We start from the raw sequence: 72,089 nt of genomic DNA on the forward strand, positions 1-72,089 counted from the left end.
CAAAATGTCATCAAAGAAAACATGTCTTTCTTCCTCAACAGAAGGAGCCGGACAATTTTCAGAGTCGCCTACATGAAAGCTGTCGTAAACGAACAGGGCCCAAACCTCAGAGAACTTTTCAGGCCTGCTCAGGTGACCACGGTATACCGGCTTGTCGCAAATTTAGAGGCACACGCCGCAGAAATGTGCCTGTCAATTGAAGCAATCTACTGCCACAGATATTAAAAGTGAAAGGGACGGAGGAAAATAGCAAATTGTGTGGTTACATTTAAAGTGGCTAAATCAAATTCGGAAGATCACAACTTGAGAGATAGAACCCAGTTTATTTCTCCTTCCTTTCACGGGCTTATGTGCTCTGTCAGATGAAAGCGGAGGAGAGAGTGGTGCTGATGGAGAATGGAGGGAGGCTTTGAGCTGGAAGAGGAGGAGGCAACGCTGCCTCTTGAAGAAGGGGGCCGAGGTGGTGATAACCGAGGAGGCCGCGGGAGCCCCTCTCCGCTAACTGAGGAAGGTGCTCCAACTTATCGGAGTCCACATGCGGGGAATGATTAGCCTCCTCTGGGCCGATTACTGCCAGCTCGTCGGGTCAAAAGCAGGCCAGGATGAAAGGGGGAGAGATGAAGCCTCCTATCCTGCCTCCAATCATCCATTACCAGTCAGACAGAGGGGCTTGTCCCCCCCCCCCCCCCACCTCCCCTCCCATCTCTCTACATGGCATGTCAGTCTGGTACATATGAAAAGCAGAACCATAATCAGAGGCAGCACTCTCTCTCAGACTGATGCCAGGACAGGGACTGACCGCAGGTAATTTATGGATCTGACTCTCCCAACTCCTTGATATGTTATTTATTAATTTTAGCTTGTTTAGGAACTATCCTCATCTAGCTGCAGGATGACGCAAAGTGTTCCGTTTGTTAACACTATTGATGTAAGGATGCCAATCTTCAGTCGCATTAATAAAAATGTGAAGCAGCCCTCCAGATAGCCCAGTGACAGACACCAACAAAAACGCAATCGGCACAGATTGATCAAAAGCACAAAGGTGTTCGCTGCTAATCAAATCATGTATTTCCTAGACTCCCTTAACAGAGACGAACCGGTCAATTAATCTGACCCATCGAAAACCATGGCAGAATTTAATAAAACACAACTAGTTCTAACAGCTACCACTCTACATACAGTATTGTACATGTGCCCACACTACATCTGCATCATTCTCAATGAAATGTCAACATTTTGAGGAAAATTTAAGATCAACGGTCGAAATCCAAGGCTGAAACTGTGGAACCGTTCTCCTCGTTCCCAAGTGGGTGGCTCCAGTCCAAGTATCCAGGGGCGCAAATTTGGTTTTAGAAGTGGGGGGGGGGGGGGCATAATATTATTATATACATGTATATATTTTTATCCAGTTGGATAAACACTCCAAACAGCCTACTCGACTGCTCTGAGGCGTTCGCATGGTCCTAAAGCACACCGTTGCCTCATTTTGTATCACATTCCAATGATAAAACTGCAATTTCAGAATGTGTGGGTGACATGTCCCCCCCCGTCCCCGGTCACAGTTGCGCCCCTGCAAGTATCTCTACCTACTGTTACACTCTGTATGCATTCCCAAGACACATTGGTATTATTAGTTCATCATGGGCCAGTGTAGTGCAGCTGACCAGACCCACCCCTAGCCTATGTTACCACAACCCTCAAGATTAAGGTCAGCGCTCTGGCCAACTACTTCTCAGTCTGCTCTCGTTAATACAGGATATAGGGAACAGCAAGGCAATTGTTTGGGGCTGGATCTCTGATGAATGGAGTGTAAAAATTCTCTCCCTATGCTTCCATGCACAGGTCAGTCCAGAGGTCTATACAATACAACAGAATAATTCCTTGTTCAAGAACTTCAATTGTGCCATTCCAGTGACCAATCTATTTGGCCATATGGAGAGCTTAGTCTCCTGGGAGGGGACCGGGGCGTCTCTGGGTGGATTTAGGGCAGATCAGTGAAGGGAGGCTTCACTCTGTCTCTCAGGACCTGCCTGGTTGCGGGTCAGCCTGCGGGTCAGCCTGGAAGCACTAGTGGGCACTGCTTATACAGGCTTGAGTCAGGCACTGACATGACCAAAAACACCACATAGAACTGATTATATTCATTGATACAATGTGGTTGATATGCCTTGATCATCTCACAATGCATCCACACTAGTCCACAGAAGGGAAAAAATAAAGAAAACTACATTGGAATGATCACACTGACATGCTTGCTATTCATTTTTTTGTGAGGATATGAAACCTGATGAAATGCAGCAAAAGCCTCTGGTAGCTACAAAGACATTTTCCAGATGAGATGAATTGCCGAACAGGAGCGTATAAGGCTGATTTAAAACAGATCAGGTAAAGCATGAAACACACCGAGAGTCTCACTGACGATAGACTGCCGAAAGGTACTTATCACAGTGGGAGGCCATTCCTTCTCTTGCTAGAACAAAAGCGGTCCCTGTTGTGTGCCGACCCAGTAGCGACGAACCTGCCGTTTCTGCTTTTAGAACCGCAATGCTCGTCAGTGGCCAACAACTTGACTTTGAGCCAATCAGAGAGCACAAACCCACACATCGGGGAGCCAACAGGAGTGACAACAAAAAGGAAAAAAGTTGCATTTTCTCCGTACATACACGGTTAAATGTCATGAGCCAGTCACACTTCATATACAATGTAGGCTTTGGGATAAATACTTCTTCCAAGCTAGCTAACCCCTGTAGCTAGTATTGACATTATAATTAAATCACAATGGATTAGTTTAAATGAAACAGCTGCCTGTGTTACCTACCGAGTTAGTGCAGCGTCTTTAGCTAGATGGCTAGCTATGTTGTGCTAGCTTGCGAATATGCTAACATTAGCAAGCTAGCTAAACATTTGGCTATGGGCACATGGGATTAGGGAGAGTGAATTACATCGTTTTTTCGTCGTCTTGTTAGGTAGTTATCTAGCTGGGCCATCTGGATAGTATCAACAAGGGCTTTCTACAAAATAGCAACATTAGTTCTATATAGACCATAAACTAAGCAACACACGGACATGCATTGCCAAACAACACTACTGCCACCTTCTGGTTTGGAGTATTTTAACCTGACTGATGACTTCAAGGTCTTTGCTATTTGAACACAAAAGAGATTGACTGCCGACACTGTTCAGAGGTGCTAAGTATTGTCGGCAGGCAAATACATGTTTGACAATCCTACCAGTGTGAGCTATAAGGCCGGTTTAAAACAGAGCCTGTGTGGCTGGTTTAAAACAGGAGCATCTAAGGTTGATTTAAAACAGAAGGCCTGTTTTAACATGGAGGGAGATCTCAATTCATTGAGAGATGTTATTTGCAATGATCCAAAGCATCTTGTCTTGTCCTTTTCACACGCTTTCAATGAATTATGTATCCCTCTTGATTTATGGTGGTCCATGTTCAACTCTTCTCCTCTTCATCCGGGTGGAATCCTTCATAGATTTTCCACCAGGAGCCAAGTGGGAATACCAAAATTGCTCAATTTAAGGAAGTAATTAAAACCGTCCCCAATCAATATTTATTTTCAGAAGGCCCCGGAGGGGGTTTAGGGCCTTCTTATCCCCATGTCTGGCCCTCTGTCTGGCCCTCTGTCCATACACTATCCTGTCAGACAGCTGTCTGGGTCGGGAACCTCTACTACTGCTGTGGCTAAACACTGGGCCAAGCTGTGCACACTGAAGTACTGGAATGACAGAATTCCAAGATGATAGTCATCAAACAGTTTAATTTGAACAAATGATGTAGTATTCAACTGTAGTGTAACATGAGGATCATTTGCTCTTCTGTCACTGATCTTCTGTTTGTGAGTCTATTTGAGAAAGGATCATTTTTGTCCTTTTACAATTTACAATTCACAAGAATGTCAGATCTGTTCTTGTGAATCTATCCCTTTTCACATGAATCTGTTCGTTTAGATAAAACGGCTGTAATTTCTTAATTAAAATGTAAGCTTTTGAACATGTTCCTACTTTGACATGGTACTCTGCTGTAATTAGTTTGACATTATAGACGTTTCACCTGTGTAGAATTGGCAGGTTCACCACACTGCAAAACAGGGTGTCTGTCATTGAGTAAATGTTATAATTGTGTAATTTAGCAAGAGTAAATGTAATAAGTCTTACATAGGTTAGTATCTTGCGAAGCAGTTTTCGAGTTCATGTCGTAAGTACGTTTTGATGCTAATGATTCAAACAAGAGAGTTATTTAGGTTCTAGTATCCAAGTAAACACTTTCCCCTTGTGAGCTGAAATAGTAGATGACATTTATTACCACTAGGCTAACATGAAAACTGAATACTGAAATGGAAATGTTTAGCCTGTTTAGCCTGTTTAGCCTGTTTAGCCTGACCAAGATGGTGGGTTACAAGAAGACAAGTTCAATTAACAGACTACTATCTTTGGGTCTGAAGCAATCGTGTTTTAATTTCATCTACGGTAGTGTCTTTACTTGCAATCTTTTCTTTAAGGTGAAAGGATCATGTAAAACATAACTGTGGTGACATGACAGTTTGCTTAGATTTTCTTTGGAGACTTATTGCTGCGGGCAGAAATCATGTCTGTGTCATTCTATATCATCAATTTTAATTATCCTCAGAAGTGCTCATTAAGCTTGGGGCACTGAAAGGACAGCAGTATCTGGGAAAAATTCCTCTAATCTATTTGGGACCTTAAGTGTGAGCTACCCTGTCCCTTGTCTGTCACAACAATAGCCCCCCCCCCCCCCCCCCTCCCTCTCTCACACACACACACACACATTCGCGCACACACACACACACACTCAAGCACGCTTGCATGCACACATACACGCACACTACACACTTAGACACACACACACGTGCACATGTGTGCACCCCCCAACAACACATACACCCACTCACACACTCACACACCCACTCACACACACACACACACACACACACACACACACACACACACATTTCACAGGTACAATGTTGAAGAAGTTGTCTTTCGTGCTCACGAACACAAATAATATGTGTGATGCCTAAGCCACTCTGGTATTGACATGACTGTGAACCCAGCAACCCCTTGCATGAGTGCACATTTGGATGTATGCCTGCTTATTTAAAAAAAAGACTCTCTTGCTCCATATAAGTGAAATGGCTCAGATTTGGACTATTCTCTCTTGTATTTGTCCAGAGTACCATCATTCGGATAAAAAAAATACAATTGCGCCACTTTTAAACCTCATGTTCATTATCTACAGCGTCATCTCACAGTGTTTGAGCATCACTGTTTTTAAAATGCTTAAACATTTGATGATATCATTGGGTAGAACTTTTTAACTCTATATATTTTTCAACATAGAAATGCACAGCTTTACTTATGTAGACACTGGTATTGTGCTGGAGATATTGAAAATCAGGATGAAAAGCGGTGGAATTGCCCTTTATAAGATTTCTAAATTTGTCTGCAATGAAAGAAAAGAATACACCCGTATTCTACTTTTTCCTTCTTCCTGATTTCTATGTCCACTGTTGTTATTGCACTCCACTAGGAGTTCGAGCCTGAAGGTCAATATAGCAAAAGTCAGGAGTCACCTTGCCAATCTCCTGCTGTAAATGACCACCACAGACATTTAGTGATCATTATGACACTCCTGTCCCTCCTCTCCTCCGTGACATGGCAGGGGTCCCCCTGTTCTCCTCCTCTCTCACTGAGACCGTCCTTTAAGTGACAGACCACACAGAGCCCTGCCATTTTCTATGGGAGCTCATAATTGGCCATCTCCATTGGTGCCAGTTGGATTCATTGGACGATGGGATTGTGGGCTGTCTTGTCACGGACTGGCTGACAGAACGGAGGAATAGATGGATGGATGAGGGGATGAGGGCCATTGACGTGGTTCAGAGTTCAGATCACTGGCGATTACCCTGCTGCCAGAAGGTGCCACACCTCAACTGCCATTCACTGACCTCCCATCTGAACTGTGGTCCCTTCGTGACATGGGAACTACAAATCGCTGTTTTCCCATTACCAACAGTTCCCATTACTTGTGTACAAACAGGAGATGATATAACATACATCTGGTTGGTAATTGACTAGAATGGATAGAATCAGCAATTTGCTGTAATTGCAGTGTGGTAGTTTTAATTATGTGTCCTGATTTCTTAGAAGGGTTGAAGTTTGTTTAGATGAGTTGAAAATCACACCCTCTCAAATTTTACATTTGTACATTTGAGTCATTTAGCAGATGCTCTTATCCAGAGCGACTTACAGGAGCAACTAGGGTCAAGTGCCTTAGCTCAAGGACACATCGACATCATTTGAATCTCTGGGCTCTGGGATTCGAACCAAAGACCTTTCGGTTACTGGCCCAATGCTATCCCCCCCCCCACATACACACACAGCTGCCCACACACACACACACACACGATCGTGTGGAGGAGAGACGGACCAAGGCGCAGCGTGTGCAAAATACATCTTCTTTTATTAGAAGAAAGGAAAAACACGAAAACGAACACTATACACAAAACAAACCAAAACAACCGTGAAGCTAAATGACGTAAGTGCATGGACAAGCAACAAACGTTCAACATAGACAATTACCCACAAATACATGATGCCTATGGCCACCTTAAATATGGCTCCCAATCAGAGACAAATGAAAAACATCTGTCTCTGATTGAGAACCACTCAGGCAACCATAGACATAACTAGACACATTCACTCAACCATAGACTTCCCTAGAAACATTCACTCAACACAAACCCATACACTAACAAATCCCCCTAGACACTACAACCACCCAAGACAAGACAAAAACACAAACATACCCCATGTCACACCCTGACCTAACTAAAATAATAAAGAAAACAAAGAATACTAAGGCCAGGGCGTGACAGTACCCCCCCCAAAAGGTGCGGACTCCGGCCGCAAAACCTGACACATAAAGGGAGGGTCCGGGGTGGGCCTTAATATGGCGGCAGCTTGGGTGCGGGACGTGGCCCCCACTCCAGCATTGTCAATATCCGCTTCGGTGTCTCTGGTAGATCCTGGCTGGCGGGCGACTCTGGCTGCTCATGGCTGGCGGGCGACTCTGGCTGCTCATGGCTGGCGGGCGACTCTGGCTGCTCATGGCTGGCGGGCGACTCTGGCTGCTCATGGCTGGCGGGCGACTCTGGCTGCTCATGGCTGGCGGGCGACTCTGGCTGCTCATGGCTGGCGGGCGACTCTGGCTGCTCATGGCTGGCGGGCGACTCTGGCTGCTCATGGCTGGCGGGCGACTCTGGCTGCTCATGGCTGGCGGGCGACTCTGGCTGCTCATGGCTGGCGGGCGACTCTGGCAGATCCTGGCTGGTTGGCGGCTCTGGCAGATCCTGGCTGGTTGGCGGCTCTGGCAGATCCTGTCTGACGAACGGCTCTGGCAGATCCTGACTGACGAACGGCTCTAGCGGCTCCTGACTGACGAACGGCTCTGACGGCTCGGGACAGACGGGCGGCTCTGACGGCTCGGGACATACGGATGGCTCAGATGGCGCTGGGTAGACGGATGGCTCAGATGGCGCTGGGTAGACGGATGGCTCAGATGGCGCTGGGTAGACGGATGGCTCAGATGGCGCTGGGTAGACGGATGGCTCAGATGGCGCTTGGCAGACGGGCAGCTCTGGCCGGCTGAGGCGCACTGTAGGCCTGGTGCGTGTTGCCGGAACAGGTGGTACCGGGCTGGGGACACGCATCTCAGGGCTAGTGCGGGAAGAAGGAACAGGGCATACTGGACCCTGGAGACGCACATTAGGCCTGGTGCGTGGTGCCGGAACTGGTGGTACCGGGCTGGAGACACGCATCTCAGGGCTAGTGCGGGGAGCAGCAACAGGACGCACAGGACTCTGGAAACGCACAGGAGGCTTGGTGCGTGGTGTAGGCACTTGTGGTAATGGGCTGGAGACACGCACCACAGCGCTAGTGCGTGGAGGAGGAACTGGGCTCTGGAGACGCACTGGAAGCCTGGTGCGTGGTGTAGGCACTGGTGGTACTGGGCTGGAGCGGGGAGGTGGCGCCGGAAATACCGGACCGTGCAGGCGTACTGGCTCCCTTGAGCACTGAGCCTGCCCAACCTTACCTGGTTGTATGCTCCCTGTCGCCCGACCAGTGCGGGTAGGTGGAATAACCCGCACCGGCCTATGTAGGCGAACCGGGGACACCATACGTAAGGCTGGTGCCATGTAAGCCGGCCCGAGGAGACGCACTGGTGGCCAGATGCGTTGGGCCGGCTTCATGACATCCGGCTCAACGCTCAATCTAGCCCGGCCGATACGTGGAGCTGGAATGTACCGAACCGGGCTATGCACGCGTACAGGAGACACCATGCGCTCTACTGCGTAACACGGTGTCTGCCCGTACTCTCGCTCTCCACGGTAAGTACAGGGAGTATGCGCAGGTCTCCTACCTGACTTCGCCACACTCCCTTTAAGCCCCCCCCCCCAAGAAATTTTTGGGTTGTACTCACGGGCTTCCAGCCTTGCCTCCGTGCTGCCTCCTCATATCGCCGCCTCTCTGCTTTCGCTGCCTCCAGCTCAGCTTTGGGGCGGCGATATTCTCCAGGTTGAGCCCAAGGTCCCTTACCATCCAATATCTCCTCCCATGTCCATGAATCCTGTGTAGGTGGGTCCTGTTGCTGTTTCACACGCTGCTTGGTCCTTTGGTGGGTAATTCTGTCACGATCGTGTGGAGGAGAGACGGACCAAGGCGCAGCGTGTGCAAAATACATCTTCTTTTATTAGAAGAAAGGAAAAACACGAAAACGAACACTATACACAAAACAAACCAAAACAACCGTGAAGCTAAATGACGTAAGTGCATGGACAAGCAACAAACGTTCAACATAGACAATTACCCACAAATACATGATGCCTATGGCCACCTTAAATATGGCTCCCAATCAGAGACAAATGAAAAACATCTGTCTCTGATTGAGAACCACTCAGGCAACCATAGACATAACTAGACACATTCACTCAACCATAGACTTCCCTAGAAACATTCACTCAACACAAACCCATACACTAACAAATCCCCCTAGACACTACAACCACCCAAGACAAGACAAAAACACAAACATACCCCATGTCACACCCTAACCTAACTAAAATAATAAAGAAAACAAAGAATACTAAGGCCAGGGCGTGACACACACACACACACACACACACACCTAAGAAAGACCATGTTCCTGTGTTGCTTCTTCTCTGTAGACATATTATATCCGAGGCTGACAAGGACATCCACAACTGGCATTACATGCAGTTCCTAAAAAAACATGAAGGACACAGGGGTTCACGCGTTGTGGACAGAGCAGATAATGTATGAGTTTATATCCAAGTACCTCAAAACAGTCAAGATTCATGACATATACAATTAAAATCTTTTCAGTTGCTGTGTAGATAGATTGATCTCAAAAACGTGCATTTGGACCCATTCCATTGACCCAGATTAGGCGTACTGCTGGATTTAAATTGCCGTTTTAACCAAGATTGATGATAATCTGGTTTCATTGACATGAATTAAAGTATTCCTTGACCATGGCTTTTTTTCATTTAAGAAGTTTAAGTTACTGTGATGTGGGCCTGGTTTGGTGACACCTAATATTTGTAATGACTCAGGTTAAACTGAAAGAAAAGAACAAACAAACAGTATGTTTGGTTCCCTTTGTTGCTGCTGAATAATGGTGATGCGTTTATTAAAAAAAACTATAGTTCAACATTTGTCCCTGTGTCTTTCTGTGATTGGAAATCACTAGCTAATGCATGCCATATGGTTGAATTAAATTGAGGTAAATTGCTTGTATTATTCTGTGATCATTAAGTTATTACCAACACTAGAGGGGACAGAAAAACATTTGAAAAGATTTCCGCGCTAATTGCAATCAGGCTTCCGGAGGCTTATAGGTCTTGACTAAGGATTTCATGGATCTTCCTCTATGTTCTCATCTTACGGTAACCACAGCTAGCTACAGCTACAACGTTGCCAACCTGACACATAACATAACAAACAAAACGTCTTTCTAATGTTTAGATGTGACCTGTGATGTCTTACCATCAGCGTAGGTGCTCCGTGAAGGCGCTATTTGGTTTTACTTTTGCATACAGGTCACCTTTGCATACCTATAAAGTGTTGGCAAACATGACCCATCACGAGATACGATGAACATAATCATTTGTGATTGGCAACCTGTCAGAAATTAAGCATACAGAAATGTGTAAGGCCACGATGAGGTCTTGCCTCTATGAAAAATACCTATTGCCCTGGGGTGAGAAAGAAAACCACTTCCTCAATAAAAAAGAAAGGATAAAAGAAAGAAGTTTGAGGAAATCACTGCACAGCTTTTATGTTTCACTCAGTCAGCTGAGTGTCAGGGATTTGCAGTCGTAAAGATAGTGAAAGCTCAAGAGCTGCTGCTCACTGGAATTAATCAGTTTAGGTTTCGGACCTGAACTGGAAATGTCAGACATTGCCTCCCAATTCTTATAGGTGATTTCTTAAAGCAAAACAACACGCTAATCCTACTCTCACATATATAGAAGGTCAAAGTTGGTCAGTGAGCCAAGAAATACCATATCAGAGCTTCCTTCCTTTTCAATCGCTGGAAGTATAAATTGTGGAATTAGTGTATTGATTGCACACTATGGCTTCAAACAATCACTTTTACAGCCTTGACAAGATTATTGTATCCACTTTTCCTGCATTATTATGTGTTGTGTTTGAGTTATTCTTCCAGCTTCGGAAGTGACAGCTTGAATTTATTCAATAAAGCAGGGCAGTTAGGGAAGCCAGTCAGGCAAAAAGGAGAAGGCACCGCGTGAGGGTGAGAGACAGCTTTAGTTCCTGCTAGCCTGCTAGCATGCCTGCCACCCCAAATAGAGAGGGATCTCTGCCCAAATATTGCACTGATCAATACCTTCATACAAACACAAGCCCATCATTTGTTATGCCTTGGGCAAATGGTACTAGTGAAAAACACAATGAAGAGAACTAATGACATTTATGTCAATTTGCAGTTCCTCAGTGGAACATGTCCTCTAGTGTTAATTTGTATATTGAACTGATTCTCACAACTAAGCCATGATACAAGAAACTAAGACAGCCCCCCCCCCCCTCACCACTCGTTATAAGGAGCGCTCATGTTGCTATCTGTGCAGAAAAGCTTCAGAACCGGGAAAAATCTACAAAGGGATGACCCTGATAAAGCTCCTTCATATTCCTCCCTGTCAGTCAGGTGTGGAATTAACACAGTAACAAAGCAACACTAAATCCATACTTTGATCACAATTCAGACAGCATGCAAACATCATCTACATTTCAAATTTCAAAACAGTCCGTGTGTACAACTGTGTAGTTTATGTACAGTGAAGTTCTTGCAGCAACCAATTAGTGCAATACCTTTTCCACAGATTTCACAAAACCAGGCACAATACATGCCATCTGTCTCCTCCTGCTTAGGGAATGCCCAGCTCCTCTGCTCCAGATGTTTAGCTACAGGCTAGTGTTATTGCAATGATCCATACAGCTGGTTTAGAGACACTGAGCCCACTATGCAAATGGATGTCATTTACAGATGGTGAATTTATTTCAAAGAGTCTGAATACAGCTAATCACCTATAAATATTGATGTGTAATGCTGATTCAGGCTACTCCATCACTGCTTGTTTTGCTGTGTAACAACCGTGCAAGGATTTCAAGGATGTTTCAAAGGTGTTTGATACTGTAATATTTGCATGAACAATTTTAGAGGGACTATGTTTGAAAATGGTGTTTGATTATTTGGACAAACAGGGAAGGGAAGGTAAACATGGACAAACACACAAACGCACACATGCACACACGCACACGCACACATACACACACACACACACACACACACACACACACACACGCACGCACGCACGCACGCACGCACGCACGCACGCACGCACGCACGCACGCACGCACGCACGCACACGCACACATACACACGCACACGCACACATACACACGCACACACACAAACACACACAGCTATTTATCTTTGGATGTTGAGAAGATGCGTTTTTTGTGTATGGATAGAAATACCAACATTGATAGAGGTAGAGATACATATTCCTCTGTACAGCAGAGGTTGGTCGAGAGGGAAAACAATATGACAAGCTGTGATTGATGCAGTTTCCCATTTAAATCTCATTTGTAACGGCTTTCCCATCTTCTGCTGTATATCTAACAGTTTCCTCCCTCTCTATTTCATTATGCTAGATTTATACCCTCAAGTAAATCCCTGAACAGGAAAGGCTTAGGTAATTTTCCCCCCAAAATGGTATTTACTGTTATATTCATCAAGATAGAGTTGCAATGTACAGAGACCACATTTTCAGAAAATGATATTTTTCCCACTGCTGCATATAGACTGTAATACAAAATATGAATCAGTGTGTCAATGTTATGGATGACAGTGAAATATTAGTACGGAGTGTATCAAGGGAACCGCAAAGTTCAGAAGGCAAAATGGACAGTGTGAAATGAGTGGGAGAAAATAGACATACATCGTCTCTGTAGTTTTGCATTGAAGCCTGAACCAAAGTAATCTGACACATCGTGATCACAGCACAGTTCTGATCCTTCTGTCACACCAGGGATTAAATGAAAAACAAAACAAGGGTACCAAGGGTCAGATATGACATTTCAGGGAAGTGACACATGACAGGACAAACAATAAGTGTCACTGTGCTGACTTTGGGGCAACATTTTTACACCAATTTTTTTTGTCACCGTGCCTCTCTTGGTTCGCCTGTTCCTGTTCATCCCCCATTGGCCTAGTGTTGTTCATTGTTTGGCCATTATGATTAAAAGATGTACAACACTATGGAGATAGGAGAACTCATCATTTGTCTTTGTCTGTCCTGGCTTCAACACTATTCAGTGCGAGTCACAGATTCTCCACCTCACCCTAGTTTTTTTTATCGCGGAGCGTGCAGACACACACACGCACACGCGCACACACACACACACACACACACACACACACACACACACACACACACACACACACACACACACACACACACACACACACACACACACACACACACACACACACACACACACACACACACACACACACACACACACACACACACACACACACACACACACACACACACACACACACACACAAGCACACACACACGAGCATACACACAGGAGCGTACACACACACACACACACACACACACACACACACACACACACACACACACACACACACACACACATGCAGACAGACACATCTGTCATTTCACGTTTGCATGCAAAGAAGAGCTCAGGACAGGAGGAGAGCAGAGGAAAAACAGAATTGAAGATGCTTCTCTCCGTCACCCTTATCGGATAAGGTGCCACTGTGCTGGCCATCCAATAATACAGAAGCAAATCCAACTTTTTAGCATTTTGCTATTTGAATGACCTACACAGTGGAATTACAACAGAAAACGAATCCTTTAGGAGAGAGGCCTCTATCAATCTTAGGAATGTTCTAATGTGGAAGCTACGCAATTGCATCTGAGAAATCAGCAAGGTAATTACTCATGCAGACAGCACAAAATGAAAGAAAATAAACCCGCGTTCTACTGAGTTACCCGTTTAAGAACAAGCAACAGAGCAAGCAACGGTGGTGCTATAATTAGCCACATTCTGCTAATCTTTCAGGTGGTGCTAAACTTGCTAAACAGATGAAGCAACATGGTATAAAAAGTATGAAAGTTAGCAATATGGTGGGAAACTTGATTCAAAAATACTCTGTCATGCACCAACTGTAATATATCACATAACTCTCTGAGGATAACAAATAGGGTTACGTAAGACCAACTGAAGAAGACAGTGTTACACTGAAATTATAATGCGAGACAAGTAAAACTAGCAGCATCAATGAGTTTGAGCAACTTTCCGCAACACAACCTACAAAAGGAACACATGCAAATAGACAGGTAAAAAAAAAATCGCAATTTAACCCTTTGAGGTTCTTGCATCGTATGTCATCTGTGGAAGTTTGTTAAAACGTTGTACTTGAAAGTTTTGCAACAGACATATTAACAATGGGGAAATGATTCTGTAATGTCATTGGGAGAAATAATTGTTATGGTTTTAATATAAACCCTGTACTACAGTACCCATAATGCTCTGTAACCACATCCGGTTTTATTAATACAAAAACCTTTGTTGGGACAACAGTGATCATTGTAATTGGACCCAAAAAAGAAATATAAACATGTTATGTGGAGAACATAAAACCAGAACATTTTATGAAAGGTTTTGGCATGCCTCTTGTTAGAGTAATTGGAAAAAGTCAAGTAGGTTTAGTGAACTCAAAATAATATTCCTTGTTTAGAATATCCCGAATGAGCAATCGATTTCTTTAATGGATGATAGACTAAACTCCAACGGGTATAAAGCTCATGGATTTCATTGAATAATTGACCCATATTGATCACATTGTAAGTTGGGAACATACATTGACAATGATGAGAGACTGTCTCCCTGCAGTCTATTGCTTGATAACATTAAGCAGAGCAGGTCTACAGTATAAGTAAGGTATTGTGATGGGTATTTATCACCGTACAACATTAGTCTACATTGTTAAACCGTTGTGTTATCTAAAGAACACAATGTTTGTTCATATTACTTTATAGTAGTGACTGTCATTGATCAACAGGTGGAAGTGATTGTATGAAATCAAATAAATACACAACAGTATATTTTTCATTAAACTCTTATTTTTAGCACTTTCTTTCCACACGGAGTTTGCCTAGGACTCATTTGGTTCATGGTAATATTAGTACCGACTAGAACAAAAAGAGTGGCGTGCTTATGTAATTAGTCATTAATTTATGAATGTGTTTTTAATCATGGGCAGTATGGTCTCATTTTTCTGTGACAGCTGGCGACGCTTTCTTGTGATTCATGATAATCCACTTTTTATTATGAAGAAAATACTGGTATTTCTCGACGCAGCCGAGAATGAATACATAATATAAACTGGGTGGTTCGAGCCCTGAAAGCTGATTGGCTGACAGCCGTGGTATATCAGATGGGTATACTACTGGTATGACTAAACATGTATTTTTACTGCTCTAATTACGTTGGTAACAAGTTTATAATAGCAATATGGCTTTGTGGTATATGGCCAACATACCACGGCTAAGGGCTGTATCCAACCACTCCGTGTTGTGTCACGCTAAGAACTGCCCTTATTCATGGTATATTGGCCATATACCACACCCCCTCCGGCTTTATTGCTTAAATATACATGGAGGGGACATTTGGGTGTCAGTTGTAGTGGTCTAAACCCCAAAAAATTCTCCCCCCAAAAAACTTTTAAAAAATATATAAATTAAGATCACATTTAGATTTATACCTCTGAAAATTGTTTACAACTAATATAAAGGCTAACTAGGTTGCGTAGTAGTCTATATCTCAGGATATAGGCTAACCCATAAAACTATGGCAGTAGAGAAGGATTTTATAAAAGGCTTTTAAACAGGCAATGGAGACATGCAACCGTACAGTACAGTGAATGACACAGAACCCCAGAAAGATACACAAATCCACATTCAATGTAATGAGGGTAATAAACACATGATGAAGTGTTGTCTTTTAGTTTTCTTGCTTTTATAACCCGTACTATTATGTAAATGTTCTTGACCCAAATGTGCTCAATATAAATGAATGTATTTTATCTTTAAGATAAGACACCGTGTTTTCTCAGAGCCTCTTGTGTAATGTGCTAACGGGGTGGTGTAGTCCAGATTCAGTGACTAAGGAGACATTAATCTATTACATTAAGATGAAGCTGCAGAGCAATTTGGGTGTTAAATGATTTTCACTAATAACGTTCATACTGTTACGTCAGTAGTGGTGGGTTCCATGTGATACAACTCCTGGACCATTATTCATCCTTACTACTACAGTAGCATTACATAGTAAGACTTATTATTATTACTATATCATTGCAATCACAGTGTAATTATCACAATATATCACTTGCATGTGAGGTGTGGGCACATTTGCGAAAACAACCATCTAACAGAAACAAATATGAATCAATCTTAAATTTGCTTAAATGAATAATAAACTCAAAAACTGTCTTTTGTGTTTTTATTTTTATTAGTCCAATGTTGATACAGTCCCAAAATGTTTTGCATGTCAGCAATCACGTTGTCAAGATATAGGACTTTCAAAGTTCAAATTGTAACTTGATGATGTGTCAAGTTACAATTTACTTTTTTAAAAGTTCTATATCTTGAAACTTGATTGCTGACATGCAAAACATTTTGAGACTGTATAATCAGTGGACTAATGAAAAGTTACCAGAACATCGTTTAAGTGGATAATTACTTTAAGTCATTTTAAGCAAAGTGGGTACAATCATTAGGCTATTATACTTCATTTCTGGACAGAATCCTTGTCTCTCATCTCTAAGAAAACAAAGATGTTTAGCTAGAGATGGTAGAGATGTACTATATTGTAGTTGTTTGTTTTCTATGAGGTTAAAACCATCATGTTTGTTTAGGTCCAAAAGCCCCCATGCAGCATTAGGAGTGGTCACAGCAAGAGCTAGGATCACTGGGCTTGGTATTTTAGAGCAGTATATATGTGTACTTTATATTGCAGAATTTGCGGGCCACTCTCAAACTTCCCAACATTACAGTGGAAACAGTGACACATACTGAGAAACATACTGTATGCCAGGGACCACAAAGATACAAAGAAAACCAAGTCTGGTGAATTAAAAGTGGTAAACAAATGAACATCCAAAAATGAGACAAAGAGCGTGAGTGGGGTTAAGACCGTTACAATATGAACCAGAGAGATTCACTGGTTCGAGTTGGGGGCTGGAGGCACCTTCTTTAAACTACTTCTACTGCAAACAGCATTATCTTGATTAAAGTTTAATTAAGGATCACATTTGGCAGTGCCTTTCACAGAGATCTACATGAGCAGATTTCCTAGGGCTTAACTCCATCGCTGGGAAAATCCTCCTTTATTACTTTCAACCTGTTGTAAAAGCTGTTGGCACGGAGGGACGGCTGCCTCATTCACTGGCCTTGTTTGCTGCTGGAAAAATCCCAAGTCTCTGGAGATCCCCCCACAGCGGTTCAATTTAATATCTGCCCTATCAGTACAAGGCCTGAGCTCATTATTAATGATACTATTCATTAATTTCTTGTTGGGCTGATGTTATTTATTAAAATATTTAAGAAAGCTCCAGAGACAGTCACATAATGAGGGATGTGTCCTCCTTCCTCCACCGTGCCCCCACCCCCCACCCCCAGCCCTCCACCCCTCTCTCTTTCCTCTCTCTGTCTGGATGGATAGTGTGGAATTACCCCACTCGGACGCTGTTCGCCTGCGCTCCCTCATTAGTCGTTCTCCAGGGCTGAGTGACACCATAAATCCATTCTACACGCCGACCAATGCCAGCCATATACAAACGTACGCAGCTCGCCTCTGTCCGTTAATGAGCCATTCCTATGCAGAGGGAATTGACTACTGTCCATGTACAATAAACCGACGGTATTTTTGTGTGGGTGGGTGGGGGGGGGGGGGCTAAATACAGAGGGGTGTAGATTTAGGACATCAGATGACAGTTAAATGTCTCATTAAAGAACTATCACTATAAAAACCTGAAACAGAAGTATATTCTGAAACTATTCATTTCTAGTCTACTAGTTGAGAATGTGTCTTGGGTGCCTGAAGGGTGCCAGAAGGAGAATGATACTATACCTCTGGTGCCTGGACATAGCAGAAGTTGGAGTTTATTTGGCAAAATATCTATTCCCAGTGACCATGTACAGTATAATGTCATTACACATGGCCCCACTGATCAAATGTTGCATGATCAATTTGTTCAGTATATTCAGTATGCCCAGTATGTTCAGTATATCTTTCGTACATGGTCAGTATTCTTCAATTTTCTGTATATGCCCAGTATGTTCAGTATATAATCTTTCCATGACATAGACTGACCAGGTCAATCCAGGTGAAAGCTATGATCCCTTATTGATTACACTTGTTAAATCCCCTTCAATCAGTGTAGATGAAGGGGAAGAGACAGGTTAAAGAAGGATTTTTTTAACCTTGGCACAACTGAGACATATATTGTGTATGTGTGCCATTCAGCGGGTGAATGGGCAAGACAAAATATTTAAGTGCCTTTGAACGGGGTATGGTAGTAGGTGCCAGGCGCACCAGTTTGTGTCAAGAACTGCAACGCTGCTGGGTTTTTCATGCTCAACAGTTTCCCATGTATCAAGAATGATCCACCACCCAAAGGACATCCAGCCAACTTGACACAACTGTGAGAATCACTGGAGTCAACATGGGCCATCATCCCTGAGGAGTGCATTCGTTCCTCAGGGATGCCCCGACGAATTGAGGCTGTTCTGGGGAAGGTGTTTGTAATGTTTTGTACCCTCAGTGTATGGTCTGTATGTTCAGTGTGTTCAGTATATTTTCAGTATGCTCAGTACATGGTCAGTATATTCAGTACATGGTCAATATGTTCAGTATTTGTTCATTGTGTTTGTTCAGTACATGGTCAGTATTTTAAGTATATGGTCAGTATGTTCAGTATATGTTCAGTGTTTTCAGTATTTTCAGTATGTTCAGTACATTGTCAACATGTTAAGTATATGTTCAGCATGTTCAGTACATTTTCAATATGTTAAGTATATGTTCAGTATGATCAGTACATGGTCAGTATGTTCAGTATGCAGTATATTCATCATATACAGTAAGACTGATCCAGAGGCCTGCTGCTGATCAAGCTTCATATGAATTAGCTCACGAGGCATCTTGATGTAAATATCATGTCTGTATGGCCCTGCAGGGCCTACAACTCAATTCCCATAGTAAAGCTGTTACAGTGAGCGGTTAAAGAGCCTTCCGACATTCTATGCTCAAGTAACGTCACTCCGGCACCTTTAAATTGTGTATGTCGTCTGTCTGATATCAGCAGTATTAATAGCTACAGATAGAAACCCCTCGCCCATTAATCATAATAATTAATCAGATCCAATTATATTGCATAGAAATGTGAACAAATCGCTTGAAAAAGAATGATCTATCACTGACATGTCACAGGGAAAAGGGACTAAAGTAGTAATTAGAAGCATAGTTTTTAGTGGTATACAACTGCAGTTCAGCTGATGATGGCTCCACTGTTTGGATCTGATGATGTAATTAGTGGGAAGTGTGAGAGCAGTGCCTTTCGAGGGCCTCCTAATGAAGTCTGTGTGAGGAGAGGAGGATAGGAAGAATACACACGTTTTTACTAGTGCATCATCTGAAAGGTATATCAGTCATTTCATTCCCCAAATTTCGACACCGATTTTTTGGGGGGAAATAAGAACAGCAAAATATCTCATTACTTTATTGTTACTATTTTGTTACCTTCCTTTCCAGAAACCTGGGCCTCACATGCTATTAAAGTCACAATCTGTAGTTTTAATAGCTTTGAAATTTAATCCTAGCCTCAATGCGATGCCTAATTTTGGAGAGGAAGGTGTGACCCAGAATATATTATTATATTATATTATAAGTTGTGATATTTCAGGGAATGCTACAACAGGCCTTGGACTTGAACCCCTTTGATCTCAGTGTTGTGACAGCTACAAAGAAGTAAAGCCCTTATCATGGCCGTTCCAGAGTCTGCGGCGCAAGACCTCAATGATACTCCAAAACATTTGAAGATGGAGTCATTTCCTCTGCTCGAGATTAGAGGATGCACAGAGAAGGTAAATCCTTGGACATAAAATAAATCCAATATAATGCCACGGACAGCCGCGCTTTCACCAAGCATAACACATCATAATGCATATACTGCAACTGTGGATGTCATTAAAAAAATATATTACAATATAATAATATTACAGAACAAATAATAGAGAAGAATATGTATGATTAATGTGTATCCATTTGTATTTACACATGGTCACCTGAGGCCCATGAACACATGCAAAGAAAGAGACTAAGACAGTTCTTTATAAAAGGCCGTTACTAGCAATCGAGCATCCACCATCACCATCCCTCCCTTGTTGTGCGAGCCAATTGGTGCCTCCTCATGGGTATAGAATTAATCACCTGCCCTCTTCCCAGTCTGTGCGCCGGGACCTGAGGAAAGGGGTAATATGACAGGCCCTTGAGGGACGCCACACCACCATGCCGTGAAGTGTATAAATATCAGCCGCTATGCATATGTAAATCACCTTCCTCATTTATTTACTTCTATATATTTTTTTCTCGGAGGCTCAAGCGCGCTAATATTAAATAGCAAGCTTTAAGAGAGTGTTTAATGCCTGTCGGTGGGTGGTAGTGGAGCGCCGGAGTCTGGAGCGTGCAGCGGTTCATGAGTAATTAAGGGGTGTTTTGCTGAGCATAAATAATGCTGTTTGTACTGGTCCTTCTGAGGAGAGAGAGGCAGGCTGGAGGAAGGCAGGCAGGGACAGTAGGGGTTAAAATACTCCCCTGCCTCCCTCTCTACTCAGCACCTTTTAACGTTACACACAAGCAGGGAGGAAATCTCATTTGTTTGTTCTATACCTCTCCACGTTAAAGGAAATGATCGTCTATAAAGACCAGTATGAAAAGGAGGTGTGGAAAACTCAACTGGTTTTCACTCCTCCTTAATCGTAGCTAGGTTAGCATCAGTGTGATGCAGCGGAGGCTGCTGAGGGAAGGACGGCCCATAATAATGGCTAGAATGGAGTCAATGGAATGGTATCAGACATGTGGTATCCATGTGATTGATAGCATTCCTTTGACTCCATTCCAGCCATTACTATGAGCCGTCCTCCCCTCAGCAGCCTCCAATGGTGTGATGGGAGGTACGGCACAGCAGCCATACAGTACACTGTACACCAGTGGAAGATCCTCAAAGGAGGAAGGGGAGGACCATCCTCCTCAGTGAAATTTCATAAAAATAAAAATAGTGAAACATTAAAACGTTATCCTTTTTAGATGGTAACTATATTAAATATGTCACCAAATAATTGATTCATTAACACTTTGTTGCAATGAAGGGCTACAGTAACTTCAACAGCACTGTGTGGGCTAGCACCATTGTGCAGCCGGAGGACAGCTAGCTTCTGTCCTCTTCTGGCTACATTGACTTCAATACAAAACCTAGGAGGCTCGTAGGCCTCACCCCCTTCCATAGACTTACATGGTATTTATGACCACTTCCGGAGGACGTACTCCAACCAATCAAAGCTTTTTCAGTATGAACTGCTATGTTGCCCATCCAATCATAGAATTAGGATCAGAGAATTAACCTATTGAGTTGTATTGGGATTGTGCCACAGAGTATTGTGGGGGTTCTATGTATTGAGAAGCTTGGTGACATTGTTGGATAGAGACGAAGAGTGAAAACTGATAGTTGAGCATTTTAGGGACATTATTCAATTCAAATTCGTTTTTTTAAATTACAGGAGACAGAGAAAGTATAATATAAATTGTTTTCTTGGGTTTAGAACTTTATTTTTGTGTCCAGTTAGCGCAAGTTATTTAAATTTGTCTTGCTAACTGCAGTAGCTAGCTACAGTTGAAGTCGGAAGTTTACATACACCTTAGCCAAATACATTTAAAATCAGTTTTTCACAATTCCTGACATTTAATCCCAGTAAAAATTCCCTGTTTTAGGTCAGTTTAGGATCACCACTTTATTTTAAGAATGTGAAATGTCAGAATAATAGTAGAGAAAATTATTTATTTCAGCTTTTATTTCTTTCATCACATTCCCAGTGGGTCAGAAGTTTACATACACTCAATTAGTATTTGGTAGCATTGCCTTTAAATTGTATAACTTGGGACAAACGTTTTGGGTAGCCTTCCACAAGCTTAACACAATAAGTTGGGTGAATTTTGGCCCATTCTTCCTGACAGAACTGGTGTAACTGAGTCAGGTTTGTAGCCTGCTTGCTCGCACACACTGTTTCAGTTCGGCCCACACATTTTCTATAGGCTTGAGGTCAGGGCTTTGTAATGGCCACTCCAATACTTTGACTTTGTTGTCCTTAAGCCATTTTGCCACAACTTTGGAAGTATGCTTGGGGTCATTGTCCATTTGGAAGACCCATTTGCGACCAAGCTTTAACTTCCTGAGTGATGTCTTGAGATGTTGCTTCAATATATCACATCAATTTTCGTCCTCATGATGCCATCTATTTTGTGAAGTGCACCAGTCTCTCCTGCAGCAAAGCACCCCCACAACATGATGCTGCCACCCCCGTGCTTCACGGTTGGAATGGTGTTCTTCGGCTTGCAAGCGTCCCCCTTTTTCCTCCAAACATAACAATGGTCATTAGGGCCAAACAGTTCTGTTTTTGTTTCATCAGACCAGAGGACATATCTCCAAAAAGTACGATCTTTGTCCCCATGTGCAGTTGCAAACCGTAGTCTGGCTTTTTATGGCGGTTTTGGAGCAGTGGCTTCTTCCTTGCTGAGCAGCCTTTCAGGTTATATCGATATAGGACTCGTTTTACTGTGGATATAGATACTTTGTACCTGTTTCCTCCAGCATCTTCACAAGGTCCTCTGCTGTTGATCTGGGATTGATTTGCACTTTTCCCACCAAAGTATGTTCATCTCTAGGAGACAGAACGCGTCTCCTTCCTGAGCAGTATGACGGCTGCGTGTTCAACTTCAACTGTATGTATACTTCTGGAATTGTGATACAGTGAATTATAAGTGAAATGATCTGTCTGTAAACAATTGTTGGAAAAATGACTTGTGTCATGCACAAAGTAGATGTCCTAACCAACTTGCCAAAACTATAGTTTATTAACAAGACATTTGTGGAGTGGTTGAGAAACAAGTTTTAATGGCTCCACACTAAGTTATGTAAACTTCCGACTTCAACTGTAGCTACCAGTGCGAGTGTGCAGTTTTCTGGGTCAGAGTGGTAGAATGGCCAACGCTGCTGAAAATGCTGTGGACTTTTTGTTGAAGAACCCCTTTCATTCTCTGGGGTACACGGAAAAGTTGCGAATTAAAAGCGAAGGTCGACCTCTGCCTGAGATCAGTTTCAGGAAGACGGGTGAAAAGGTGAGGGCGTTCAATACCACCTGGTATCAAAAGTATAGCTGGTTAACAGGGAGCCTTTCATCAAGCCGTCTGTATTGCTGGCCTTGCCTGCATTTTTGGACATGCAAGAATTCGCTTCTAGAGGACACGACGAGATGGAAAGTTCCGCCAACAAGGACAACTCCAAGGATCTTGCGGAGGTAATTTCCCTTTTCGATGCTTTACTTGCTGAACATAACGAACTTTTGACCGTCTTTTCTGGGATGTCGAAAACAATTCTGAATGATTTGATAGCTTCCATCGCATCATCCATTAAAAGATTAGAGAGAGTTTGACGCAGCACATTTTCTTTGCGTGCGCTCAAGTAGGCTTTCCACTCTCCTCCGGTATTGATTTAGCAAAGATGGTAACACATAACCACTTCGGACAGACACAAGCAAAAACTCATGATATAAATGTTGCAGCAGCCTAGGCTACACCTAAACATTAGAAATCTGAACCGCTGTATGGGATGAAAACAAGACTATTTTTCAGTCTGATCAACTGTAGGCTACTAATAAGAGCAGATGCATACAGCCTATGTGCCCATTCCATCTGGTCAGGGTAAACTAATTGGTAACAGTATATATTTATAATCCATTTGTGTGTCAGGAGAAAATGTGAATGTGATCAAATTGAGTTTATATTCAAAATTTGGCTGGCTAGGCTGCCTATATGTTTTTAATCCATAACGATTAACTGGAATTAATGAATCAACATAATAAAGATGATGGATGTGAGTAAATGTTTTTTAAGGCCTACAGTACAGTTGCATAGGCCTGCATGATGCAAACATGCATAAAGCAAGCTCAGCTGTCACGGATTCCCGCGGTACTGCTGCTCATTCCGTTCTCCAGCTCGGCCTTCTAGGCTCACTGCCTGCTTCCAACTCACACTCTCAAACACGTAAATCCCCTGAACGCAGCTCACTTTCCAGCCCACTTTCCAGCTCACACTCTCAAACACCTAGATCCCCTGAACGCAGCTCACTCTCCAGATCCCAATCACCTGAATTCTGATCACCTGTTCACACATCTGTATGTCGTTATCACACACTATTTAGTTAAGTTCTTTGCACTCCATCATTGTGGGGGGGGGGGGGGGGGGTATGTTTGTTTTGTGACACACTTCTAGTCAGAGTGCTGGTTTTCCTGTAATTGAATCCTCCTCTGTATGATAGTTTTGGCCTGCCTCACTAACGATGCCTTTTTCCTATTCCCTGCCTGCACTTAACCTATTGGATTTCCTGTTATCAGCCTATTGCCTGATCTCCCGGACGACGTTACTAGCCTTTTCCCTGCCTGTACTGTTGCTTTTTTGGACCCCCAGTGTATGACCTTCTGCCTGCCCCTGGACCCAGCTACCTGCCTCCTCCTGTGGTCCTTTACAAATAAACACCTGCTGGGCCCTGCGCTTGAAACCAGCTCTCTGTCTCCCATGGTGTTCATTACAACTGTACTGGATCCTTACCACCAACCCCGGACTGTCTTGTCTCGTTATGCACACCTGGTTCCCATTCCCCCTGATTAGTATGTGTATATACAGTGGGGAGAACAAGTATTTGATACACTGCCGATTTTGCAGGTTTTCCTACTTACAAAGCATGTAGAGGTCTGTAATTTTTTATCATAGGTACACTTCAACTATGAGAGACGGAATCTAAAACAAAAATCCAGAAAATCACATTGTATGATTTTTAAGTAATTAATTTGCATTTTATTGCATGACATAAGTATTTGATACATCAGAAAAGCAGAACTTAATATTTGGTACAGAAACCTTTGTTTGCAATTACAGAGATCATACGTTTCCTGTAGTTCTTGACTAGGTTTGCACACACTGCAGCAGGGATTTTGGCCCACTCCTCCCTACAGATCTTCTCCAGATCCTTCAGGTTTCGGGGCTGTCGCTGGGCAATACGGACTTTCAGCTCCCTCCAAAGATTTTCTATTGGGTTCAGGTCTGGAGACTGGCTAGGCCACTCCAGGACCTTGAGATGCTTCTTACGGAGCCACTCCTTAGTTGCCATGGCTGTGTGCTTCGTGTCGTTGTCATGCTGGAAGACCCAGCCACGACCCATCTTCAATGCTCTTACTGAGGGAAGGAGGTTGTTGGCCAAGATCTCGCGATACATGGCCCCATCCATCCTCCCCTCAATACGGTGCAGTCGTCCTGTCCCCTTTGCAGAAAAGCATCCCCAAAGAATGATGTTTCCACCTCCATGCTTCACGGTTGGGATGGTGTTCTTGGGGTTGTACTCATACTTCTTCTTCCTCCAAACACGGCGAGTGGAGTTAGACCAAAAAGCTATATTTTTGTCTCATCAGACCACATGACCTTCTCCCATTCCTCCTCTGGATCATCCAGATGGTCATTGGCAAACTTCAGACGGGCCTGGACATGCACTGGCTTAAGCAGGGGGACCTTGCGTGCGCTGCAGGATTTTAATCCATGACGGCGTAGTGTGTTACTAATGGTTTTCTTTGAGACTGTGGTCCCAGCTCTCTTCAGGTCATTGACCAGGTCCTGCCGTGTAGTTCTGGGCTGATCCCTCACCTTCCTCATGATCATTGATGCCCCACGAGGTGAAATCTTGCATGGAGCCCCAGACCGAGGGTGATTGACCGTCATCTTGAACTTCTTCCATTTTCTAATAATTGCGCCAACAGTTGTTTCCTTCTCACAAAGCTGCTTGCCTATTGTCCTGTAGCCCATCCCAGCCTTGTGCAGGTCTACAATTTTATCCCTGATGTCCTTACACAGCTCTCTGGTCTTGGCCATTGTGGAGAGGTTGGAATCTGTTTGATTGAGTGTGTGGACAGGTGTCTTTTATACAGGTAACGAGTTCAAACAGGTGCAGTTAATACAGGTAATGAGTGGAGAACAGGAGGGCTTCTTAAAGAAAAACTAACAGGTCTGTGAGAGCCGGAATTCTTACTGGTTGGTAGGTGATCAAATACTTATGTCATGCAATAAAATGCAAATTAATTACTTAAAAATCATACAATGTGATTTTCTGGATTTTTGTTTTAGATTCCGTCTCTCACAGTTGAAGTGTACCTATGATAAAAATGACAGACCTCTACATGCTTTGTAAGTAGGAAAACCTGCAAAATCGGCAGTGTATCAAATACTTGTTCTCCCCACTGTATGTGGGGGATGCTCCGGGATGCTGGCTTTCTAGGCAGAATTCCTCTGTCCAGTGTCTGTGTTCTTTTGCCCATCTTAATATTTTATTTTTATTGGCCAGTCTGAGATATGGCTTTTTCTTTGCAACTCTGCCTAGAAGGCCAGCATCCCGGAGTCGCCTTTTCACTGTTGACATTGAGACTGGTGTTTTGCGGGTACTATTTAATGAAGCTGCCAGTTGAGGACTTGTGAGGCGTCTGTTTCTCAAACTAGACACTCTAATGTACTTGTCCTCTTGCTCAGTTGTGCACCGTGGCCTCCCACTCCTCTTTCTATTCTGGTTCGAGCCAGTTTGCGCTGTTCTGTGAAGGGATTTATACACAGCGTTGTATGATATCTTCAGTTTCTTGGCAATTTCTCACATGGAATAGCCTTCATTTCTCAAAACAAGAATAGACTGAAGAGTTTCAGAAGAAGGTTATTTGTTTCTGGCCATTTTGAGCCTGTAATCGTACCCACAAATGCTGATGCTCCAGATACTCAACTAGTCTAAAGAAGGCCAGTTTTACTGCTTCTTTAATCAGAAAAAACGTTTTCAGCTGTGCTAACAATTGCAAAAGGGTTTTCTAATGATCAATTTGCCTTTTAAAATGATCAACTTGGATTAGCTAACACAACGTGCCATTGGAACACAGGAGTGATGGTTGCTGATAATGGGCTTCTGTACGCCTATGTAGATATTCCATAAAAAATCTGCTGTTTCCAGCTACAATAGTCATTTACAACATTAATATCACTGTATTTCTGATCAATTTGATGTTATTTTAATGGGCCAAAAATGTGCATTTCTTTGAAAAACAAGGAAACGTCTTAAGTGACCGCAAACGTTTGAAAGGAAGTGTATATACTTGTTTGTTTTGGGTTTCGTCCCTGTCATGTTCACGACGTACTCTATTTTGGGTAGAGAAATAAATAAATAAAAATTGTATTCCTGCGTCTGTCTCCTATCATTATACAATGTGACATCAGTCCTGTGAGTTTTTTTCTCCATCAGTTGTTGTCTGGGTAATGGAAATCCCCCTCCTTAATCTAGTCTAAATATAATTTATATGAACAAATATAAGGTAGCTGCAGTCTGACAGGGTTTTCATCCCCCCAGGGCCAGGAGTTTTTTTCAGGAGTTTTTTCAGCAGTTTTTAATAATCATGTGACCTGCTTAGGAAAAACTGGTCCCATAATAGCCCATATAAAACCTTTTTACAACTGATTAATCACTGTCATACCTTATAGCGTCCAGAGTTTTCCTAGTTAGGTTATCATAAAAGGAAAAACTCCAGGTTCCAGGGGGTATAAATTTCTCCACCGCTCTGGGACCTATGGTGGCAACAGTCTGCTTGTGGTTGTCAGTTATCGTCAGGTATGTGGATGATCAGGGCTTTATTCAGGAACGTTTCTTGAGATACTTTGATGTGTCAAGTGGGCGAGATGCGCAGTCGGTTTGACTTGATGAATTTTGAGATGTCTGAGTTTAAGTTCATAGAGAAACTCGTTGTCCAAACCTACGATGGCACAGCTGTAATGGAATGTATCGGCTATTTTTTATTTACAGCTAAGTCCCCTCCTGTTCCCTGATTAAGAGGTGATGACTACTCCACTTCACTACCTTTGTCAACTTTCTCCTGACATGAACTGAAGCCACGACTCATGTGCCCGCTCATCCACTGGCACATTGAATGGTTCCCCTCCAAGCACTGTGAGTACCCCTATACATTTTCTCTCATTCCTGTATGTAGAGTCAATCACATACACAATCACATTATTACACATCAATGATTTTACTCCTTGCTAGGACTAACTCATTCTTAGCTGTTTTGTCTAACTGTGTAGTGTGTTGTTATTGTTTTTTGTCTTCCTAGTCAAATCCTGTCCTGCACTGGTCAAGCCTCTGAACATCTCAACTCATGCCACATACCCTCATTCAGTCACTGCTGTGATCCCTTTCCCACACGGTGTAAGTAGCCCTCTCATTCCCCTCTCCATAATATTGTACTATAAATGTCTTTATTAAATGCTTCAGGTTAAAATAATTCGTCTTGACGATTTTTGAACCACACTTTGTCATCTCTGTGCATTAAGCGCCTATACCGTGGGTCACCCATCCTCCTCAATTTTTCAAGTCACCAGCCTCCACTGCTGTACACATCCATTTAATCTGACTTGGCATGATATCAAAACTGCAATGACCCAGGTAACGTAGAGATTGGATGTGAAGGCCCTCTTCTACTGAGAGGAACACACGGCAACACAATGTCTGCATCCCAAAATGGCACCATATTCCCTTCATAGTGCACTACTTTTGACCAGAGTGGTGCACTACGATGGGAATAGGCTACCATTTGGGACACAGGCAGTAGTTGTGTGCACTCCTTTAAGTGACACTAGCACTGCACCACATGCACTTGTCGGGTCAAAGCAGTTGATTATCCATGGAGGAGGAAATCCAATTGTTGCATCACACCTTTGGAGAAGACTTGTCAAGCCGCGTAGCCCACTGCACTAGAGCGCATGAAAGGTCACTGAGAAATCTTAAGAGCCAAGCGACACAGTGGCCAACGCTGTGAGAGATCGCCCCTCCTCTGTCTCACTGCTATTAAAAACACATCAGCTTGCCCTTAGGAATACTAATGTACGGGTAAGTGTGCTGCACAAGTATTGTAACTGGGACAAAGACGTTTCCAGGGTAAATCAACAACAACGTTTGTCTTGCACTCTAATGATCCGATTTATCCAATCAATGGGGCAACTGTTTGAAAGAAAAAACTAACCTCAAGAGGAGACCATTAACTGATTTGTAACACACTGAAAACGCTGCAAAACGTACTGGAAAAACAGAGGCTGTGACCGATGTTGTGGTTGACATCCAGCGATGACATATTACTACCCTCTTCTACTTGAGATGGCACAGAGGACTATGCTCAAGGAGAGACACAAGCAAACAATATGGGCTGCAAGATCCTCTGGGTGAAATTCTAGCGTATCTCTCTGGTAGAGAATGGCTTAGCCAAAGGGACACCTCCGTGAGTGAAACGATTTAGTTGTCATGACTGTGTGACAGAATCCAGCCTTGTTTGGTAAGTTTCTGATGCCCTGAGTGGGAAGATACTAGTGCCCAGCCTAAAGAACCAATAAATCAATAAGTTCCAACATGACTTCCTGCTTCACAAACCAGCCTCGTCCATTTTTCATTGTGTGACACCAACAAAAGACACTTATTCCATTGATTTAATCCAATGTAGAGTGTATACAGTGTTTCTCACCGGCTGTTACTGTCTCTGAATATAAAGGATATTCAACTCAATGAGTTACCAATGGTTTATTGTCCACATGAATGTAATAATGACAAAATATAGCAAATTGCTCAACAAGAGTAGGATCTACAATCTCTATGAACTCATGTCCATTTTTTATTCTAAGAAACAGTCAACACCTTAATCTTCTTATTACATGTATAAAATAGTTGTGCTTGGAGTTTGAATATGAGAAGGTATCCAAAAGAGAGGCGATCTGGGACTGTCACACCAGGGGGTACAATTAAGGTAACAGGGAATGGCAGCACCTGTGTCCCCGTGTTCAAGCTGCTAGCATTTTGCTCCAGGGCCCAGGGAGAAGAGACTGAGTCAGGGCAGGGAAGCAGGGAGTCAGGGACTGGTGCTGGAGCCGGGGCTGAGCCACCCTGGCCTCCATGCTGGGTGAATGTCAGCAGAGAACCAGCCAGGTCCACAGAGCCCTGTGCTCCCTCCACCCAGCTCCCTCCACTCGCTCCGCCACCCAGCGTGGCACCGACGTGATCATGGATGGTGGTTGTGACACATGTAAGCAATGACTCCACACAGCTATCTGATCAGCATTACCGCTCTGTCAAAAGCACTGACTGCAGGGGCATGATGGGAGCTGTGATAGGGCCCCTTCCCTCCCACACAAGTCAGTGACGACGCCACTCCAGGGGTGCTCGCCGTACCTCCCTGAAATCAGCTAAGCGCTAAACAGCTCCAGCATCATCAATAACATGGGTCTACATTGAAAAGAACAGCCTTAGCGTTTAATAAAAGCCTTATTAAACAATAGCCTATTAGGGTAAACATTACATTTACATTTAAGTCATTTAGCAGACGCTCTTATCCAGAGCGACTTACAAATTGGTGCATTCACCTTATGATATCCAGTGGAACAACCACTTTACAATAGTGCATCTAACTCTTTTAAGGGGGGGGGGGTTAGAAGGATTACTTTATCCTATCCTAGGTATTCCTTAAAGAGGTGGGATTTCAGGTGTCTCCGGAAGGTGGTGATTGACTCCGCTGACCTGGCGTCGTGAGGGAGTTTGTTCCACCATTGGGGTGCCAGAGCAGCGAACAGTTTTGACTGGGCTGAGCGGGAACTGTACTTCCTCAGAGGTAGGGAGGCGAGCAGGCCAGAGGTGGATGAACGCAGTGCCCTTGTTTGGGTGTAGGGCCTGATCAGAGCCTGAAGGTACGGAGGCGCCGTTCCCCTCACAGCTCCGTAGGCAAGCACCATGGTCTTGTAGCGGATGCGAGCTTCAACTGGAAGCCAGTGGAGAGAGCGGAGGAGTGGGGTGACGAACATAAAGGGCAATATAACTAATATATAACTGTGTCATGATTATAAACATTTAAGGAGAATTTCCCTTTTTTGGTTTATGTTCTCACATACTCCAAATTGGCAGGGAACAAAAAACAGCATTATTTGTCATAAATCTTACAATGGCTTCAGCCATCAGTCATCGCCATCAAAATTGCCATAGTCTGTTGTCAGTGCCTATTACGGCTGAATTCATTTCCCTCAATTAATTCAGAATCTGACCCCTTGACAGCCATGGGTGTATATTCTTTTCATCCATCCGCCTACCTATTTGTCAAAATGGACTCAGTGACAGTACAGTAATGTACATTCATTATAAAATGTGAAACAATAGTGGCCATATATCATTAATTAAGTCAATATTTGGAAAGGGTGAATTTTGTAGGAATAATCAGTATTTGTGCAAATTCTTTATGTAGCCTACCTGCAAATTGCAAGAGAATCTAATATATTCCAAGACCCTTAAGACATTCAGCATTAATTTCTTTTTGAGCAAACCTGATCTTAGGACTTAGATATTTTACCCCAAGGAAGAACAATACATAGTCTATTTTGGAAAGTATTTCATTTTCAGAGGTTGATATTTATTTTCTATGTCTTATATTAGCTAATCATAACTTATGACTTGGAGATATGTTTAATTGTTTGTCAGGTCACAATGAACTAGCAATACTGATTCTAATCAAACAACTCCAATCTACTTTAGGGGTGTAGAACAAACAAAAGAAGACAGAGAAATGTCAGTACATTGGATTTGTCTGATCATTTGTATGATCTAAAACGTACACACACACACACACACACACACACACACACACACACACACACACACACACACACACACACACACACACACACACACACACACACACACACACACACACACACACACACACACACACACACACACACACACAGAAACAAGTATCATCTTCCTTATCCTTAGCGACATTAGAAAAAACTAAAGTTTGGAATGAATGAAGCATTACTTCTTTAAATGTGGTGTTTAAATTAATTAACTGTATACATGATTTAATTTCAGGATATCATTTGATAGTGTAATTGCCCACTGGTATTAAAATGAACTCTGTTGGTCATAGGGTCCCCCCAACTGAGCGCCTACGTTGGAGAAATGTCCAGTTTTAAGATTAATATGCATCTTAGAGGAACAAGCCTTCACCTCAATCTTAAAGGACATTTAAAAAACACTTGGAACCTTCCGCGCAATCAGACGCAATTTGACTGCGACGTCCACCATGCAGAATCCGCAATTACATTTTTCATGTGCATGATTCCAATCGCTTTAGCGGCCGCGCGGGGAGCATTTCACCGTGCATATTAATTACACACAGGCTTTGTCGTTGGAGGGTCTCAGCGGCCATGCTTGCTAAGCCGGCTCATTTGAACTGAGAGCATAGCTTTTTGAGCCTGCTGTGCGCATCACACCCTCCGTCAGGAGCCAAAGGCAGCAGAGATAGGTTGCTGTTGTGATTACTGGTTAAAAATAAATGCCAATTTCTCACCCGCACCTGCAGACTTGGGCGCCTAAGCATCTCGCAATGGGATTAAAGCATAACAATTAGACTGCTGTATTAGTGTTTGGATAAACACTGGAACCGATCGGAAAGTTCGACTGCTACTTCTGGGGCACTAACACTGCCATCAAGTCATTCATTGTCTAATTGTGTGTTTTATTAAATCATAGGCTACATTATTAAATTATCATATTACCAAATCACACCCATCTAATCCTTTCTGGGCCTGTATGCATACAATTTCTAATTTGTTCCCTCCTAATTGTAAATATTTTTATTAAGCATTTAGGGATATAGCAGCAAGGGCTTTGGGGCAGGACTTTATGAGTACAGTATGCTCTTAGAAAAAAAGGTTTTAGATATAACCAATAAGGGTTCTATGCTTGCTTCATATGCACCCCTGAAGGCTCTATATAGAGCCACATTTTGTTTCAGTGGGTTTCTGATCAAAGGACCCTTCAAAAAGGTTCTACCCTTTATGGTTAAATACAGATGTATGAATTCCATTACACAAGCAGAGACCAGTGCTTTGTGTAACTATTCTACCGTTTTGTTTGCTGAGCAGTACCAGGGCCACTCATGTCTCCGGCGATGTGAGTCCATGTGACATTTGGGTGAAGGGAGGGAGGGAGGCGCAGGGCATAGAAGCCACTGACTCAGCTAGCTGATGTGTGGGACATTTCACACATCTCTCTAGGCCTCCCCCCACACCAAACAGACCCAAATAGCCCTGATTAACAATCCCCTCCCCAGACATTGGTGACAGGTAGGCAGGAGAGGGGAATTTCCTCACAATTATTCCAAGGGGGAAAGCTTTGAAATGACATGCAATGACGTCTAAACATCACATGTCAATATGGCCCCACCTCCATGTGAAAGAGACCACACTGTACTGATGCTGAACATACAGTACTGTACATAACATTATCTGCGTCCCAAATTGTACCTTATTCCCTATATAGTGCGGTACATTTGACCAGAGCCCTATGGCCCTGGTCACATCTGAATATGCCTCCCAAATAAGAGACCACAATGTACTGAAACTGGGCACAGTACTGTACGTAACGTTATATAGTGTGCTACTTTTGACCAGAGCCCTATGGGACCTGGTCAAAAGTAGTGTACTACATAGGCAATAGGGTGCCATTTGGGATGCAGCATGTGCTTGATGTGATGAAGACTGTGGGCTATACAAGGAAAAATAAAAACATTGGATTAATTGAATAATCCTTGATTTGACATTTGAAGATGGTACTCTCCAGAAATACCATGGCCCTTGCTAATGGCGACGGAGAGAATGGTGTTCGTTTTACGGGCCTCTGACCAATTGTGCTATTTTGTGTATTTTGTTGAGCTTTTTTTGTACATAATGTTTCTGCCATTGCTTCCTATGACGGAAAAGAGCATCTAGACATCAGAAGAGCTACAGTTGAAGTCGGAAGTTTATATAAACCTTAGCCATATACATTTGAACTCAGTTTTTCACAATTCCTGAAAATGTTATCCTAGTAAAAATTCCCTGTCTTAGGTCAGTTAGGATCACCACTTTGTTCTAAGAATGTGAAATGTCAGAATAATAGTACAGAAAATGATTTTTTTCAGATTTTATTTCTTTCATCACATTCCCAGTGGGTCAGAAGTTTACATACACTCAATTAGTATATGGTAGCATTGCCTTTAAATTGTATAACTTGGGTCAAACGTTTCAGGTAGCCTTTCACAAGCTTCCCACAATAAGTTGGGTGAATTTTGGCCCAATCCTCCTAACAGAGCTGGTGTAACTGAGTCAGGTTTGTAGGCCTCCTTGCTCACACACACTTTTTCAGTTCTGCCCACAGGGCAGAATAGGATTGAGGTGATCCTATTCAGGGCTTTGTGATGGCCACTCCAATACCTTGACTTTGTTGTCCTTAAGCCATTTTGCCACAACTTTGGAAGTATGTGTGGGGTCATTGTCCATTTGGAAGACCCATTTGCGGGCCAAGCTTTAACTTCTTGACTGATGTCTTGAGATGTTGCTTCAATATATCCGCATAATTTTCGTCCTCATGATGCCATCTATTTTGTGAAGTGCACCAGTCCCTCCTGCTGCAAAGCAACCCCACACCATGATGCTGCCACTCCTGTGCTTCATGGTTGGGATGGTGTTCTTCGGCTTGCAAGCGTCCCCCTTTTTCCTCCAAACATAACAATTGTTATTATGGCCAAACAGTTCTAATTTTGTTTCATCAGACCAGAGGACATTTCTCCAAAAAGTACGATCTTTGTCCCCATGTGCAGTTGCAAACCGTAGTCTGGCTATTTTATGGTGGTTTTGGAGCAGTGGCTTCTTCCTTGCTGAGCGGACTTTCAGGCTTTGTCGATATAGGACTCGTTTTACTGTGGATATAGATACTTTTGTACCTGTTTCCTCCAGCATCTTCACAAGGTCCTTTGCTGTTGTTCTGGGATTGATTTGCACTTTTCGCACCAAAGTACGTTCATCTCTAGGAGACAGAAATCGTCTCCTTCCTGAGCAGTATGATGGCTGCATGGTCCCATGGTGTTTATACTTATGTACTATTGTTTGTACAGATGAACGTGGTAACTTCAGGCGTTTGGAAATGGATGAACCAGACTAGTGGTCTACAATTTTTTTTTCTGAGGTCTTGGCTGATTTCTTTTGATTTTCCCATGATGTCAAGCAAAGAGGCACTGAGTTTGGAGGTAGGCCTTGAAATACATCCACAGGAACACTTCCAATTGACTGAAATGATGCCGATTAGCCTATCAGAAGCTTCTAAAGCCATGACATGATATTCTGGATTTTTCCAAGCTGTTTAAAACCTCTTTGGGCTAGGGGGCAGTATTTTGACGTCCGGATGAAAAGCGTGCCCAAAGTAAACTGCCTGTTACTCAGGCCCAGAAGCTAGGCCCAGAAGCTAGATTTGGATAGAAAACACTCTAAAGTTTCTAAAACTGTTAAAATAATGTCTGTGAGTATAACAGAACTGTTATGGCAGGCGAAACCCCGAGGACAAACCATCCCCCCAAAAGAAATTCAGCCTACCACTGTTTTCAATGGCTGTCATGCTTATTATGAGGCGAAATCCTCACAGTTTGCAGTTCCTAGGGTTTCCACTAGATGTCAACAGTCTTTAAAAAGCGTTTCAGGCTTGTTTTTGGAAAAATGAGCTAGAATTTGTAGTTTTTCTAAGTGGCTCCCATTTTGTCTGTAGTGTTTTCATGCGCGTGGATTAGAGTTTATTCTTTGTAGTTTATCTCCGGTAAAGACAATAACGATTCTCCGTCTTAAATTTTATCGTTTATTTACGTATTAGGGTACCTGATGTTTAATTATAAACGTTGATTGACTTGTTTGGAGAAGTTTATTAGTAACGTTTGGGTTTAATTTTGTATGCGTTTTGATGGAGGGAAACCGGTGGATTATTGACTGAAGTTTTTGGGGATATAAAGAAGGACATTATCGAACAAAATGACCATTTGTAATGCACCTGGGACCTTTTGGAGTGCCAACAGAAGAAGATCAAAGGTAGGGCATTTATTATATCGCTATTTCTGACTTTCGTGGCGCACCTGCCTGGTTGAAATATGCTTTTCATGCTTTTGTATGCGTGGCGCTGTCCTCAGATAATCACATGGTGTGCTTTTACCGTAAAGCCTTTTTGAAATATGACACAGCGGCTGGATTAACAAGAAGTTAAGCTTTATTTTGATGTATAACACTTGTATTTTCATGAATGTTAAATATTTATATTTCTGTAATTTGAATTTCGCGCTCTGCAATTTCACCGGATCTTGTCGAGGTGTGCCGCTAGCGGGACGCCTAGCCATATTAAAGGCAAGTCAACTTAGTGTATGTAAACTTCTGACTCACTGGAATTGTTATACAGTGAATTATAAGTGAAAAAATCTGTCTGTAAACAATTGTTGGAAAAATTACTTGTGTCATGCACAAAGTAGATGTCCTAACCGACTTGCCAAAACTATAGTTTGTTAACTATAGAAATTAAGAAATGTGTGGAGTGGTTGAAAAAAGAGTTTTAATGACTCCAACCTAAGTGTATGTAAACTTCCGACTTCAACTGTATCACTAACCTTGATTTGGACGAGGACTAATACTTCAATGAGTCAGAGACTAAAGACATGTTGATCATCGAGGACCAGACCCAAATCCCCGGAGGAGACGGCGCTATATAGGCCGACGTGCTGGATACCTGATGGGACTACGTCGGAGAGTGGATAAATCGCCTCTACCTTCCTTTCTATTGGCGAATGTGCAATCACTGGAGAATAAACTGGATGAGCTCCATTCGAGATTATCCTATCAACGTGATCTGAAGAACTGCAAAAACCTATGTTTCTCAGAGTTGTGGCTGAACGAAGACATAAATCTATCTAGTTTTACTATACATCGGCAGGACAGTATGGCTGAGTCAGGGAAGCTCAGAAGGGGGGGGTTCTTTTTGTTAACAGCATATTTTGCTCAATCTCTAATATTAAGGAGGTTCTGCTCATCGGAGTTAGAATACCTCATGATAAGCTGTAGACCATACTATTTACCAAGAGAGTTTTCATTTATAGATTTCATAGCTGTCTTTTTACCATCACAAACCGATGCTGGCACTAAGTCTGCACTCAACAGGCTGCATAGGACCATTAGCAAACAAGAAAATTGTAATTGTCCTCACCCAGAGGACGGCGCCCCTAGTGGCCGGTGACTTTAATGCAGGAAAACTGAAATTAGGTTTATCGCATTTCTATAAGCATGTCACCTGTGCAACTAGAGGCAAAAAGACTTTAGATCACCTTTATTCAACATACAGAGACTCATACAAAGCTCTCCCTCGCCCTCCATTTAGCAAATCTGACCATAACTCTATCTTCCTGATTCCTGCCTACATGCATAAACTCAAACAGGAAGTACCATTGCTGCGCTCAATAAGGAAGTGGTCCGATGAAGCGGATGCTAAGCTATAGGACTGTTTTGCTAGCACAGACTGGAATATGTTCTGGGATTCATCCGATGGCATAGAGGAGTTTACCACATCAGTCATCGGCTTCATTAATAAGTGCATCGATGAAGTTGTCCCCATAGTGACTGTACGTACATATCTGAACCAGAAGCCATGGATTACAGGCAACATCCGCACTGAGCTAACGGCTAGAGCTGCCGCTTTCAAGGAGCAGGACACTAATCCAGGTGCTTATAAGAAATACTGCTATGCCCTCCAATGAACCATCAAACAGGGAATGCATCAAAACAAGACCAAGATCGAATGATACTACACCGGCTCTGACACTCGTCAGATGTGGCAGGGCTTGCAAACTATCATAGATTACAAAGGGAAACCCAGCCGTGAGCTGTCCAGTGACGCGAGCCCACCAGATGAGCTAAAAACCTTCTATGCGCGCATTGAGTCTAGCAACACTGAACTATGCATGAGAGCAGCAGCTGTTCCGGACGACTGTGTGACCACACTCTCCGTAAGCCGATGTGGGTAAGACCTTTAAAAAGGTAAACATTCACAATGACGCAGGGCCAGATGGATTACGAGGACGAGTACGCAGAGCACGCGCAGACTAGTTGGCAAGTGTCTTCACTGACATTTTCAACCTCTCCCTGACCCAGTCTGTAATACCTACATATTTCAAGCAGACCACCATAGTCCCTGTGCCCAAGAACGCCAAGGTAATCTGTCTAAATGACTATCGCCCCGTAGCACTCACATCTGCAGCCATGAACTGCTTATCAACACCATCATCCCAGACACCCTGGACCCACTCCAATTCGCATACTGCCCCAACAGATCAACAGATGGCACAATCTCTATTGCTCTCCACACTGCCCTTTCCCACCTGTACAAAAGGAACCCCTATGTGAGAATGCTGTTTATTGACTACAACTCAGTGTTCAACACTATAGTGCCCTCCAAGCTCATCACTAAGCTAAAGACCCTTGGATTAAACACCTCCCTCTGCAACTGGATCCTGGACTTCCTGATGGGCCACCCCTAAGTGGTGAGGCTAGGCAACAACATATCTGCCACGATGACTCTCAAAATGAGGACCCCTCAGGGGTGGGTGCTTAGTCCCCTCCTGTACTCCCTGTTTTCCAATGACTCCAACACCATCATTAAGTTTTCATCCACACCGATGGGGCTGTAGTGGAGCAGGTCGAGAGCGTCAAGTTCCTTGGTGTCTTATATCACTAAGGAACTATCATGGTCCACACAACAACTCCTCTTCCCCCGCAGGAGGCTGAAAAGATTTGTCACGGGCCCTCAGCTCGTTAAAAAGTTATCCAGCTGCACCATTGAGAGCATCTTGACTTGCTGCATCACCGCTTGGTATGGCATCTGCTTGGCATCCGACCGCAAGGCTCTACAGAGGATAATGTGTATGGCCCAGTACATCACTGGGACCGAGCTCCCTGACATCCAGGATCTCTATACCAGGTGGTGTCAGAGGAAGGCCCAAAAAAGGCTCAAAGACTCCAGCCACCCAAGCCACAGACTAGTCTCTCTGCTAACGCACGGCAAGCGGTACCAAACATCAAGTCTGGAACCAACATGACCCTAAACAGCTTCTACCCCTAAGCTATTTTATTTTATTCACCTTTATTTTAACCAGGTAGGCTAGTTGAGAACAAGTTCTCATTTGCAACTGCGACCTGGCCAAGATAAAGCAAAGCAGTGTGACACAGACAACAACACAGAGTTACACATGGAGTAAACAATAAACAAGCCAATAACACAATAAACAAGTCAATGACACAGTATAAAAAAGAAAGTCTATATACAGTGTGTGCAAAAGGCATGAGGAGGTAGGCAATAAATAGGCCATAGGAGCGAATAATTACAATTTAGCAGATTAACACTGGAGTGATAAATGAGCAGATGATGATGTGCAAGTAGAGATACTGGTGTGCAAAAGAGCAGAAAAGTAAATAAAATAAAAACAGTATGGTGATGAGGTAGGGAGAATGGGTGGGCTATTTACAGATGGACTATGTACAGCTGCAGCGATCGGTTAGCTGCTCAGATAGTTGATGTTTAAAGTTGGTGAGGGAAATAAAATTCTCCAACTTCAGCGATTTTTGCAATTCTTTCCAGTCACTGGCAGCAGAGAACTGGAAGGAAAGGCAGCCAAATGAGGTGTTGGCTTTGGGGATGATCAGTGAGATATACCTGCTCGAACGTGTGCTACGGGTGGGTGTTGTTATCGTGACCAGAGAGCTGAGGTAAGGCGGAGGTTTACCTAGCATAGACTTATAGATGACCTGGAGCCAGTGTGTTTGGGGACGAGTATGTAGCGAGGTCCAACCGACTAGAGCATACAGGTCGCAGTGGTGGGTGGTATAAGGTGTATAAGACCCTGTATAAGACTCTTTTTGCACTAACTCTTTTGCCTCATCACACACGCTGCTGTTACTGTTTATTATCTATCCCATTAGCTAGTCACCTTATCCCTACCTATACAGTGCATTCGGAAAGTATTCAGACCCCTTGACTTTTTCCACATTTTGTTAGGTTATAGCCTTATGCTAAAAGGGATTTTCTTTTAAATCCTCATCAATCTACACACTACCTCATAAACACAAAGCGAAAACAGGTTTTTATACATTTTTGCAAACGTATTCAAAATAAAAAACAGAAATACCTTATTTACATAAGTATTCAGACTCTTTGCTATAAAACTCAAAATTGAGCTCAGGTGCATCCTGTTTCCATTGACCATCCTTGTTTCTACAACTTGATTGGAGTCCACCTGTGGTCAATTCAATTGACTGGACATGATTTGGAAAGGCACACACCTGTCTATATAAGGTCCATAGTTGATAGTGCATGTCAGAGCAAAAATCAAGCCATGAGGTCGAAGGAATTGTCCGTAGAGCTCCGAGACAGGATTGTGTCGAGGCACTGATCTTGGGAAGGGTACCAAAACATTTCTGTAGCATTGAAGGTCCCCAAGAACACATTGGCCTCCATCATTCTTAATGAAAGAAGTTTGGAACCACCAAGACTCTTCCTAGAGCTGGCCATCCGGCCAAACTGAGCAATCGGGGGAGAAGGGCCTTGGTCAGGGAGGTGACCAAGAACCCGATGGTCACTCTGACAGAGGACCTTTATGGTAGAGTGGCCAGACGGAAGCCACTCCTCAGTAAAAGGCACATGACAGCCCGCTTGGAGTTTGTCAAAAGGCACCTAAAGGGAAACAAAATTCTCCGGTCTGATGAAACCATTATTGAACTCTTTGGCCTGAATGCCAAGCGTCACGTCTGGAGGAAACCTGGCACCATCCCTCATTGACCTCACTCAAACCATGAACATTCTCCACCTTCAGTCTCTTGACCGTCTATCAACTCATAAATTGGTTGTTTTTTGTTGTTGAGTTAGAGAGCTTTGAGATGTATTTATGTAATGAATAGTGCTATATAAGTTGAATAAATTATTGTTATTATTTTCTTGTGTTATTTTTCTAATATTTATATATTTTTTCTCTGCGTTGTTGGAAAGGGCCCGTAAGTAACCATTTCACTGTTAGTCTACACCTGTTGTTTTACGAAGCATGTGACAAATAATTTGTATTTAATTTAATTTAATAGAATAACATGGCAATATCTTATGATCCAAACTGCAGTACCTCACACATTATTACAAACCAGCCCACTCTGACAAATGGACAGCAGTTGAACCCTGACAGAATTACTGCCATGATGACCACGTGCTCATCCAAGATGACTCATTTCATCTCTTCAAATCAAATCACAATCTGCTCAGGTATTTCCAGGGTTTCTTTGGGGCATAATATTTCAACCATCCATGAGGAAAATTACTTCAAAGTGTGAAAAATAATTCCAGTGGTATTTGAATCCAGAGAGCTATATCTGTTATGACTGTGTGTCCTTGACACAATTAAATGTCAGCTGTTTGCACAGAACATATTTTGTCTTCATTTCCCTGAACCTTGCATAAAAATATCACCTTCCACTCTGTTACTGTACACAGAGAGCCATTGTTCAGGAGGAAAAGTGAATTAAGCCACATTCAGTATGTAGAAATTACATCCGAATCCTCTCATGTGTCCTTTTCAGGCATACCTAACAAGTTTGCTTGTTTATGGATAGCTCAGCAGAAACTGTATGATAGTTTACCTTGATAAATTAGAGGAGGGGAGATTTAATGAACAGAATACGTGGGGTCACCTTTGTTTCTTGGGGTGATGGAAGAAAAAGTAAACCGATTTTTCTTACTGTCACATGCCTCTCCTTAATAATCAGATTTCTCATCCTCGCCATAATAGAGGGCACCCGGAATCTCATTACCTTATCTAGCTGAGGGGAGAAAACTTTTTCTCTTCAAGTCCATAGTAAAAAAAATAAAAACATGGATACAGAGTTCTGCTTATTTGCACATACATCAACGTCCTCTCCCAGATATGTAAATGACTCGGTCGAAAACGAAATGGTAAAAGTCTACGCCATTAGTTTTCCACTTCATAATCTCCACATGGGGCTGTTAGCGAGATAATGTACCATACAATACGTGGTTTACTTTTAATTCATAGGAAAACGTAATTTCAGATTAATATTAAATCTAGATTCATGTGGAAAACCTACAAGGTCGAGCAGTCTCTTTTTAATTTAAGGCTCAATTGCATTACAAGAAAGGTACAAAAAAAAGCAGAGAAGAGTCTTTTAAGAGAAAAGTATTTAAATTCAAAAGGCATGAAATTGTTTTATGGAACAATGGAAGATCAAGTTTGTTATTCTGCAAATAAGGGCTGTGAAGGACAGCGTGCAATCGTCTCACCAGGGAGTACAAAGCATCACTAATAAAGTGAAGGAAAGATGTACAGAGTTAAGATTAAACATATACACTGGAGGTGATGGTAAATAATTGGTATAGCAATAATAGGCGTTTTATTCTGAAGTTGCAACATGACAATACAGTAAGCTATTGGGCTTTTTTAATGTATAGTGTGCTTCATACAAATATCTCCCATCATAGTAAAATCTACCTTGTATTCAACTTTCAGAACAACATCACCAAAGTACACTAAAACTTAGCAGCATCATTGCCCAATATCGCCATTGTTTTCATGTCGGACATTTAAAAAGTCATTCCCAAAATGCAGAAACCCAGACGAAATTGACGTGCCCCAGCCGCCCAGCGGTGGTCTACTCTCTGTTTTATGCCTATGTCGGACCTGTTCTGAAGTCTTAACGATCTTTTCGGACTTACACCACAAAGCAAAAGTCCAAAGGACAGCGCCTGCACTGCCCAAAGAGGTATCACCCTCCACAGCCTCCCTGCTCCTCACAAATGCCAGACTTTATTGCAAGGCAGTAGCCAGGTTAGGCCAATCTACACTTCTAACATTTCCTCAATGCTCTTTTTTCTTCTGGCATGCTTTTATTGGTCACCCCTATAAAATGTGCTCTATGACTTCAGAAGCTTCCTTGATCACTGTGCTAGATGAGTCCTTATTTGGCACACAGGGGGGGTGTACTCTACAGTACTAAAGCTTAACAATAAAAGATGACGTGTTCACTTGGGTACTAACTCATCTCAGTTTATATCCGTACAAACCTCTCCTTTCCGTTAGAGAGTTAGGCTACGGACGTCCCCTCAGCAGTACGGGTCTAAGTGACAAAGCATTTAGCAACTGTGCTAAGTGACACGTTTGCCGTTTGCATCAGCTCCGACAATTAATGCATGTGCATTTTGTATTGGGTTCATTTCACTTGAGGTTTGAACAGGACGTCTGGGTGAGAATCCCAGGATCCGTTGACGACTATGCTGATGTCTTGTGTGCTAATGCTCGCAGCATATTAACGTGTTATCTAAGTGTTAGCGGCCTCTAATGAGGAAGTCAAAACGTGACATGTTTTCGTCTCATAAAGGTAATTGGGATATTTCTGCTAAGAATTCAAACTGAGAAACTGTGTATCTGCTCATGCTTGTAACCTTGATGTGGAGTTTAACACTAACACCCGGGGGCACGGACTCCCAAATATAAAGCATTAACAGACTCGGAGGAACTGTTGAGGGAAGAGGTGGGGAGTTTAAGGCGTGAGAAACAATTTCCTTAGTAGCCAGAGGGTCATTGAAATTACTTTAATTATGATTATGCCATAGAGAACGATGGCACCCTTAAATACAGGGGGGTGGAAGTGTAGAATTGAGTACAGGAGCCGTATGTATCCAGTGGAGGCTGCTGAGGGGAGGACGGCTCATAATAATGGCTGGAATGGAGTAAATGGAATGGCATCAAACACATGGAAACCATGTGTTTGATGTATTTCATACCATTCCACCTATTCCGCTCCAGCCATTACCACACGCCTGTTCTCCCCAATTAAGGTGCCACCAACCTCCTGTGGTAGAAGTGCTGATCTAGGATCAGGTCCCTCCTGTTCCTATAGCAGGTTGGCATTTATTGGGATGACTCATGTACTGGAGGCAGCTCTGCAAAGTGGTCTCTAGCTGGTACAGATACAAAGTCATAAAATCTGATTTTAAACCTGACCTTTACCCTAATTCTAACCACAGTGCTAACCCTAACGCCTAACCCTAACGTTAAATGTACACCAACATTTTTACGATATAGCCAATTTTGAAGTTGAAGCTGGCCCGTCTAGCGGAAACCACTTAGCTCTGCCTCCAGGACAAGACTCATGACAAGAAATGTCAACCTGCGTCCTTATGATCAAATTCAATATGATCTAAAAGGGAAAAAAGTATCCTAGATTAGTACTGCTACTCTGAGATGTTTGATAAACATACAGCCCCTGGTCTCAAATGCAATGGTCTCAAATGCAATGGTCTCAAATGCAATGGTCTCAAATGCAATGGTCTCAAATGCAGCCTCAGTAGCCTACTTGCGCACAGACAAGGGCTTCATTACATGAACATTATATTCTTTACATTATTCATCCAGGGTTACTGACACGTCTAACGTTAGATTTGGTACTGACATGAGACTTGATATATTATGTTCTATTATGGACCTCTGTGGGAGCGTGAAGGTATTTATACTGTCTAGAGACGGAAGCAGGCAGCGCTGCAGAGATGAACCGGTGCCTTCCTACAAACAACTTGACCCATCAATGCTACTATTGTCTGAAACCCGTGTAAGACTTGAGCATTGCAATTCCAGACAGCTTATTTTTTTAGCACTATTGGGATGATTTTTTTTGGAGAGAGAGAGAGAGAGAGCGAGAGAGAGAGAGAGAGAGAGCGAGAGAGAATGGTTGCCAATGACTATGGTAGTGGGAATATTCACCTGACATGGGATGTGTGCATTACATGGCACAACCAACCACGACTGGACCATTAAATATATGTAAATGAAGAGAAACACAAGAGAGCTGAGCCATAATAGCACGCATAAGGGAGAAAATGGATCCTGGGTAGTGATTAATTTATTTGATGATGCCTCTAGTGAGGAATTTTAGGTCACAAATGAACTGACAGGATGACAAATTACCATTTTAAGGAATTTACTGGGAATCATTAACGTACAATTGTCAGGTAGCTTATGGCAGGCCAGAGAAGAAGGAATAAATGTAGATCTTTTTCCTTATCTGGCTATGAATTATTAATTATATTTTTGGGGGGAGGCGGGGGGAGGGTGCTTGTCTGATTGGGTGTAATGCATGGTGTAGTTCTGACTAAATTGTAAATTCATTTAGGGACAGGAATCTGCACAATTAAATTGCTGGTCGGCGGGAGGTAAGGAAATTAACTCTGAGGCGGATAAAGAGGAGAAGCAGACTGGTCTCCGTTTCTTTCCATGGAGTTGCCAATCCAGGTCAACCCTGATGTGATTCCATTCTTTTGTTTTGTGTTTATACAGATTCTAAAATGTCACACAAAGAGACAATATTTTACATTGGTTAGGACACTGTTGAATACATGCAATTCTATATGCACCACATGCAGACATTGTGTTAGCCAACTTCAGAGAAGAGGCAGCTCAATGATCGTAATACAGTGTTTTTATAGCCTGCTTTAAGATAAATGTATCTTCTTTGGGGTTATTATTTGAGAGCCATCTCTCCGTGGTGTATTGAAATGGACTCTATTCAGACCATTCATGGAATGTCCAGTCTTTCTTAGCACTGACCATTTCCCGACTGTCATCCAAACTTAAGACATTGATTTCTATTAAGTAAGAAACTTTTATTTCAACTTACATGGCAAGGTCTGTCGTCTGCTTGGGATGGTTCTGAGTGGGATTCATTCCCATGACATGTTTCAAAATAAATAAATTCCCTCATTAAAGTGAATTAAATACATACAATTTAGTATCACATGTTATTTAGGTGTTAAAGGAGACAGATGCTCTGACAAGCTTCTCTGTCAAGCTCTGTCCTGTTTAGTTTATTGCCTTTAAACTGTTCTTAAAAGCCCCTGATAAGATAAAAGCTTAGTTGACAGGACTAGACACTCACTGTGTACATTAATAAGACAGAATCCTTGATTTCCCTCCTGGGCCTTCTGGCGGGAGTCGCCGTCTGCCTCCCAAATGGCAACCTATTCCCTATATAGTGCACTACTTTTCACCAGAGCATAGGGCTCTGGTCAAAAGTAGTGCACTATATAGGGAATTGGGTGTCATTTGGGATCACTCTCTGCTCAACTACTGCAGTGGGTGTGACAAATGGCTGTGGTTTAGAAGTGCAGAAATTGCACGTTCACATATAAGATGTGACTAGGATTTCTAAAAACACTTGTAATTATTACACATTACAAAAGTGAAACCACTGCCCAGTTTGGGACCTGCCACAACGATTAGTGAATTGGAGGAATCTATGTCCATGCTGATTATGCTGTTGGATGTGAAGCATCATAATAGCACCGCAAGCTTGGGTTTAATGACCAGAAAATACACATTTGATGAGAATGTTTTCCTTGGCTTTGTGAGACAAAATAAAAGTATTCTCTTTTTTGGGGTGTTTAAGGGGCATAAGGTTACAATATGACTCTATTTGGCCCCGTACGCACTCATGTTATATACAATGTAAGTACAACACATTGGACACAATAGTTGTGAGACAGCTGACATTTTTGTTGTATCACAGCCGATGTGCCAAATGCATTGTACATCAGTGTGTACAGGGCCTTTGTTAGATGTCTCATATGTAAAATCTTGCACTTGTCAATACGTTTCCAAACTGCGGGAATTTGGAACATGTGACCTATGTGACTGTGACTGATATCACTGATATAAAGTGTCCGAACTTTGAGAAATCCGGTTAAGTTGCTTGTCTGTAATTCATTTCCCCCTAAACTGATATGATACTGGTCACGAGGGAGCTTTATTCATGGAATATAATTACCAGTTTGTGGTCTAGAAGACAAGATTTGGGATGTTAAAAAATGTATGCAAGTCCTCCTCCTAACAACTCCTTGAAACAGTGCTCTTGATTTATGCTCTGCATGGGCAGTGCACCCAAATCCCTTCTCCTTGGTCCTGGAATAAATTAAATCAAATATCACAGTGGGGCAACTTGGTGCTCCTAGTTTCGAGGTTATTTTCCTCAAAATTAATTACATGAGTGATTACTTTGCTCAGAGAGGAAACACACTTTTTGCACTGAAGACTGGCTGGGGAACACAACAGCCTATTGCGACCCACTGGTGCAGACAAAGCCTATTTTTACTCTACTACTTCCTGAACTTCAGTATCGCAGCAGAGGGAAAACATGATTAAATTGGACGCTAACATTGGAATCTCCCCCTTTGGAAAGCCTGGCGCATCTGAGGAATGATTCACTTCCACTGGTGCCTTCCTACAGTCAGAAGGCAAACTGATGCATTGATTATTTAATGGGGTGGTTAAACATTTGTCAAGAAGTTCACATTGGCCCTTCACAGAATACATCATACATTTCTCAAAAAGTTAACAATTCAATTCTGATGTGCCAGTTTAATTCTGCACCAGCTTTCAGCAGAGGAGAGATCAACACACACTGCTTTATAGTGCTTAAATGTTGTAATTTAAACACAGCAGACACTTTCAAAAAGACAGTCAATGGTCAGGTCAAATGAGAGCATGACAGGATATAATGCATGCTTTAGTAGTGTGTCACTGTGCAATGTCATAATCTTAAACGTTTTCTACCGTATTATAAGTACTTTTTAATACATATGTTTTGTGAAATCTTGAAGGAATAGCATGGATCAGTAATACACCTCTACATAACCTCAGACCAGTCCTTTTTCTGTGTCACAAATGAGTGCATGAGTGACCACAATAACATTCACACTCTACATTGGACACACACTGCATGTACCATGAACGTGACAGTGAGCTTCTCTACAGATTGTGCCCAATTTCATGCTGGTATAGACAGGTCATCACACTAGATTTAGAATGTAAAGCAACTGCATTCAGCGGTTTAAGGTACAGTATGTCTCTTCTTATAATTAAACAGTATAAAGGTGTTCATTTCATATTGAAAGTTACACATGTCCTTCTGGATTATAAATACATCCATTTGTTTCATGAATGATATTCTCCCTGCTTTCAAAAAAGGCAAATCATCCCTTCCATTTCAATACGAACACAAGGGAGGATTCCATGCAATTCCTAATTGACATGAAGTCATGAAGAACCAACTATTCTCTTTTCCCTTTGTCTCTCTGCCTTTTTTTTGGCATGTGTGATGAGAATAATAAGAATGGGCTAAATTCAAGATGTTGTGGTGTGGATGTGGCTTGATTAACCTCTGCTCCGGACTGTTGCCTCACAAAGTATCATTGCCTTGTTGACCTCCGGATGCTTTGTGTTGCCCGCTAGTGAAAAGGTCTGGAGATCTGGGACCTACAGTGGTAACAGGCCGGCAGGGCCTAATTGTCTGTTCTTTGTGAGCTGAAGTTATTGGCAGCTGCCATTGTTTCAAGCGCCTCCGTCGTCACCCGGCAAAACTAGCTGGAGCACACTAATTGCAATGGCCTTTTCATCATCGCAAATCAACTACTTTCATACAAGCCGAGGGAAACGGGGAAACAGCATCCTCTCAGACCATTAGAGGAGGAGAGGGGGTAAGTACTGTACTGTACCTATAGACATGAGCCCCTGGCCTGGACAGACACACCACACCCCACCACACTCCTCATCTCTCTCTCTCTCTCTCTCTCTCTCTCTCTCTCTCTCTCTCTCTCTCTCTCTCTCTCTCTCTCTCTCTCTCTCTCTCTCTCTCTCTCTCTCTCTCTCTCTCTCTCTCTCTCACACTCCCCCTCTCAAGCTTTGGGAGTATTTAGCACACAAGTCCATTGACCTCTTCTCTCTTTCTGTACCTGAATGCCATAACCTGGTTTTTAAGGCATTTAAGAGGGTGCTTGGGAGGAGATTGGGCAGGGGGCGTGAGGAGAGGAGAGGAGGGGGGAGGTTGGAAAGTTCAGTGGTACTAGATAGTAAGGCAGGCAACTGGTCCTCCTGACAAGAGATCAATACTGTCCTTGGAGTGGCTGGAGTCAAGCTGCTGGGTCTGACAGGGGGCCGTGTGGCATAATTGGATCAGGGGCGCGGCGAGTCGCCTGGCTTCCCCCTTCAGCACTGTCACAGCTGTCAGATGTCATCCCCCAGCACCGCTGTCACTGCAGGAGGCTAGTGGCTCTTTTCGCCCCACACCTCGCCCCATGCAAATGTCCACTTAGCAGATGAATGCCGCTGATATTAGCCACATTCTTCATGGTTTTATGCAAAAGAAAGATCTGTGTCATCTGAGAATTTCATGGAAATAAAGTCGCCATTTATTCAACGCTGGAAGAGTGAAACGGCCTGGAAAAAGTGAAAATGATTCGGTTCAGCTTATTAAAAACGGAACAAAAATAAGGCTTTGAAAAACAAACAAGGAAGGAGTTGGGAATGAGAAGAAATCAAAAGAAATTTGAATAAAACTTGATAGGAGATAAGTAATGAAAAATCCCCGCTGTCTACAACATCCCATATAATACACCTGCAACACCTAATCCAAGTTCATTGATTGACTGGGGTGTAACCTCAGAGGTTTTCCGAGGTGAAACTTTACATTGTGAGATTGTAAATCATTTTCCAAACACATATTGATCTTCCTCATTGTGCTGTAGCCGCTTAAAATAGGCTTCACACGGTTGGGTGTCAAGTAGGTTTGGCTGTAGGCAATATTCAAGCAATCAAACACAGCTACAAAGCACAGCCGGCTAAAACAGATGTACTTTTATCTAAAGTCATGTCTAATGTATTAATTAATGATTTTTATCCTACTCCTTCTAGTCCAAGCGGGGGAATGATGGATTTCATGATTCTCCAGGCGGAAACAGGATGAAACTTGTGATAATATGATGACAGTCTTTAGTTAATCTAACCAGTGTGAGTCCATGTAGCCCAAAGCCCTAAAATACTCAAAGAGTTTGATATTCCTTTGCGGAAAAGGAGATGATATTTTGTCCACCGTGACTAAAATGCTTTCCAAATCTAACAGTTTGAACGCTGCAATAATTGCCACCATTTTATCAGCGCGTTTGGAATTATCGTGTATCATGTGACAGACGCTGGAGTTTCAAACTGCACCAGACATTAGCCTGGCTGGATTAAAGGCTGGTTAGACATTAAACGGGAATCCATATGTACATTTACAGCTCCAATTAATAGACAGTGTTTGTGATGTAATCCAGATTCTCTGCCCTCCATTTTCACACTCTTAATCATATTAAAGGCTTAGTAGAACAGGGTGATTATCAGGATTGTCGACGATACACACGCTCAATTCCTTTTAGTTTGTTGGGCAATTAATAAATGGTTTCACTACATTTTCTCTCGAGGCTTAAGTCAATGTCTATCATCTTGACTGTCTATTGTTGCTCCTTTTGAGGAAAAAATTCAATACAATCTTTTTTTTCTAAGTGTCGGACCCAATTTATTCTAATATGATTCTTTTGGAAATATCTATTAATTTTCCTCTTGATGAGCATTACTGTACATAGCGTACAGTGGTAAATGTCGAATCCATCAGTCCCCTGTCTGGGCCTGGTGAAGGGAGAGATTGGTTGTTCAGAGTGGGAATGGCAGAGTTCAGATGGCAACACTTTGATCATGAGGCCTCAAGGCTCCTGGACCTCGGGGCTGATCAGACAACCAGAGAACAGACAGACATTCTCTCTCTCTCTCTTTTTTTCTCTCTCTACCTCTCTCTCTGTCTTTCTCTGTCTCTCTCTCTTTGTCTGTCTTTCTCTCTCTGTCTCTCTGTCTTCCTCTATGTCTCTCTCTCTGTCTTTCTCTCTCTCTCTGTCTCTATCTCTCTCTGTATGTCTCTCTCTCACACGCACACACTAGTGAGGCTGAATCATTGTTTCAGTGCTCTTTGGTAGCAGGCAAAGCTGGTCTTTCAGGGACGGCATGTTCACGGTCTCAACGGTTCAGCAGGCCCAAGGATGTGGTTAACAAATGGGAAGAAAGCTCTGCAACTTCAAGGCGGTCGCCGGCTTGTGCTAAGTGATCTGTATTCCTTGTGAATCTGCTTTTCCCTAACCCTGTGAAATGAACACCACTTCCTGACGTCCCGCCCCCTAACCTCTCACATACAGTAATACCACATTCAAAAAGCACCATGCATGAGTGTTCCCATGTAATGTAAAAAAAACAAATTGACCACAGACTTTTGTTTTGTCTCAAAACACTGCCTGCGGAGGCCATGCTTCATGATCAAGTTAGCAGCCACTCGCTTTTAAAAATCATCCCAACATTGGGAATGTTTACTTTCTGTTTTCATACTTGTCCGAACGTCGTTGAGGTTGAACATACCGTGATGCCATCTCGCGTCAAAATCGTAGTGATTTCTGTTCCTCGCCTTGAAACACTGTTCTCCATTGTGAGAATCCCAGTAGAATGGGTTCGGATATCTGGAGGCGAGAAAAGAAGTGTTTTGCAGACGTCATTTCCCAGATACCACCTGGAGTATGACAACGTACAAGATAAGGAACAAGGCTTTCGGGAGTCTCCTGCAAAGTAAAGATTGGCAGCTGGAAGTGAGGCTTACAGGCTGACCTACACACAAGACCTCTTCACCCATGACTCATAATCACCACTCAGGGAGAGCCACGTGGTTCAGTAAAAGGCAGACGCAGCCATTAGGGTGGTGCTTAAAACTCCACTTAAAGATCACTTTATAGGCTATTACTTAAACCATGGTTTGGTATTTACATGACACTTTCAGGGAGCTTTTTGGTTTGGTAATACAGTTGCTTGCAGGCAGAATATTGGATGTGGTGCTCGTGTGACAAAGTGCTCAACACGAAGACAGACACTAAGAGAGAATTGCCACACTAAGACAGACAAGGGGGATACGCATTACCTAGCCATACAGGCTCTCAAATCCATGATATAACAAAAAGGAAAGGGATTTTTGTGAAGCTCATATCATCAGCGATTTGTCAATTGATGTTGTTGTTTGTGAAGAACAGGCCTACTCGTTTTGAATATAATAAACACAGTATTCTGTATTTGAGAGTTTTAATATCTTCAGAAATAATTTTCAATTAATTCACAACAACAACAAAAAATGACATTTGAATTTCGACTTGTCCGTTTGTTTGGTGGCATGAAATGACTCTGGCTGTGGCTGTATTGTGTGTTGGTCCCCCAGCAGGATGAACTTGGATCATTGGAGACAGCCCTACCCTGGGGTCAGCGGCTACCACGCCACTCTGATGTGATGTGGAGCAGGGGTGATGGTGTGTAAATAACGGCAGAGAATTGTGAATCTTGTCATGGCTGCACGGCGGAGCAGCTCAAGCATTGAAAGATGGTTGCCCCTCAAACCTGCCTGGGAGGTGGTTTATGTGTGGCTGTGTTGTGGCTGTGGCTGGGGTAAAGACAGTGGTTCCTTCCACCGCTGCTTCCCCTCTCACTCCTTCCTCCTGTTCTGGCCTGACATATCAGGACCAGTTCACCCGGTTGCTCATCGCTGACATATGACTTAATCACCCACATATGCACTAATAAATAGCAATATGAAAACAATTATGGCTACCATGCAATCCACGGTAGTTTCTTAGTTATCGTCTATTTACGCAATTCCTTGGGTTTTGGTTAGATTTAAGAGTGTATAATTGCATTTAAATGTTTCCTTTTCCATGTCACCACCAGTCACAAACAACTCACTCTACTATAAGTTCATTTGATTAATCGTCTATGATGTGTCATCAGAACACTATTTACATAAAACATTTTAGCAGCTGTTCCTACCGAATACCCGATGGGCGGATTGGTTTCTTGTTCTTATTTCAGTGTCATATTCTGTCTAAATCTATGCATTGTGTAAATGTCTCCTAGATTAAGGATTACAATCAATTAAACGTTGGTGAAAATGGCATCCATCTTGGTAAGACACTGCCTGCTTCTCCTGACATTTTGCAGCTGTTATATTTTCGGACATTTGACGCATTTCAGACACATTCGTGGACATTCTATAAACACTGAAATGGTAAGTGCGAGACGAGGTGAGGCGGTGTATCTCGCCGCTCTGCGTTTCAACCCAAATTCCAACTTCTGCGTCCGAACTGTGAAAGAAGGTTAAGAAGAAGCCAATCCGCGTATTTGTCAGAGCTGTCACAGAGACCGTGAACCAGCCAATCACGAGGTGACTTAATTAGACTGTGACACAATTGCCTTTTTAAAATGTCTTCCGAGGGGAAACGATTCCTAGTGATTTGACAAAAGGGCTTGAAGTTAATTGGGTGAGGGACTGTGTCCTTAAACTCCAGTCAGAAGAGTATGTTTAGAGTACTTTTACCTTAATGCCATAATGAGTGGGGAAATGAGGCTGTTCATTCACAATTCAACCAATTCAAAAAAAGTAAAATGGTTGCATTGGAATTGACAGAAACGACAGGGTCTGTTCTTCCTCTTTCATAACCTGCAGTCAAGGAACACTTGTATTTTAGTCTTTGGACTGCAATTCAATGAGGCTCAGCTCTGCAGTAGGAGAGACTGTGCATTTATATAGGTGGGATGACAGCCACCCTTTAACATTGCATGGATTCATATCCTCTCTTTATCATTCATATCTGTGTTTATGCATAATACCTTTTCACAATATATGATTCAGTTTAATCAACAGGCTTTACGTGCAACAAACGTACTGTCTGACGGAGTTTGTCTAATATGAGGCGGGCCAAGGGGAAAGCTTGTCAATGTTTGCCAGTGGGTTTGCTCAAGGATGAGAATGTGATGAATATCCCACCTCCATATATTTGCAGGGGGACTTGACTTTAATTCACTGTAAAAACACAACTCAAACTCCTCTGATGGCTTTGAAATTCTTAAACATTTCTTGCAGAAAGGTGAGCTTTATCAATCTTATGAGATTCCCAATTGTGCTTTTTTTTAAAAACTTTATTAACCTTTATTGTCATCTGGTAGAGCTTCAAACCTTTCTTTAAAAGAGAAAGCAAACATTAATCCAACATATTCATTCCACATCTTCCCTCACCAATGCATTATTTCAAGAATAAACCCTAAAATCTTGTTTGCTTTTGTTTATGGACATTTTGCATGCTAACAAAAGGTCTGTAATTCATGGTGGAATTGTGGGGGGAAAAAATAATAATTTGGATAAACAGCATGGTTCATTCCACCGTAATTCTTTATTCAACCGGCATATCATGGAAATTTCAACAGTCATAGCAGATTAACCCCGTGTGTGCTTTCTGTGGCTTCACCCTTTGATAGATTTACATGCATCAGGATCAAAACTCTGTTTGGAAAGAGACAGACGGTTTATTTCATTCCATCCACTTCGCACCCGCCTGACCTTCCTCTTGTGAAATAATCACAACTGTTATGTTAGAATATTTAGGCATAAATAATGAATTACTTGGTGGGTTGGAGCCTTCTCCATTTGAAAATACACCTACGTGGATACTGGCCTTCTCTCTTTTCATAGAGGAACACGTCTGGCTCCAAAGAAGTATAGCTAGCAGGTCCTACTGTTTAGCCGAAAACGTTTACCTTTGTTTGTTTTGTGAGCCCCTACCAAAAATCAGTTATTCTATTCCATTCTATTATATTCTATTAATGCTGTACCACATTGTGTGGCATACAGCCCGTTCTTTTAAAGGCACTAATTGTGATTGTATGGTATGGTTTTGAATGGTCAAATGCTAATAGTATTAATTTTTGCGTGTTGCGTCTGCCGGACCAATTGCCGTCTATCTAATGATGTAATCAAATTCATCTTAAAAATGGAGGTGTACATTAGACATTCTGCTTCGTACTTACTTATGTATTCACGCCACTTTTTAGCACCTAGGACCAAATGTTGAACAGATTGTCTGGACAACGAGAGCAAACGTTATTACCTTTACCTCTGAGAGGTACCTCTGTGCGTCACTCCTGTCTTTGAATAAAACGGTGCATATTAATCAATTCTCCAGCCTAAATGAACTGCTGGCCCCATTAGAATAGTCTGGAGGTAATGTAGATTCTCACTATTAGACCTTGTACTTAGTCCTCATGGTCTATTTCTTTACATGTAATTGCTCTGCTCCTCTGCTCAATGAGCGTGGAACACATTGAGTGTAATACAGTGCCTTGGCGTTTTGTTCCAGGAACTGCATTCTAGAAACATCATATAACAGCAATAATGTTAAACAAGCAGCATTGACAATTACAATACATTCCTCTGTGGGATGATTGTCCTCTAACCAAACTTGTTGACATTGGCAGTGGAGGGCTTGCAATTTTACCACATTCACACCACTTCTCCCAAATTAGTAACGGTGTCCTGGGACGGGCCAGACAATATACAACTATGTGATTACTTAATCCATATGCAGTGTGGGACCTGAGATATTCATAGTGGAAGATAGGAATCCTTCATACAAATATCAACAATGTCACCGACTTCCTGTATAATCAGTACTCTGTAGGAGAAGATATGGCTGCTGTTCTCCATTCTGCAGATGTGGGGCGGCACTAAGAAATCACCCTGAATGTGCCGGGGAAGATAACTACACTTATTGGGTGTCTACTGGAGATAATTTACACAAAACAGGGAGCAGATAGGGCATATTTAATTGACATGGGACAGTTTCTGGGGGTTTGGATGATGCTCTCGGAAGTCATCTGGATGAGGGGCTTAAGGCAGACTACGGAGGGACCAGTGGAGAGCTCACAGAGCTTGCAGAGCTACAGATTGATGCTGACGTCTCTGCCACATCAATTACAGCCCGCTGCTTCATTGGGGAGGAATCCCCACCATTATCTCTTTTGGCGACCTAGCACAAACTCGGTGTGTCAGAGGTCAGCCAGGGGAGGAAAGGCTCTGACTGGGCCCTCCCGGTGGGGGCCGCTTCTGCGGGCCTGGTGGTTAAGGCTCCCCCGTGGAGTCGAGGTAGCACAGAGAGGTCCACAGCACAGACCAGCCCTGTCACTCACTGGGCTCTCCAAGCCCTGCACAGTAGGGGGAAAGATCAGCCCAGAGACTACAGTTAGAACATTGTCATTTTCACTCCTCGTTCTCTACTGTTCAGCCCCCATCTCAAAACATCTCTCCTTGACACTCCTTCAACACTTTTTTGTGTGCTACAGCTTTTAAAAACGAGAACGCATCATTACTGCAAATGTCAGGTTGCAACAAAGAGACTGTACCGTAGTGTGTTTAGCCTTATGTTACAGTAATGATCCTCTCCAGAACTATTGATGCTCTGATGACAATTTAAAGTATCAAAACATCCTTTTATCCCGTACTGTTGTATAGCGCCTTCGCACCTAATGCAAAGAATACTGCAGTACAAAAACATTGGAAGTGTATAGGCTACTTCATGAGGCAGGAGAGCTCATAATTCCCCACACATCAGACAATGCAGTAGTTCCAAAACATTTCCAGTTCTCAGCTAACATGTCCACGCGGTCGTGGAGTGCAGTCTGAGCGCTGGAAGCCACGAGGCCGGAGCGGCAGGAAGCCATCACATTGAGTTATCAGCTACATCCCACGTCCAGCCAAGGACCAGTCGGAGCCCCTCAGAGCCCCCACCCACAACACACACAGATCCCCGTCCCAAACGGTGGGGGGCCGACAGGAGTCATTAGAGAGCCAGGGCCTCTGATAGCACCAACAACCAACACCTCTACCCCACAGAGCAGAGCTCGCCACCACGCAGTCACCAGCGACACGCCTCACACCACTGTCTGTGCCAGTACCTAGATATAACGACTAACAGACACATTCATCCTTAAAGTCAGTGTTCAGGGACTAGGATCATGTTGTTGAAAGTGGGGGTTTCCAGTATGTTGTCTGATACAGAATAATAATAAAAAGCATGAGGGTGAAAATATTTTGATCACTACAATGATAAATGCCCTGTGCACCGGCACAGTACTCAAAGGCTTGCTGGTTGTTCATCCCACCATGGTTTGGGCAAGAGACGAAGCGCTGCTAGCCGTCTCTAAGACCAACAGTCTCCTAACGGCACAACTCAACATAAAGAAATGCTGCACAGGTACAGTCGTATCATAAGCCAATTACCTTTGATGAGATAAAATGTGATGCTCACCTTTCTACTGCGACAATAAATTAATGACTACCCAAAGAGAATAAAAACAGTGCTAAGTGAAACCGATTCTCGCCCATATCTCAAGGCTTTTATAATGGCTCCTGAGCCCACCTAAAAGCTCCTGGGAGTTTAGATCAAGCCCCTCCTGTGCGGAGCGGAGGGAGACCAGCCATAAATTGCTAATAGACTAAATGGAACGAGGTAGGAGGCTTCTGCACTGAAGCAATTACCCCTCAGATGTGGCCATTCATATCCCTGCATGTCTCGTTTCATTAAGAGATTGCCAGCACTTTGTCAGGCCCGGGCATCACAGCTCTGTGAGTTAGGCAGGCAGGGGAAAGCTCTAGATCTGGGGAAGCATTTGAAACAACAAAGTCCCGTTTGACTGCCCGGCCGACAGTCCACACGAGCACCGGTGTGCTTCCTCTTCCTGGCTTTGATGTGTTCCAAGGATTTATTGAATCAATTATTGATCACAGTTGCGTTTTGAAACTCAAAGACACGTCTAGTACTCTTAAGTCTTCTTTTTAGAGGATACGTCGACGCATTTCGTGGGACTTCGTTTGAAACGCTCTCATGTTGTTCTAATGGGGAACGTTCAGGTACATGGACTTGACGAAGGACATGCATTATTACCATGGGTTACTACCACGTAAATGAGTCAATTACAACCGCCTATATCCACAGTGAGCAGAGCAGGACTCCAGGGAAATCCAACGTCTTGGGGAGTCTACTGCCTAGTAAGCCAAGCACCGGACAGACACTTCTGCTCACCAACAAAGTCATACTTGTTGTGTGCAACAGGAAACTCGGATAAAAAATATAGATAAATCTATCAAAAATATATCTAACATCATAAATATGTACATTATAGGTATTCAATGTAATGGGTTTGATATCATGGAATACATATGCAAAAGCGATAAAATTGTCTCCCAAACAATTGTAACTATTGGTATCAGCAGTTGAAATAGCAGTCACTTGAATGCAATATATTGTCATTTATCTCCACAGGAACATATGAGGTGGCCCAGGTCCAGTCACTGTTCAACAGAATCACTCAATTCCATTTATAAATAAAAATAGTGCCATACACTTGCAACTCAATTCATGCAATTCAATAAAAAATTCATACATTCTTTGGGTGAAAATCCCAGTACTCTGGCCCCCTTTATTGTTAGACAAATTGAAGTGTGCACTCGATAGGGAGGCCAATGGTAAACAGAGAATACATTTACCCATTCCATGGTGTGGTTGAGAGGAGGACCCCAGCGCTCAAAGGCAGGAGCAACAATCTGAGTGACATCAGGTCATCCTGCCTCCTCACAGTCATCTGCCTGATAGAATTGCTCTCTTCTCCAGATAGGAGCAGCAGCTTTTTGTCATTGCCATATCTTATGATTGATGGCTACATGGCCAGAGCGAATCTGCCCTTTTTAAATAATTTATATTGCCATCGCTATGGACAACTAGCTTATAACCGGGTTATTATTTTTCCATTGACTAGGGGGGGGATCAATACTTTAAAGACTTGAGATACCCACTAATGAACTACTTAGCTGGATCTCTGGGGTGCAAAACAATTGCACTATTTACTCAAAGCCAAGAGAAATGTAGTAATATAAAGTGCTTCTTTTAGGGATATTGCCAAGAATTGGAAGCAGGTAAAGCCGGAGTGGGAAGCCAAGGGAGTTCAATCGTTAGGCGAATGTAGTCCGACAACAGAAGCATAAGTTAATAGTGTTAGTCAACGAACGGCAAGTGTAAAAAGGTCTACTGTCTTTGCCAATGTGCCACGAGTTCGACTGCTCGTCTTTATCATTGCTCATACTGTCACTAATAAACTACGTAAGGTCTCCCAAAAAAAAGCGCTGTAATTCTCTAAAGCGGCAGACCGCTTTAGAGAAGCAGTTGTTCATTTAAAGCCCCCTCCATTCATTCAACACTCTAACAAAGTGACAAATTAGCCAAACAAAAGTGTTTGAATTTCTTATTCAAGTTGATTAATTCCTATCATTAGTCAATCACACAACAGCTCATGAAATATTTTACGTTCATTTATTAAGTGTGATTGATTTTGCGAAACACTTGAATTAACATCAATAAATCAATTTGTAAATCAATTACATTATAATGTTTAAATACAGAGCTAATAGTATACATTAACTAGTGGGCCAGAAGTGATCATCTATCACTTCACATTACGAGGAGGAAAAAGCACGAGAGCAAGCTGAAAGGATCGATAATCAAAGAGTTCTGACACTACCCTTAATGGGTCCAGACACATTTGCATGACTTTGTTGCTGCTGCGGAATGAGAGAACCCTTTCAATGACCAGAGTTAACTAGAAGTCATATTTCCTCTGATCCCAGAATAATGGGCCTGGTTATCAAGGAGATGCCCTACTCATACATTCCCATTACACTGAACATATGGGACCGTACAACCTAAACTGTGGCAATGCAATTTTGACCTGAATCCAATGCGCTCCGGCTGTCTCTTAAATCAGAGCTCAATGCCCATAATAAAAACAGAAAATTAATTTGCTAGCAGTGTTCCTGTATTAGCCTAGTGCTAACTTCTATAATAGGTGAAGAGACAATGGATAGGCCAAAAGTTTAGCCGAAGGTATGTTCGTTCATCCTGCCTTCATACAACAGCAGCGAGGACGATTCATCCAATTTTGTACTTGGAAATGGGCTTGTATAGATGACTGGCTCCTACTCCAGTATGAAATGTGTGTCAAGGCTTTCCTCCTGGTTGTTCTGAAGCACTACAGAAGTTATCGGTCCTTTACAGTGCTGCTGCCGAGGGGAAGTGGGAGAGGTCCACTGAACCAGCTGTTGAGTAGATAAGCCAACACTGTTAACGTGACACAGTGTGTAGAGAATTACACAGCCACTACAATGAGCTTTGGGCCTATGGTCTCGTTAATAATCTTGCTCCTTGTAACAGCTGTCTGATCGGGAAGTACAGCGGAAAAAAACAGGGAAGGAAGGAAGAGGGAATGTCACCTGATGAGGAAAGAAATGTCCCTCCAACTTTGCTTAAGGTTCAGCTCAGTCTGATTGAGCCTGATAGGTCTTGGTGTTCTCGTTACACTGTATAGGTCTAGGGACTGACTGTTTACCCTGTATAGGTCTAAGGACTGACTGTTTACCCTGTATAGGTCTAGGGACTGACTGTTTACCCTGTATAGGTCTAAGGACTGACTGTTTACCCTGTATAGGTCTAGGGACTGACTGTTTACCCTGTATAGGTCTAAGGACTGACTGTTTACCCTGTATGGGTCTAGGGACTGACTGTTTACAATGTATAGGTCTAAGGACGGACTGGTTTACACTGTACAGGTCTAGGGACTGACTGTTTACCCTGTATAGGACTAAGGACTGACTGTTTATACTGTATAGGTCTAGGGACTGACTGTTTACCCTGTATAGGTCTAAGGAATGACTGTTTACCCTGTATAGGTTAGGACTGACTGTTTACCCTGTATAGGTTAGGACTGAATGTTTACCCTGTATAGGTCTAACGAATGATTGTTTACCCTGTACAGGTCTAACGAATGACTTTTTACCCTGTATAGGTTAGGACTGACTGTTTACCCTGTATAGGTCTAAGGACTGCAATTTTTACCCTGTATAGGGCTAAGGACTGACTGTTTACCCTGTATATGGCTATGGGCGGACTGTTTACACTGTATTTTTTTTATTTTTTTATTTCACCTTTATTTAACCAGGTAGGCTAGTTGAGAACAAGTTCTCATTTGCAACTGCGACCTGGCCAAGATAAAGCATAGCAGTGTGAACAGACAACACAGAGTTACACATGGAGTAAACAATAAACAAGTCAATAACATGGTAGAAAAAAAGAGAATCTATATACAATGTGTGCAAAAGGCATGAGGTAGGCAATAAATCGAATAATTACAATTTAGCAGATTAACACTGGAGTGATAAATCATCAGATGATCATGTGCAAGAAGAGATACTGGTGTGCAAAAGAGCAGAAAAGTAAATAAATAAAAGCAGTATGGGGGGTGAGGTAGGTAAATTGGGTGGGTAGTTTACAGATGGACTATGTACAGCTGCAGCGATCGGTTAGCTGCTCGGATAGCAGATTTTTAAAGTTGTTGAGGGAGATAAAAGTCTCCAACTTCAGAGATTTTTGCAATTCGTTCCAGTCGCAGGCAGCAGAGAACTGGAAGGAAAGGCGTCCAAATGAGGTTTTAGCTTTAGGGATGATCAGTGAGATACACCTGCTGGAGCGCGTGCTGCGGGTGGGTGTAGCCATCGTGACCAGTGAACTGAGATAAGGCGGCACTTTACCTAGCATAGCCTTGTAGATGACCTGGAGCCAGTGGGTCTGACGACGAACATGTAGCGAGGGCCAGCCGACTAGGGCATACAGGTCGCAGTGGTGGGTCGTATAAGGTGCTTTAGTAACAAAACGAATGGCACTGTGATAAACTGCATCCAGTTTGCTGAGTAGAGTGTTGGAAGCTATTTTGTAGATGACATCGCCGAAGTCGAGGATCGGTAGGATAGTCAGTTTTACTAGGGTAAGTTTGGCGGCGTGAGTGAAGGAGGCTTTGTTGCGGAATAGAAAGCCGATTCTTGATTTGATTTTGGATTGGAGATGTTTGATATGAGTCTGGAAGGAGAGTTTGCAGTCTAGCCAGACACCTAGGTACTTATAGATGTCCACATATTCTAGGTCGGAACCGTCCAGGGTGGTGATGCTAGTCGGGCGTGCGGGTGCAGGCAGCGAACGGTTGAAAAGCATGCATTTGGTTTTACTAGCGTTTAAGAGCAGTTGGAGGCCACGGAAGGAGTGTTGTATGGCATTGAAGCTCGTTTGGAGGTTAGATAGCACAGTGTCCAAGGAAGGGCCGGAAGTATATAGAATGGTGTCGTCTGCGTAGAGGTGGATCAGGGAATCGCCCGCAGCAAGAGCAACATCATTGATGTATACAGAGAAAAGAGTCGGCCCGAGAATTGAACCCTGTGGTACCCCCATAGAGACTGCCAGAGGACCGGACAACATGCCCTCCGATTTGACACACTGAACTCTGTCTGCAAAGTAGTTGGTGAACCAGGCAAGGCAGTCATTAGAAAAACCGAGGCTACTGAGTCTGCCGATAAGAATATGGTGATTGACAGAGTCGAAAGCCTTGGCCAGGTCGATGAAGACGGCTGCACAGTAATGTCTTTTATCGATGGCGGTTATGATGTCGTTTAGTACCTTGAGCGTGGCTGAGGTGCACCCGTGACCGGCTCGGAAACCGGATTGCACAGCGGAGAAGGTACGGTGGGATTCGAGATGGTCAGTGATCTGTTTGTTGACTTGGCTTTCGAAGACCTTAGATAGGCAGGGCAGGATGGATATAGGTCTGTAACAGTTTGGGTCCAGGGTGTCTCCCCCTTTGAAGAGGGGGATGACCGCGGCAGCTTTCCAATCCTTGGGGATCTCAGATGATACGAAGGAGAGGTTGAACAGGCTGGTAATAGGGGGTGCGACAATGGCGGCGGACAGTTTCAGAAATAGGGGGTCCAGATTGTCAAGCCCAGCTGATTTGTATGGGTCCAGGTTTTCCAGCTCTTTCAGAACATCTGCTATCTGGATTTGGGTAAAGGAGAAGCTGGGGAGGCTTGGGCGAGTAGCAGCGGGGGGGGGCGGGGCTGTTGGCCAAGGTTGGAGTCGCCAGGAGGAAGGCATGGCCAGCCATTGAGAAATGCTTGTTGAAGTCTTCGATTATCACGGATTTATCGGTGGTGACCGTGTTACCTAGCCTCAGTGCAGTGGGCAGCTGGGAGGAGGTGCTCTTGTTCTCCATGGACTTTACAGTATCCCAGAACCTTTTGGAGTTAGAGCTACAGGATGCGAATTTCTGCTTGAAAAAGCTGGCCTTTGCTTTCCTGACTGACTGCGTGTATTGGTTCCTGACTTCCCTGAACAGTTGCATATCGCGGGGGCTCTTCGATGCTATTGCAGTTCGCCACAGGATGTTTTTGTGCTGGTCGAGGGCAGTCAGGTCTGGAGTGAACCAAGGGCTATATCTGTTCTTGGTTCTGCATTTTTTGAACGGAGCATGCTTGTCTAATATGGTGAGGAAGTAACATTTAAAGAATGACCAGGCATCCTCAACTGACGGGATGAGGTCAATATCCTTCCAGGGTACCCGGGCCAGGTCGATTAGAAAGGCCTGCTCGCAGAAGTGTTTTAGGGAGCGTTTGACAGTGATGAGGGGTGGTCGTTTGACCGCGGACCCGTGGCGGATACAGGCAATGAGGCAGTGATCGCTGAGATCTTGATTGAAGACAGCAGAGGTGTATTTGGAGGGCAGGTTGGTCAGGATAATGTCTATTAGGGTGCCCATGTTTACGGATTTAGGGTTGTACCTGGTGGGTTCCTTGATGAGTTGTGTGAGATTGAGGGCATCAAGCATGGATTGTAGGACTGCCGGGGTGTTAAGCATATCCCAGTTTAGGTCACCTAACAGAACAAACTCTGAAGCTAGATGGGGAGCGATCAATTCACAGATGGTGTCCAGGGCACAGCTGGGAGCTGAGGGGGGTCGGTAGCAGGCGGCAACAGTGAGAGACTTATTTCTGGAGAGATTAATTTTTAAAATTAGAAGTTCGAACTGTTTGGGCATAGACCTGGAAAGTATGACAGAACTTTGCAGGCTATCTCTGCAGTAGATTGCAACTCCTCCCCCTTTGGCAGTTCTATCTTGACGGAAAGTGTTATAGTTGGGTATGGAAATCTCAGAATTTTTGGTGGCCTTCCTAAGCCAGGATTCGGACACGGCAAGGACATCAGGATTGGCAGAGTGTGCTAAAGCGGTGAGTAAGGCAAACTTAGGGAGGAGGCTTCTGATGTTGACATGCATGAGGCCAAGGCTTTTTCGATCGCAGAAGTCAACAAATGAGGGTGACTGGGGACATGCAGGGCCTGGGTTTACCTCCACATCACCCGAGGAACAGAGGAGTAGTAGGATGAGGGTGCGGCTAAAGGCTATCAAAACTGGTCGCCTAGAGCGTTGGGGACAAAGAATAAAAGGAGCAGATTTATGGGCGTGGTAGAATAGATTCTGGGCATAATGTGCAGACAGGGGTATGGAGGGGCGCGGGTACAGCGGAGGCAAGCCCAGGCACTGGGTGATGATAAGAGAGGTTGTATCTCTGGACATGCTGGTCTCAATGGGTGAGGTCACCGCATGTGTGGGGGGTGGGACAAAGGGGGTATCAGAGGTACGGAGAGTGGAACTACAGGGTCCATTGCAAACCAAAACAATGATAATGAAAACTAGCCTGAACAACAGTATGCAAGGCATATTGATATTTGAGAGAGACATACAATAAGGCATAAAGTGATTGCAGGTCTTGATTGGGAGAGCTAGCTAAAACAACAGGTAAGATAACAGCAGCAATAACAGGGTGCTAGTCTAACACAGCAACAACAGGTAAAAATGGCGACGACTAGGCAGAGAGGGTCGGATTAACTACACACAGATCCTGAGTTAAAGCACAGAGCCGACAGATAAAACACAAATAAACAGAATGGAGTACCGTGAATTAATGGACAGTCAAGCATGCATCAGCTATGTAGCCAAGTGATCATAGTGTCCAGGGGGCAGCCGTAGATGGAGCAGGGAGGCCTCGCGGCGTTTAAAGTTAGTATAGCTCTAGGGACTGACTGTTTACCCTGTATAGGGCTAAGGACTGACTGTTTATACTGTATAGGTCTAGGGACTGACTGTTTACCCTGTATAGGGCTAAGGACTGACTGTTTACCCTGTATAGGTCTAGGGACTGACTGTTTACCCTGTATAGGTCTAAGGACTGACTGTTTACAATGTATAGGTCTAAGGACGGACTGGTTTACACTGTACAGGTCTAGGGACTGACTGTTTACCCTGTATAGGACTAAGGACTGACTGTTTATACTGTATAGGTCTAGGGACTGACTGTTTACCCTGTATAGGTCTAGGGAATGACTGTTTACCCTGTATAGGTTAGGACTGACTGTTTACCCTGTATAGGTTAGGACTGAATGTTTACCCTGTATAGGTCTAACGAATGACTGTTTACCCTGTACAGGTCTAACGAATGACTGTTTACCCTGTATAGGTCTAAGGACTGCAATTTTTACCCTGTATAGGGCTAAGGACTGACTGTTTACCCTGTATATGGCTATGGGCGGACTGTTTACACTGTATAGCTCTAGGGACTGACTGTTTACCCTGTATAGGGCTAAGGACTGACTGTTTATACTGTATAGGTCTAGGGACTGACTGTTTACCCTGTATAGGGCTAAGGACTGACTGTTTAACCTGTATAGGGCTAAGGACTGACTGTTTACCCTGTATAGGGCTAAGGACTGACTGTTTACCCTATATAGGTTAGGACTGACTGTTTACCCTGTATAGGGCTAAGGACTGACTGTTTACCCTGTATGGGGCTAAGGACTGACTGTTTACCCTGTATAGGGCTAAGGACTGACTGTTTACCCTATATAGGTTAGGACTGACTGTTTACCCTGTATAGCGCTAAGGACTGACTGTTTACCCTGTATAGGGCTAAGGACTGACTGTTTACCCTGTATAGGGCTAAGGACTGACTGTTTACAATGTATTTGATTTTGTTTTATTTGGATCTCTTTTAGTCCCCATTTGGACTAATCTTCCAAGAGTCCTTAAACATTAAAATGCAATTTATAATACAAACACATTTCCACATATAACACACTATTACAAACATACATAATATACTAACATAATGACCCAATAAATACTCACTCTAAAAACTATTGATTCTTCATCTACTATAGTCCCACAACATTTCTATGTATTATATTTAAATCGTTTTAAAATAATGTTTAAATTTATATGTTGAAATGTTTCTGGTTTGCTCAGTTAATTTATTCAATTTCTTTATTGCTCTAAATCGAAATGTTCTTTTGCCTATTTCTCTTTTCTGTCTGGACAACGGATAGATGGTGGACAATCTATTCCTAGTATTTACGCAATGTCTGTCTCTTACCAACTGAATACCGTTGTGAATAGAACTTGGCTGTTTTAAATGATGTATATTATGAAATAAAATAAGCATGTTCCTTTCAATTATCTTATCGATTGATGACCAACCAAGAACATTGCGCATGACTGCAACAGAAGAACCATATCTCCACCTTAACTGCTTTGTTCTGTGCATTCTGCAGCCTCCTAACTTCACTTGATGATGCATTTCCCCAGACCGCAGAACAGTAGTTCACCTGACTCTCAATTAATGCTTGTGTTATTTGCTGAATAATTTTTCCTGGTAAATATTTAGCTATCCTTCTGATTATGCATGCTGTTTAAATATTTGTTTTTACATAGATTAGTCATTTGAGACGACCATGATAAGCAGTTGTCTAGCTGCACTCCCAATAGTTTGGTATCTGCCACTTCTTCAATTTGTACTCCTCCCATACTTAATTGTATCCCATGCTGTTTTGGCTTTTTCCTAGTGGAACAGACCAACATAACTTTGGTTTTCTTGGTGTTTAAAACAAGTTTGTTTTGGCAAACCCACTCCCTAATATTCTCCAAATCTCCTTGTAAAGCTTGCTGTACCTGTTGAACCGATTGTCTTGCTGCATAAATTGTAGTATCATCTGCAAATATAGTTGCTTGAGTTTCAGCTAAGGCATAGGGAAGGTCGTTGGTATATATTAAATAAAGCAGTGGCCCAAGGCAGCTGCCTTGCGGTATTCCACAGTTTAACACATGAGGGGAAGAAAATGAACCATTGATATAGGTGGACTGTTTCCTGTCAGTTAGATATGACTGTACCCAATTCAATGCTACCTCCTTAAAACCATAATGCATTAATTTTGTCAAAATTATTTCATGATCCACTAAATCAAATGCTGCACTGAAATCTAAAAATAGTACACCCACAAACTTGCCATTATCCATAGCATTGAGCCACTGGTCAGTCATGTCAACCAATGCAGTGGTAGTGGAATGGTTTTTGCGATAAGCATGCTGATTGGCTGTAATCAGATCATTATTTTCCATGTACTCCCATATTGTCTACTCACAATACCCTCCAATATCTTACTGAGTGTAGGGAGTAGACTAATTGGTCGACTATTGGCAGGAGTAATGGGTTCTTTGCAGTCTTTCGGAATAGGACACAGTTTCGCATGCTTCCATACATTTGCAAACATCCCCTTTTCCAGTGACCAATTAAATATGTATCTCAGTGGAACTGCAATCTGGGGAGCAGCACAGCGAAGCAAAATTTTTTACATAAGACCATAACCTGTAGATTTACCATCAGGTAATGACTTCAATAGGTTTAACACCTCCTCCACTGACACCGTTTGCAGACTAAAAGAGCAGATCTTGTTGCTCATAATATGATCATCAATCCATTGGACAATAGCTTGTTTGGAAGAATGTATGTTTACATTGTTGCTCATTAATTTTCTTTGTAAATAAATCTGCAAAATGATTGGCAATATAAACTGGTTTTGTTATTATTCTCCCGTCAACCTCCACACTAGATGGTATGTATAGGGCTAAGGACTGACTTATTACCCAGCTTGTGTGCGGAATTCATGATCATGTGCACAAGCCCGATTCCTTGAAGAGCCTCTATATACTCACTCTACATACTCAACTTGCATACCTGAAGTAGGTGTAGTATTACATGTAATGTGTTGTTATAACGGCACATGCTCACAATATGTTGAAGTAAAATCAAATCAAATCCATTGTCACCCTATACCGCAAGTAAAGATCTGGACAGGCCAATAGATTAGACCTTGTGGTCAATCTTCACAGGTTGTGGTTAGAGACCACTATCTTCGTGACATCATAACCTTATTTGGTCGCCTGTATACCACAGGGGTAAAGACATTATGGTCTTCTGCCATTCTGTCCAGATTGTCTAACAATATTACATATTGTTTACATAATATATACACAGTACAGTCAAAAGTTTGGACACACCTACTCATTCAAGGGTTTTTCTTTAGTTTTACTATTTTCTACATTGTAGAATAATAGTGAAGACATCAAAACTATGAAATAAAACATATGGAATAATGTAATAACCCAAAAAGTGTTTAACAAATCAAAATATATTTTCGATTCTTCAAAGTAGACACCGTTTGCCTTGATGACAGCTTTGCACACTCTTGGATTTCTCTCAACCAGCTTCACCTGGAATGCTTTTCCAACAGTCTTGGAGGAGTTCCCACGTACAGTTGAAGTCGGAAGTTTACATACACCTTAGCCAAATACATTTAAACTCCTGACATTTAATCCTAGTAAAAATTCCTTGTCTTAGGTCAGTTAGGATCACCACTTTATTTTAAGAATGTGAAATGTCAGAATAATAGTACAGAGAATGATTTATTTCAGCTTTTCTTTCTTTCATCACATTCCCAGTGGGTCAGAAGTTTACATACACTCAATTAGTATTTGGTAGCATTGCCTTTAAATTGTTTAACTTGGGTCAAACGTTTCGGGTAGCATTCCACAAGCTTCCCACAATAAGTTGGGTGAATTGTGGCCCATTCCTCCTGACAGAACTGGTGTAACTGAGTCAGATTTGTAGGCCTCCTTGCTCACACACGCTTTATCAGTTCTGCCCACAAATTTTCTATAGGATTGAGGTCAGGGCTTTGTGATGGCCACTCCAAAACCTTGACTTTGTTGTCCTTAAGCCATTTTGTCACAACTTTGGAAATATGCTTGGGGTTATTGTCCATTCGGAAGACCCATTTGCGACCAAGCTTTAACTTCTTGACTGATGTCTTGAGATGTTGCTTCAATATATCCACATAATTTTCCTGCCTCATGATGCCATTTATTTTGTGAAGTGCACCAGTCCCTCCTACAGCAAAGCAACCCCCCAACATGATGCTGCCACCCCCGTGCTTCACGGTTGGGATGGTGTTCTTCGGCTTGCAAGCCTCCCCCTTTGTCCTCCAAACATAATGATGGTCATTATGGCCAAACAGTTCTGCTTTTGTTTCATCAGACCAGAGGACATGTCTCCAAAAAGTACAATCTTTGTCCCCATGTGCAGTTGCAAACCGTAATCTGGCTTTTTTATGGCGGTTTTGGAGCAGTGGCTTCTTCCTTGCTGAGCGGACTTTCAGGTTATGTCGATATAGGACAATGGATATACAGTGGGGAGAACAAGTATTTAATACACTGCCGATTTTGCAGGTTTTCCTACTTACAAAGCATGTAGAGGTCTGTAATTTTTATCATAGGTACACTTCAACTGTGAGAGACGGAATCAAAAATCCAGAAAATCACATTGTATGATTTTTAAGTAATTCATTTGCATTTTATTGCATGACATAAGTATTTGATACATCAGAAAAGCAGAACTTAATATTTGGTACAGAAACCTTTGTTTGCAATTACAGAGATCATATGTTTCCTGTATTTCTTGACCAGGTTTGCACACACTGCAACAGGGATTTTGGCCCACTCCTCCATACAGACCTTCTCCAGATCCTTCAGGTTTCGGGGCTGTCGCTGGGCAATACGGACTTTCAGCTCCCTCCAAAGATTTTCTATTGGGTTCAGGTCTGGAGACTGGCTAGGCCACTCCAGGACCTTGAGATGCTTCTTACGGAGCCACTCCTTAGTTACCCTGGCTGTGTGTTTCGGGTCGTTGTCATGCTGGAAGACCCAGCCACAACCCATCTTCAATGCTCTTACTGAGGAAAGGAGGTTGTTGGCCAAGATCTCGCGATACATGGCCCCATCCATCCTCCCAATACGGTCGCCCTGTCCCCTTTGCAGAAAAGCATCCCCAAAGAATGATGTTTCCACCTCCATGCTTCACGGTTGGGATGGTTTTCTTGGGGTTGTACTCATCCTTCTTCTTCCTCCAAACACGGCGAGTGGAGTTTAGACCAAAAAGCTTTATTTTTGTCTCATCAGACCACATGACCTTCTCCCATTCCTCCTCTGGATCATCCAGATGGTCATTGGCAAACTTCAGACGGGCCTGGACTTGCGCTGGCTTGAGCAGGGGGACCTTGCGTGCGCTGCAGGATTTTAATCCATGACGGCGTAGTGTGTTACTAATGGTTTTCTTTGAGACTGTGGTCCCAGCTCTCTTCCGTTCATTGACCAGGTCCTGCTGTGTAGTTCTGGGCTGATCCCTCACCTTCCTCATGATCATTGATGCCCCACGAGGTGAGATCTTGCATGGAGCCCCAGACCGAGGGTGATTGACCGTCATCTTGAACTTCTTCCATTTTCTAATAATTGCGCCAACAGTTGTTGCCTTCTCACCAAGCTGCTTGCCTATTGTCCTGTAGCCCATCCCAGCCTTGTGCAGGTCTACAATTTTATCCCTGATGTCCTTACACAGCTCTCTGGTCTTGGCCATTGTGGAGAGGTTGGAGTCTGTTTGATTGAGTGTGTGGACAGGTGTCTTTTATACAGGTAACGACTTCAAACAGGTGCAGATAATACAGGTAATGAGTGGAGAACAGGAGGGCTTCTTAAAGAAAAACGAACAGGTCTGTGAGAGCCGGAATTCTTACTGGTTGGTAGGTGATCAAATACTTATGTCATGCAATAAAATGCAAATTAATTACTTAAAAATCATACAATGTGATTTTCTGGATTTTTTTGATTCCGTCTCTCACAGTTGAAGTGTACCTATGATAAAAATTACAGACCTCTACATGCTTTGTAAGTAGGACAACTTGCAAAATCGTCAGTGTATCAAATAATTGTTCTACCCACTGTAGATCCTTTTGTACCTGTTTCCTCCAGCATCTTCACAAGGTCCTTTGCTGTTGTTCTGGGATGGATTTGCACTTTTCCCACCAAAGTACGTTCATCTCTAGGAGACAGAACGTGTCTACTTCCTGGGCGGTACGACGGCTGCGTGGTCCCATGGTGTTTATACTTGCGTACTATTGTTTGTACAGATGAACGTGGTACCATCACTCGTTTGGAAATTGCTCCCAAGGATGAACCAGAGTTGTGGAGGTCTTGGCTGATTTCTTTTGATAAATGTAATAATCTGTCTGTGTACAATTGTTGGAAAAATTACTTGTGTTATGCACAAAGTAGATGTCCTAACTGACTTGCCAAAACTGTAGTTTGTTATCAAGAAATTTGTGGAGTGGTTGAAAAACAAGTTTTACTGACTCCAATCTAAGTGTATGTAAACTTCCGACTTCAATTGTATGTTGAGCACATGTTCGATGCTTTTCCTTCAGTCTGTGGTCCAACTCATCCCAAACCATCTCAATTGGGTTGAGGTCGGGTGATTGTGGAGGCCAGGTCATCTGATTTAGCAATCCATCACTCTCCTTCTTGGTAAAATAACCCTTACACAGCCTGGAGGTGTGTTAGGTCATTGTCCTGTTGAAAAACAAATGATAGTCCCACTAAGTGCAAACCAGATGGGATGGCGTATCGCTGCAGAATGCTGTGGTAGCCATGCTGGTTAAGTGTGCCTTGATTTCTAAAGAAATCACAGACAGTATCACCAGCAAAGCACCCCCACACCATCACACCTCCTCCTCCGTGCTTCACGGTGGGAACCATGATCATCTGTTCACCTACTCTGTTTCTCACAAAGACATGGAGGTTGGAACCAAAAATCTCAAATCTCAAAATCAGACCAAAGGACAGATTTCAACCAGTCTAATGTCCATTACTAGGGTTTCTTGGCCCAATCAATTGTCTTCTTATTATTGGTGTCCTTTAGTAGTGGTTTCTTTGCAGCAATTTGACCATGAAGGCCTGATTCACGCGGTCTCCTCTGTACAGTTGATGTTGAGATGTGTCTGTTACTTGAACTCTGTGAAGCATTTATTTGGGTTGCAATCTGAGGTGCATTAACTCTATTGAACTTAACCTCTGCAGCAGAGGTAACTCTGAGTCTTCCTTTCCTGTGGCGGTCCTCATGACAGCAAGTTTCATCATAGCGCTTGATGGTTTTTGACATTTTCCAGATTGACTGACCATCAAGTCTTATAGTAATGATGGACTGTCCTTTCTCTTTGCTTATATGAGCTG

Source organism: Salvelinus alpinus, chromosome 20, assembly GCF_045679555.1.
Source record: "Salvelinus alpinus chromosome 20, SLU_Salpinus.1, whole genome shotgun sequence".
Classification (NCBI taxonomy): domain Eukaryota; kingdom Metazoa; phylum Chordata; class Actinopteri; order Salmoniformes; family Salmonidae; genus Salvelinus; species Salvelinus alpinus.